Source organism: Prosopis cineraria, unplaced genomic scaffold, assembly GCF_029017545.1.
Source record: "Prosopis cineraria cultivar Desert tree isolate PC_DT_omini unplaced genomic scaffold, ASM2901754v1 PC3, whole genome shotgun sequence".
Lineage (NCBI taxonomy): Eukaryota > Viridiplantae > Streptophyta > Magnoliopsida > Fabales > Fabaceae > Prosopis > Prosopis cineraria.
The window spans coordinates 26,127,199-26,199,287 of NW_026555334.1; the positions used below are offsets into that span (position 1 = coordinate 26,127,199).

At 31.5% G+C, this 72,089-nt stretch overlaps 2 protein-coding genes and 2 pseudogenes across 2 annotated transcripts; all 4 read right to left on the reverse strand.

Moving 5' to 3' along the window:
- Positions 1 to 9,175: 9,175 nt before the first annotated feature.
- Positions 9,176 to 10,927, reverse strand: LOC129306742 (alkane hydroxylase MAH1-like). Its single transcript, XM_054947474.1, has one exon. The coding sequence runs from the start codon at positions 10,702 to 10,704 to the stop codon at positions 9,235 to 9,237; it is 1,470 nt and encodes a 489-aa protein (XP_054803449.1). The 5' UTR covers positions 10,705 to 10,927; the 3' UTR covers positions 9,176 to 9,234.
- Positions 10,928 to 13,256: 2,329 nt separating this feature from the next.
- On the reverse strand, positions 13,257 to 14,373 carry LOC129305483 (alkane hydroxylase MAH1-like). Its single transcript, XM_054945501.1, has one exon. It carries the CDS (start codon positions 14,371 to 14,373, stop codon positions 13,825 to 13,827), a length of 549 nt encoding a protein of 182 aa, XP_054801476.1. The 3' UTR covers positions 13,257 to 13,824.
- Positions 14,374 to 30,702: 16,329 nt separating this feature from the next.
- Positions 30,703 to 32,306, reverse strand: LOC129307292 (alkane hydroxylase MAH1-like; annotated as a pseudogene).
- Positions 32,307 to 47,607: 15,301 nt separating this feature from the next.
- LOC129305484 (alkane hydroxylase MAH1-like) lies at positions 47,608 to 51,876 on the reverse strand (annotated as a pseudogene).
- Positions 51,877 to 72,089: the final 20,213 nt, after the last annotated feature.

Sequence of the window (72,089 nt, forward strand, 5' to 3'; positions counted from 1 at the left end):
AATAACATTAATTATTAATTTGCTAACATTACTTGTTAATTTACTAATATCAGTTTTAAATTACTGATAGTGATGTTGTTGCTTAAGATTGAATAATTAATGTTAAGTCTTCTATAAATATAAATATGTCAATTTATATAATTTGCAACTCATATTACTAAATTAACAAGTGGAGTAAGAAAATTAACAATTAGCAATTCTACATAATAAGTAAAGGGTGTTTTGGTTTTTTCACTGTTGAAGCTTTTTAACTTTTCTCCCTTGAACTGAACTGAAATTTTAAAATTTTTTTGAGCCCACCTGTAAATTAAGTAGCTGTCGTAGTCTTTAACTGAAATTCTCCCATATTTATTTTTCTCATGAGAAATTATCTATTTAATTCCAAGAATTTACAATCTACTTTACCTAATGTGCAATTCCATGTACCTTAGTTTACAACTTGAGTTCCAAATATTATTTAGAAATTTATAAATAAAATTTCTTAAATAAAATTTCTTAAATAAAATTAATACTAAAATTTTGTGTTCATAAATAAAATTTGAATATAAAATTGCAAATATGAGAAAGTAAGTTGCAAATACCTATAACTCACAAAATAACATTATAAATTCAAGGTTCAAATCTTGAATTTTTAAATAAATTTTTGAACTTGAATTGTAAACTAAGTAAATAAAATTATAAACTATAGAGATTAAGTTGTAAAATCTTAAAATTGAGTAAATAATTTCTCATGAGAAAAAAATATTGAAATTGTGTTCATAAATAAAATTAAGATACATAGCTACAGATCATAATAAATGAAATTACAAATCTAAGATAGTAAGTTGCAAATTCGAACAAATACTTTTATAAAATTCAATATTGAAATTATTTTTTATAAAACATTATATTCTTAAATTAAAATGGGAAATTGAATTGTAAATTAAAGTAAAAGGAGGAACATTTCGATAAATAGGCCGTAAATTTATAAGTTTAAAATTTTATCAAAAAATTAATTAAGAACCAAAGGACTTCATTTATATTTTAAAATTTATTGAGATTTTACTAGAATAAAATAATTTTTTTGGCAGTTAAGTCTCATTTACTTGTATACTCCCTCCATTAAAAAATATAAGATATTTTTTGAAAAATTAGATGTTCAAAAATATAAAATATTTTCAGTCTTTTAAAGTATAATTATTGCCCCTGTTTTAAAAAATGACCCTATTGAATAAATCATTTTATGCTATGTTTGGATACATATTGATTTAAATTTGAATTTAGATTTGAGTCAAATTCATTGTTTGGATAATTAAAAATGTATGAATTTGAATTTAACCTAAATTCAAGTTCTTTCTCAATCTCTTTGTAAGCTGAAATTTTTTTTAAACTCTTATTATTTCAAATCGTAACTTAATCTCTTTTGCAATTTGATCCAAATCTACAAAGGTTTTAGTTGCTCGCTAGCAGTAATTAGACCGGACCATCGAAGCTGACGGAACCAAGCTGCCACTATTAACTAGGATTGAACTGTCATTGCCAACTGAGATCTTGGACTAGAGGGTTGATTTCCATTGGGACCAAACCGCCTGCGTTGGTAGGGATTGAAGTGCAAGCAACAATCCAAACCAAACAACTAACTTCTACTAACACCGGACCGCCGGAATCGACCTGAATCAAATGGATGACTTCTATTGGGATTAGATCATTGACGATGACCTGGACAAGCCCCCAACTTCCAACAGGCCAACTTCCAATAGGACCACACCCAGACAATGATAGGGATTGAGTGACCTATTTCCACAGGGATTGGGCAAACAACGAAGATTGAGATAGGACAGATTGGATTGATGACAATGACATGGACTAGATGGCCGACTAATACTCGGACCAAACTAATAGTGACAATCAAGACCGAACAAATGAATTCCATAAAGACCAGACTAATAACGACGACTGAGACCTAATAGCCGACTTCTATTGGGATTGGACCGATGACAATGACTAAGACTAGATGATGAACTTCCACTAAGACCTAGAGGCCTGTGCTGATTGGAGGTGGAGCTTATCATAACTAGGTCATCAATGGTCCAATCCAAGTCACAAGAGGTCATCCGATCCCAGTTAGCACAGGCCGCTCGGCTTTGATGGAAGTTGGTCATCTAGTTCCAATCATCACCCTCAATCCAATTCTAATGAAAGTCAACCGTCAAGTCTCAATCGTCATTGTTAGTCCAGTCCTTATGAAAGTTGTTTGTTTGGTCTTGGCCGTTGTCTCTAGTCTAATCTCAATGGAAGTTGGCTGTTTGGTGTAAGTCATTGCAACCAATCTAATCTTGATGGAAGTTGGCCGTCTAGTCCTAGTCATCATCGATCCTACAGCCCTAATCAACATTAACAATCTAGTCTCAGTGAAAGTTGGCCATTCGGACTATCAATTTTTACTGGGAATAGACTACCGATGTCATCTAAGTTTTTTTAAAATTCAAATATAGAATTTAAAATTTAAAATTTTTTATATCATTCAAATAAAAAATTTAAAAATTATGAATTTTAAATGTGAGAGTTTAAATATGAGATTTTAGATTTAAATTTACTTATCCAAACACAACCTTATATTTAATTTAGGATGAAATATCTTATTAAATAATAATAAATATAAAAATATAAAATTAATTTAAAGATAACTAATTATTTTATTAAATTAAATTTGATGAAAAATATTTCATATTTTTGTACGGAGGTAATATCAAATAATAAAGCTATCATTACGGATACTGCCAAATGTCAATCCTCAGCATGGGACGCGCCACGAAATGACAGCTAGCCCAGCTCATCCTTTTAGAATAGTCTTGATGATTTCCCTACGGGACACGTGTCGATATCTTATGGATCCTCTCCTTTTAGCTCTCTCTCTAGTGAGTCTATACAAGTCGTATTGCCAACGGGGCATTCAAGGTAAAATCAAATAATTGAATATTCTATTTTATATCTTTGTCTTTTGAATTCATGCTTTAATTGAACTCGTATTGTCCCTTATATTATATTTTAAAAAGTTTTATTTATCTTTTTATATAATTTACTTTCTCTTGATTTTTATAATTTTTAATATACAATTTTAAAAATACCTTGTAATAAATTCTAAAAAAAGTGTACAAGAAAATACTTCCTCCACGTCAAATTACTTTTTTTAAATATAAAGACAAAAATTATAAAATAATTTTTTTAAAATAATTTTATTATTTTAATCAACTCACATTAATTCATTAGTAAAGCTAAAAAAATGAGCCAAGCTTGTTGGGCCTACCCATTTAAGCCAGCACAATAAGAGGGTTGAGCTTGCAAATTAGGATCAGAAAATGATAAACATTCTAAAATGGATTGACCTGTTTAGGCTTTAATTTAAACGAGTTGGCCCTAACAGGCTAAAGGCCAGCTCGTTTAAGTCTGCATAGTAATTTTTTTCCCACATCAGCCTGCCTTCCCAACTTCTTGTGTGTGGACCTCACCTGGACTATTGCACAAAACTTCAAAGCTAGAGCCCATATCTATTGAGAGGGAAAGGGGGGAAAAAAACAAATAGCCAACCCTAATAATTCATTAATTCCCTTCACTTCACAATCCACCCACGTTGTCTCATATCACCTCACAACTCTCGCGATTTTAGAGTCTTCATTCACCCTTTAGATTTGAACTCTGCTCAATGCTTGCTCATTAATATTCAATTGCTCACTACTCACAGCTCAACTCAGCGATTGCCTCACCCTTTAGTCTCCAAATCCATTATCAACAGTGACCGATGCTATGTCAATCAGTCCTCATTAATGCTCAATCTGAAATCCAATGCTTGCTCCTCAGTCCTTTCCTTCACTCTACTTCACCAGTGCTATTTGAAGCTATTAAGTATATGAGTTTCCAAGTTTCATTCATTAAGTTAGTGAGTCTTCGAGTTTACGAAACCCTCTCCTTTGACCTTCATTAAAGTCTTCGGCTCTTCTTGTATTCTTCGACCTTCATTCATCATTTTGAGCTCACTTGTACTCTTTAAGATTGAATCTGACTGAGTTTATAAGGTGCTCGTACTCTTTAATCTCCATTTATCTCTTGAATCACAATTGCTTGCATGTTTGAGCTTTTTGCTCTTACCATTTTGCAATTTGTTTTGGTGTTCTATTTGGCCTTGATTTGTGAGCAATTTGTTCTTTCTACTTTGATGCATTGATAGGCAGATGAGATTATAATGTCTACCTTACAATCACACAAGAGTAAGACCAAAGCAACCAATGTCTCTCGCAATGACTTAACTAAGTGTGATGATGGAACACTAGTTAAGAGTGGTGTGCTCCCTACTTCAGCTGCTAGCAATGGCAGTGTCATTGGAAAAGATGAAAGAAAAGTACCTATTGGCGTAGTTCAGGAGGCAAAGGACATGGGTTATGAATTAAACACTAAAAAGTCTAGAGGTAAGTCATGTTCTTTTGTTTAAGAGATTGATGAATCAAAATCTAAAATGGCTAGAACTTTGATCTCTAATGTTTAGAAGTATTTTGCTAGAGTTGATGTTAATGGAAAACCTAAAGCAAGGTGTCATGGTTGTCAAACTTTATTAGCATCAAGTACAGTTAGTTAGAGCTGATAATTTGAGCCAAGCCTGATAAACTACCTGGAACCCACCCGAAAAAAGTTAAGGTCAGGTTTGGCTATATAAGCTTTTTTAAGAAAGTAGGATACTTTAAGCTCAACTATAAAAATTTCTAGCTCTATATGTATATAAAGTTGGCAATTTTAGTCAACCCCAATGGGCTAACCCAAACCTGAAAAAAAAAAAAATTAGGGCTATGCTTGGTTATATGGGCTTTTTAAAGAGGATAATATACTTTATGCCAAATCTAAATAAGCCCACCCGGCCCAAATTATTGGTTCTAAGGCAAATGGTACTTCATATCTAAATAGACATGCTAAGTCTTGCAAAGTTCTAGACAAATTTCATGATATTAGGGTAATGTTATTGGATAAAGAAGGCAATATTAGGTGTTGAAAAATTAATAATATGCAAATTCAAAGGATTATGACTAGGGCCATAATTACATGATTTTCCTTATTCTTTTGTTAAATACAAGTGGATCAAAGAACTATTTTTAACATTGAATCATGATGTTAGGCTCTTTATTAGAAAAATTGTTGCTATTGATGTTATGAAATTCTTTTTGACAAAAAGAAAATTTCAAACAAAAGTTGAAGAGAAATAATAGCAAAATTCATTTGACATTTAATTGTTGGACTTTTGTGACTTTTGAAGGGTTTATGTATTTGAAATCCCATTTTGTGGATGAAAGGTGAAAACTATGTAGTAAAATACTCTCATTTTGTAAAATGAAATCTTCACATTCTAGGATAGAGCTTCCTAGAAAAGTGCATGAATGCTTGATTGATTGGGGAATTGAGAATAGAATATTCTCAATTACTTTAGACAATGCATCTGTAAACGATAATATGCAAGACATATTAAAAGAGAGGTCAAGTTTGCAAGATGACTTCAAATTGGTAAGTAATGGAGATTTTTTTTTTCATATGAGGTTTTGTGATCATATCCTAAACTTGATAGTTCAGGAGGGTTTGAAAGTAACAAGTTTTGCTTTGCATAAAATTAGAGAAAGTATTAAATTTGTGAAAAGCATCAAAGGCAAGGTCAATTCTTTTTAAATAATGTGTTGAGCAAGTTAGTAGTACTGAGACACCTCAATAGGCTTGCGGTTAGATGTGGCCACTAGATAAAACTCCACTTACACAATCGTTGAGACTGGAATTAAATATCATTGTACTTTTGCACACATGGCTATAAATGATACAAATTACAAGTTTAGTCTCACACATGATGAGTGGGCTAGAGCTGATACAATGTGCACCTTCTTGAGGCCATTTGAAAAGATCATAAGGTTAATTTTTGAATTATCATATCCGACTTCAAACTCTTATTTTATGCAAATTTCAAAATTTGAAATGTTGCTTGATGTAAAGCCCCAATCCTATAATTCAAGAGATGGTTAGGAAAATGAAACACAAGTTTGACAAGTATTGGAATGAGTATATGTCATTCTTGTACTTGTAATAGTTTTTTATCCAAGATGGAAGTTTAATATGATACAATATTGCTATACAAAGATTGACCTTATTACTTGCCATAAGAATGTTGCTAATATTAAAAGCAAGTTAATATTCATCTTTAATGAATATTCAAGTATGGGAACATCTACTAATCTTGGAGTTGGGGGGGTTGCAAGTAGGTCAAGTTATAGAGCTTCAACAATTACCACTCACCATTCTTCCTTGGCTTGATGTGTTTCAACATCAACCTCTTTTGATGATACATTTGATATAAGTTTTAAATTCCTTGTCTTTTAAATTCTTTCACTTTTTTCACTAATCTAGTCTTTTTTTGATACTTTTTAATCCTTTATAAATATATGATGCATGATTATCAAGATATTTATGCAATTATGGATCATTCTTCCTTGGACAAGTCTGAACTTGAAAATTATTTGGAGAAACCAATACATAATTAAGCCTGATAGTTGGAAAGGATTATATGTCTTGAACTAGTGGAAGAATAATCAACATTGGTATCCAATTCTTTCAAGGATGACAGCTAATATTCTTAGCATTTCAATCACTATAGTAGCTAGTGAATCAGCTTTTAGCATCGGTTCACGTGTCCTATCAAAGTACCAAAGTTCCATTCTTCCAACAAATGTTTAGGCTATAATTTGCGCTTGTAACTGGTTACATGGTTTTATGTACGATAGTAATTTTTATTTATTTTATTTTTTACCATGCAAATAATCTAATAAATAATAACTATATTGTGTGAGTGTTTTTGTTTATTGTTTGTTGCAGATAATGAAGGTGAAGAAGAAGAAAAAGAAAATTTTGATATTTTTGCCCCTATAGAGCTAGCTTTAAGTGGATCACAACTAAATTTTGTTGAACTTGATAATAGTGAAGAAGAAGAAGATAATGATGATGCTACTAATATATGAGTATTTATGTGCATTGATTTAAGGATTTTCATGAGACTATGATTCTTGGTGGTGGATATTGGATAGATTCAGATGATATTGGCTTAATTGCTTGCTATCTTTTTGATTTGTATTGTGTTTCTAACATCCAGCTCATTTAGAAGTGGTTTAGTTTGTTTGCTTATTGCTGCTTGTAATTTGAGCTTATTGCTACTTATTGTATTTAGTTTGTTTGCTTATTAATTATTATTGTTTAGTCTATGTGATTTGACATTATAGTAAGATTTTATGTTACAGTTGAATGAATGAACTATTTTTAATTTGTAAAACAAAATGGAAAAAAAAAGTAAAAGGACCCAAAAAGCCTGCATAGTTGACCTCAAGCCTATTATGTTTAGGGCCGAGCTTCAGATATGAACCCCTCAAGGAAAACTTAGGTTTAAACGGGCTAGTCCTTTTAGGCCATAGTTTGTTAAGGGATAGCCTTTTAGGGTCGAGCCAGCTGTTTTTCCATCTCTATTCATTAGTGAGTTAAAAATAATTTATTAAAAAATCAAACTAGATATGATGTGTGTTAACTTGCAATCCAAGTGTCATCATCCTATATGTATAATTTGGAAGAACCATGTGGCAAATATTTTTGAAAAGATATACATTGTTTGTTCAATAATATGACATTTTTTGAGGGATTAGATATTAAAAAATAAAGTAAATGTGCATTTTTGTCCTTAAAATATTTTTTAAAGAACACCTAACACTCTAACATTTTTGTTAGAGCAATTTTGCCCTTGATGTTATCAAAACGAAACATTTTTGCCCTTTTCGTCAAATTTCCAACATTGACCTCAAACTTTAACCGTTAAAAAATTTGATAAAAAGAGCAAAAATACTCCATTTTGATAATGTTAAGGGTAAAATTACTCCAACAAAAATGTTAGGATGATGAGTACTCCTTCAAAAATATTTTAAGAATAAAAGTGCACCTTTATTCTAAAAAATATAATGCATTTTGAGTTTTTAAAAATGTAATCATTACATTTTTTTTAAAGTAAATCACTTTATATTTATTTTAAGATAAAATATTTTATTAAATAAAAATAAATATAAAAAATAGGTTTAATTTAAAAATAAATAATTACATTATTAAAAAATAAAATTAAATTAAAAATATTTCAGGAGGGAGTATTTGTCTGATGTCATTATCATGTCTTCTATGCTGTTTTGGCAGGTTTCCTGTGGGAACGCCCACATGGATGTGCCATGCATGCCGTGCATCAAACAGTGCCGCTATGTGTTGTCAACTTTTCGGGTGTACTTGGGTTTGTCTGTTTGTTAGGATATAGAAATCCATCATTATTCTGTTCGTATGAAAACTTCCTTCCTTTAATTTCACCACTTAATATTTTATGTTTATTTTTCCCCCCATAATTATAAAGAAAAATGTAATTATTCATTTCTATAATTTTATCAAATTTTATTTTTAATTTTTATAAATTTTTTTAGTATTTTTAATTTTCATAATTTTAAAAAAATTAGGTGACATTTATTTTTTAAATTTCTATAGTTTCAATTTTTTTAGTGTTTGTAGTGCCTATAAAAGCTGAAAACACTGTAGAAATTATAAAGATTAAAAACAAAACCTAATAAAATTGTAAATATTGAAGGTTATGTGTTTCCTAATTATAACAACGTTGGTTTTCCAGTTGGATAAATTAAAGCTATTGAATGTTGGAGAAAAAAAATTATTAAAATATGTATATTTAATAAAGATAAAGTTAAAAATTTATTAAAATTTAATATAAAATTAATGAATTTTAAATTTTTTTTTAATTTATATTAAAAGTAACTTATAAATAAAATTAGTGAGAGAAATAAAAAGTATTGAATGGTCTATGCTACTTTATCCAGCATGTCAATAGATCATCCCTTATTTATCATATCCTAATTTCTCTTATTTAATTACAAGAATAATTTCAGAATAAAAAAAAAATATCTAGTAACGACACACGATCGATAATCATCACGTCATACAACAATATGAACTTAGGAGAAAACACGTAGGACATAAATAGTTCCACAACTTCTGGATACTTCATTCATTCATAATACATAGAGAGAGAGAGAGAGAGAGAGAGAGAGAGAGAGAGAGAGAGAGAGAGTTCCATACCTTCACACAAAGATTAAAGCAATCAAACTTTTTTCTTCTCCCATATATATAGGATAATATATTAATTAATCATCAATTCCTTTTTGTGATCCAAACTTTGAGACCATACCTCATTAAAAGCACTATTGACAATGACGGAGAAATAGGATGATCTTTCACTATATGAACTTGATAATCCTTCAAAATAGAACTGGCCACTATCTTCATTTGAATAAAAGATAAGTCCTTACCCAAACAAGTTCTTGGTCCTGCGTTGAAGCTAATAAACGTGTATGACGGTATATGAACGATGCTTCCTTTTTTTGAGATCCACCTCTCTGGTTTGAATTCCATGCAATCTTTTCCCCATACTTCTTCACATCTTCCTACTGCGTACAAAGATAATAAAATCATGGTTCCAGGACCAACCTCATGTCCACTGGGAAGTATATCATGTTCGACTGCTTGCTTGCGCTCAAAAGGTATGGGAGGATACAGTCTCAGAGCTTCACATAGAGCACCATGGAGATATACTTGAGATTTTGTTTCCTTTTCTTCTTTGATTTCTTCAAGAATCTTTGCTTCTACTGAAGGATGTTTTGCAACGAGCCAAAAGAACCACGTGAGAGCTGAAGTTATGGTATCTCTGCCTGCAACAAAAAGATTAAAAGCAGTGTCTCTCAGAAACTTGTCATCCACGTGTTCTTTTCCTTCTTTCTCCCTCATCAGACAGGTCAGCAAGTCATCGTTTTCTCTATCCTTTTCGTTGTCTTTGTTGAGTTTTTCTCTCTTTGATGCTATACTTTCATGGAGGAATCGGTCAAAGACTTCACATGCTTCGGCCATCTTCTTCTCTGGTCCAATTCTTAGCCATCTCTGAAGCTTCCAGATGCTTATAGGTACTGTGTGTCTGTAGAATATAAACTCCTCAGCTTCATTAAAAGCTCTCTCGCATGCAACTTCCGGGAAATCAATGGCAAGGCTCTCTGGGTCAGATCCTAAGATTGTGGAGCAGATAATGTCAAAGTTGAGGCGATTGAACACGTCTTGCAGATCCACTTCAATCCCTCTCCTTTCTACATGATCAAGAAGAGGAACGAGACTTTTGTCCATCTTCTTTTGAACAATCTTCTCCAGAAGCTTCTCAAAACTCTTGGTTTTAAACAAGGAATGGAGAAGTGCCCTGTGGTGTTTCCATGAATCTGAATCTGCAGTGAAAATCCCATCCCCGAAAGCTTCGAAAATCTCGCGAAACACAGGCCCTTTTATGTAGTTGGCGAAATTCTTGCTCATCATGTGATGGACGTTCGTGGGGTCACTGGTGGCCAAATAGTTCATCCCAGTAAACCAAGGTCCGAGGAAATTACCAGTACCTCCATTTCTTCGCAGAACTCGAGTTGCGTAGTCATTAATCTGCCCCAAATTTTTGAGAATCGGTGGCAACATTCCAAATAGAGGCCAATCTGGTAAGAGGGGGTCCCTGCAACATCGTCTTCGATGAATATGAAAAAGAAGAAAGAGAAATGCCGCAAAACCCGCAATCACTTGCACACAACCAAGCATTTTTGGTTAGGGAAAGAAACGAAGAGCTTTGCTTGTATAGATCAGATATGATGTGCCATGCAAATTATATAGACAATAATTGGCATGAGAAGGTTCACATATTGTGCTCCTAAGTCAATACAGTTGCAGATATTTTGCTTCTTGCATTTATTACTGCGGTTTATTGGCTTGTCTTGTAGTTACATCTGACAATATATGCAATTGATTTGGCGATAAGAAACAGCTATGCATGCTTAACTATGCACGCACGTCTCAAAGTTTCAGCATCAAATTAAATACACTGACAATATACTACTGTGAGAAGCAAAATGACTTGTGAAAAGCCAATGTTAGTTGCGCGGCAGATTATGTGCATTAAGAACTGGTAATGTGCATATCCCTTGTCTCACCCATTCAATCAGCTATCCTTTTCTTATTTTCATTTTCCTTTTTATTGTTCCGTTTTTTAGAATGAATATCTGGCATTTAAAAATTTAAGTTCAGAAATAAAGTTTAAAAAAAGGGGTTTACTAGGACCGGGGGACAGTCAAAAATAGAGGACAGAGAGTTCGTTGATATCCACTTGTCTGTATTAAAGCTAGTGTTCTGAGAACCGTATTAGACTGGTTGTTCAACTGTTTGAACCGAATCTGGTCTAAGTTTGGTCCGATTGTAATAGAAAACTGCTCTACCTAAGAAATAGTTGAACTAGTCTTGAAATGGTGGACCTGGTGGCTAAACTGGTTGAACCGATCCTATTATTTTTTAATATTTTGTTTTTAAAATTTCAGTTCATATTTTTAAACTGCAATTTATACATATTTATATGTAATAAGTATTGATAAATGAATAAAACTGAACAAATATACAAGAAATATGAATAAAATATGTATATATGTATATATTTTAATTTAAAGTTATAAATTATAAATTATGAAATAAGTGTATATGTACTTTGGATTAAAATGATGAAATGTTGATGGATATTACTTCTTTTTACTTTATATTATTTTGTTTGAAATATAAAAATTTATTTATATTATTATATATAATTATTTCTTTTTATTTTTAGTATATATTATTTAAAATATATGCATTTATTCATAAAAGGTTGAATCCCAATTGAAACCACGTCCGACTATTGAACCTAGACTAATATCTTAATCGATTTAATTTCTAGTCCAGTTTCTTAACATTGATTTAAACTTATTTTTACAGTTACTTATTAAGATAATATAAAATATCAAATTGCATAATAATTTTTTAATTTGAAAATACTTTTATTGCCAAGAAACACAGAAATGAATGATAGCACCAGAGGGAAAATCTTATTCAATGCTGAAAAAGAGTGTATACATTCTCATATAATGATGCTTATGACTAGTGTGACCATTATACGTGTACACAGATGAATCTAACTGATTACCGCTGAATTATTAAACTGATGTAACAACTTAACAGAAACCAAAACTAATCATTACATTAAACTAACATTTATTTGTTCAAATCAAAATAATGATACAAAGTATAAAGTGTTAGATTGTTATATGGTAAACATAATTTTTTTTTTATACAATGTAGGTCACGTGCAATGTTGCACTCAATTTAAAATATAATTTTACTTTTTTATACTTGCAATGGTATACAGAGCTACTTTTGCAGTGATATGTTGCTATCCACTGTGGGGGAGGATTCTCTACTGGGGAGAGTAATGAATTGATGCGCGGAGAGGGCCACATATATATTGTTGAAAATGATGCGGGGAGAGGGGATTTTTCTTTTTTTTTTTTGGGGAGTATGTCTCATTTATAAAAGAACAATGAAAAGTATTTAGGATACAAAAAAATTGGGCCAAGGTTATGGTTCAAAAATAAAATAAAAAAATGCAATATTGTCGGTCCCTAACTTATCCTGATAATCCACATCTGATCACATGGGTCCCAAAATCTCTTTAAATCATAACAATTGTGGTTGTGAATGCGAGCTTCGTTTGACTGCTCTCTGTATTTTGCCAATAGAGTTTCAAATGTATATGCTTGTCTACAAGGTTGACTCGGTCAACTCTGAGTAATGGTCACAAGCGGATAATGATAGAGTTTATAATAGGAATTAATCAAGTTAACTATATTTCTTTAATAATAAAATGTAGTTTTTTAAAACAAAAAATAAAATGAAAATAACTTTACGATATTTTTCATATTTTTAATAAGAACAGTTTTAAAAACAATCAAATCTAAAAAACTTGTCCAAAATTTCTTCTTCTTCTTTTACTTCTAAAATAGAAAATAATTTAAAAAAAAAAGAAATCACCATTATATCTTCCATAGCTGGATTACTGTTATTTACATACTGCGGGTTATTTAGAGGCCAATTTTATGTAAGTTTCCTTTCCACCAAAATATACTTTATTCATCATCCACTAAAACCATGTATAAACAAATAGATTCTACAAACTCAAATACATCATCAATTACTTAATTTCTTCTTTCACCATATTAACTATGAATCTCTTTTTGTGACTTGAACTTTGAGACCATACTTTATTAAAAGCACTATTGAAAGTGTTGGAGAAATATGATGATCTTCCACCATGTGAACTTAATAATTCTTCAAAATAGAAGTCGTCATTATCTTCATTTAAATGAAAGACAAGTCCTTTTTTAAGAAAGTACTTGGTCCTGCATTAAAACTAATGAACTTGTATGATGGTACGTGCACAATGCGTCCTCTCTCTAAGATTCATCTCTCAGGCTTGAATTCCAAGCAATCTTTTCGCCATGTTTCTTCACACCTTCCCAAGGCATACAGGGATATCAATGCACAGTCTTGGGACCAACCTCATGTCCGCTTGGAAGTATGTCGTGTTTGATTGTTTGCTTGCTCTCAAAAGGTATGGGAGGATACAGTCTCAAAGCTTCACACAGAGCACCATGGAGATACACTTGATTTTTCATTTCCCTTTCTTCTTCGATCTCTTCAAGAATCTTGGCTTCCACTGAAGGGCGCGCAGCAACAAGCCAAAAGAACCAAGTGAGCGCTGAAGTTGTGGTAACCTGTCATCCACGTGTTCTTTTCCTTCTTCCTCCCTCATCAGACATGTTAGCAAGTCATCGTTTTCTTTCTTCTTCTGGTTATTTTTGCTTAGCTCTCTATTTTTGATGCGATACTTTGATGGAGGAACCGGTCAAAAACTTCACATGCTTCGGCCATCTTCTTCTTTGGTCCAATCCTTAGCCATCTCTTAAGCTTCCAGAAGCATTTAGATACCGTGTCTCTGTAGAATATAAACTCCTCAGCTTCATTGAAAGCTCTCTCGCATGCAACTTCCGGGAAGTCAATGGCGAGGCATTTAGGGTCAGATCCTATGATTTTGGAGCAAATGGTGTCGAAGTTGAAGCGATTGAACATGTCTTGCAAATCCACTTCAATTCCTTTCCTCTCTACATGATCAATAAGAGGAACGAGACAACTCTGCACGCTATCCCGGATGATCTTCTCTAGAGACTTCTCAAAGCTTCTGGTCTTAAACGAGGAATGGAGAAGTACCCTGTGGCATTTCCACGTGTCTGAATCGATAGTGAAAATTCCATCCCTGAAAGCTTTAAAGGTTTCACGAAACTCAGGCCACTTAACGTAGTTGACGAAGTTCTTGCTCAACATATGATGAACATTCATGGGGTCACACGTCATCGGGTAATTCATTCAAGTGAACCAAGGGCCGCTGAAGCTCCCAGTGCTGTGCATGTCTTTGCGGAACGAGAGTGATGAAATCATAAATCCGCCATAAATTAGTGAGAAGTGGAGGTAACATTCCCAATACTGGCCAATTCGTTAAGAGAGGGTCTTTGCAGCATCGTCTCTGATGGCAATAATAGAACAGGAAGAAGATGAGTGCTACAAAACCTGCAACTACTTGCGCAGAACCAAGCATTAATGTGCTCGTACTATACTGATATCGAAAGAGCCTTGCTTGATATATTATATAGATGCGAATGTAATCAACCTGCTGTGATATGTTTATATATATGTGTGTGCGTGTGTCGCCAATTAATAATTGAAACTAGCTAAGGAAGCTCATGTTGTGATCCTACGAAGTCATAAAATTAAATAAACTATTTCTTTTATACGTCAGCTTCTAAGTCGATAAATTAGGTGTCTGATTTTGCAGATTAGCTAGGTACATTTGATGCTGTAAACAAGAGACGTACGTGCATGTGTGCTGATTCAAGCCAAACCAATAAAGTCGTTGCAGATGATAAATGGGTCGGGACCCTTAAGGCTGGGCTACACCACTCTACTCCTGTGGTCCTTGGAAACGTTAGGGTCTAGTATTCTTGCCTTTTATTTTTCTGGAACGGGTGAATTCGGACCCAGTCCATGTGAGTCAGGTTCTTCACATGGGTTCAAGTTTTAAAGTTGGATAGCTTTAAAATTTGATCAATTCTTCAAGCTGGACTTTTATTGATTAGGTCAAGCCTGAAAGTCCCTTTTCATTTATTTTTAATTTTATTTTTAAAAATTTAATTTTTACATTATAATATTCCTTCTAGTTCAAAATATAAGTAGTTTTTAAACAGTTGCATATTAATAAAATCTTCATTCTCATAAAAATATATATTATTTTTTTATCTTTAGTCTCAATTATCAATATATTTCATGATGATGTTGATTGATGTTGTATTGACATTCAATTTGTCCCTTGTTTTTGCCTATTTACCATGTTTAAATATTAAATTTATTTTTTCCAATAAATTTTGCAATATAATTTTAATGGCAAAATTAGTCACAATTTATGACAACACCATTAATCTCTTGGATACAAAATTTATGATCATGGATTCTTTCTTGGTGAGAATCATCTTGGCCCCTCCAAGCTCACAATGTGGGAGTGGGACCCATTTTTATATAGCAAGTCTTACCCTTACATTGTGAGGACAAAGAGGCCAAGATAGTACATTGTTAAACATGTGATTTGTTTTAGCTTTGTTATTTTTGTCATCTCTGGACCCATTTAGAGTCAGTAATTCAAGATGATCGAGCTTCTAATTGAACTCAATTCAAGCCTAGTTTGTTTAGATCGAGTTTAAAATATTATACCCCTTCTAAAAAAGCTATATAGCAAGTTAGGTCTTAAAATATAAAAAATAAATATTAAAATATATTCTAAATATTATTTTAAGATATTTTATTGACTAAATATAATGAAAATATAAACATATAAATATTTTTAATTTGTTTTAAAAAAATATGGTAATGTGCTCAAGTATATAATATTTTGGTATAAAATGATATAAAACTTTAAAAATTAATTGATATTTATTATATTTTATATATTTTTTAGAAATTATTTTTTTATTAGGGTATTTGGGCCAAGTTCAAACCTGATCAAGCTTGGCTTAAATTTTTTCAGGCATATTCGGGTAGGCATTAAAAAATTAATATTTTTTTAGGTTTGGCTGTAAATTTTTTAAGTAGGTTCAGGCTGACCTGTTGGACTTAGTCGTACTATTAGATGAAAAAAAGAGTATATTTTTACTATTTTTTATCTTTAGTATATTTGATTTTTTATTTTTTACGCCTAAAAAATTGACTCAGTTTCTTTATAAATTGCTTGTAGAATATGGGCTGAAGTGGAGAGAGAGATGCAGTAATGGAAGCGTGGAACATGTGCCGTCCTATAAAGATTTTGGAAATATATAACGAAGAATTATATTTGATCCATTATTTTAAAAAATATTCTGAATTAATGAAATAAAGGGTGAAATAATAATTTATTTTATTAACATAATTGTTATTAATGAAAGCATAATATTGTCTATTTTTTTCAGTTTTGTAAAAACAAAAAATAACAAAACATTTAAAAAATTTCTGGTTTTTTGATTATTTAGAACAACTTTTAACTTTATTTTTTGTATTTCAGAACAGATAATATAAAAACACATTTCGAAAAGTGTTTTTTTGGCTTTTTAGAACAGAAAACTTTTCTAAAAATAGGTAATCAAATTTACCCTCTCTAGCCTTTACTTGTTTAGAACAAAAATAGAACAGAGTTAAGTACAACCAAGTCCCATAAATAAGGCAAATTATTATGAAGTCCCATGGTCCTAAGGGATATATAATTTTGAAATTAAAATGACCCATTTGCCCTTAACTGATTAAAAGGGAAAAATGAAGGAAAGAGAAAAGAGGACCCATTTTCGCCTGTGATAGAGGCAAGAGCAGTTGAGGTGCATCTCATGATCGTCTTTCGAATGAGGTATAGAAGGATCATCTTATAGCCAGAAGGTGAACCCACTCTTGTGATCATCTTCAGTTTAAGGTGTGTAGGAGTTTATAAGGGAAGCATTGATGTTTGAACCTTCTTACACCTAGCTTCAAGCTTCAAAGAATCTGATAGTGTGACCTCATGGAACTAGGTAAATGATAAGATTGATTTGCATATACTCCCTGTTAATCATTTAATCTAATGTTTTATTATTTGATAGTAGAATAGGGTTGTCTCTTTCTCTCCTTATAGGTATATAAGTCATGGGTGGTCTCTCTCTCTCTATCTCTCAATTGATCGATCAATATATCTGCCATAGGTGGTCATTGGCCTTGCATTAATAATAGTGTAATCTAGTGCTATTTGGTTGAGCTAATGAGTCTATCATGAGATAGTAAAATATATTTTTAATAGTTGAAGTATAAGTTATCAATATAGTAGGGATAATTGTCCATATGTTGTGTGTTGCAGGTTGAGAATATCTGTGTGTATTGTTAATAGATGAAGCTTAAGTTGTTAATATGCTATGGGTAGTTATCAATATGTTATGTGCAGTACAAGTTGACAATATGTTGTGTGTATTGTTAATTACTGAAATTTAAATTATCAATATACTGTGGGTAATTGTCAATATGTTGTGTATAATGCAAGTTAACATAAAAGATGGCTAGTAGTTCTGAAAAATATCTATTATGTTTTTTACATATAGGAAAATTACATATGATGGCTAAGGTAGTGTGCAATATGTGGGTGAGAGTATAAGAATAAAAAGTTAAAGGAAGGGACAAGTTATGAAGAGTTGAAAAGAATGTTATTATCAATTATTGAGTGTAAAAACATTAGAAGTGAAATGAAGTTGACACTTAGTATTGACAGAAGCACATTTTTAGATCTTCTTGATGATGATAGAGTAGAACATTTAATTAAGTACAATAAAGAAAGTGAACATAAATATAATTGCTAATGGAAATGACACTATACAAGTATCAATAGATGACCTAACTGAGCACCAATTTGTGTAAGTTGTGTTAATTGCTTTTGTTAATATAGATAATATTAAAATATAGTATTACTAATGTGTTTAGATTGTAATTTTCTACAGGATAGATAATTTATTAAGAGGTTTAGGGAGAGGCTCTTTATCTCCACCTAGTTTGTGTCCTAAGATTAAAGACTTACCATTAGAATGTGTTGTATAAATGGTGCATACAGCAATACTTGAAATGAATTTAGTGAAATAAAAGGACTTGTGTGTAGGTAAGGGCTAAATGTTTACTGATGCAGTGGCGTTTAGACAAACTTTATACAAGCATAGTATTGGGCGTAAATTTTCATACAAGTTTAAGAAGAACAATATGAAAAAGGTTATCGCAAAGTGCAAGGTTGATAGCTGTCTATAAAATATTACAGTATATTCAATAGGAAAGCATAGTAAGTTTCTGAGGGTAACAAGATTCAATAGAGAGCACATCCATAATACACAGGATATGCTTATTGTTTCACCTCGGGTAAGGTCAGATTTAACATCATCGATCATTGCTAATGCTTTGAGGTCTATTATAGACAAAAGTATGAATGAAATTAGAAGAGAATTGTAAAGAAAGTATGATGTGCAATTGACCTACAAGTATATAGGGACACAGGAAAAGTATTGCGAGATACACATGGTCTTCCATAAAATTCTTATATGATAATCCTTAGGATTTGTGATGGATTAAGGAAAACTAATCTAACAATAGTTGCAAAATGGGATGCCTCCAATAACAATAGATTTTAGAGGTTATTCATTGCATATGGATGTTGTATTTCAGGTTTTATAAAAGGCTGTCACATATACTTTATATAGATGGATGCTTTCTAAGCGGTTTATACAAGGGAATATTGTTAGTAGCTTTTGCTTATGACACAGACAATGACCTATTTTCACTAGCATATTCTATTGTGAGTAGGGCAACATTTGAAAATTGGTTTTGATTTCTTGAAAAAGTCAAAGATACCACAAGATTAGTTGAAATAACATTAGTTTTTGATAGACATAATGCCATTATTGGGGCTGTGCAAGCTATTTTTGGTGGCAAGAGACATGTGTATTACTAGTGTCATGTGAAGGAAAATTGTAGTGTCAGAATATGTGAAAATCAATAAAGGTCAGAGGAAGACGTCAGGAAATAGCAAAGAGGCTGCACTCAAATTGCTTGATGCTATTGCTTATGCTAGGCATGAGGAAGAACTTGATATTGCCATGGGGAACCTTAGATTGTTCAGTCTATAAGTGTGCAATAGGTTGAAGTTCAAGGGGATGTAGATCGATAGGTACAATGTAAGTTTCCTTATAAACAATGGGATAATATTACAATAAATATCAATGATCATTTAACGCTTGGATTGTGAAGGAGAAAAAGCACAATGTTGATGTTTTAATACATGAGCATCAAGAGAAATTGGCAAACAAGATGCTGGTATCTAAAATGGCTATAATTCATTGAAAAGATGGGGTAAGACCTAATATAGAGGTAGAATTAATGGAGCAAGTTGTGAGGGCTAAAAGTTTGCATGCACAATTTCATGTAGAAAATTAGATCTCAGTACAAACCTTTTCTCCTAATAAAATAATTCATTTGAATCTAAATATTGCAAAACATGAATGCACTTGTTTGGCATGACAAATAAGTGGAATACCTTGTGTACATGCATGTACAGTAATAAAGATGGTTCATGGAAATGTGTCCACATTTATGGATGATGCTATAAGTTGATATTACAACAAAAAATTTATGCTCTCAAACATGAGGCTTGTGTCCACACATAATATTCCACATCCAGGTGCATTAACAGTGATAAATATATTAACCCAAATATTCCTAGAGCCATTGAAGACTAAAAGGCTTTCAAGAATGCCTAAGACAAAAAGATATGAATCTTAATTTCAAAAGAAGAAGCTTTATCATTACGGAAGATGTCATGAGGTCGGGTCATACTTCTAGGGCTTGCAAGAACCCTAATCCACATTGATTAATGCTAGGGAGATGTTTTTTTTTTGTTTATGTAGTTAATATTTTTTTGTAACTATATGTGGTATTTTTTTTGTAAATGCATATAGTATTTTTTTATAAATGCATCTAAAGGTGTAGTATCCATGCAGCTCGTGTTGTTATTTTTGGAATGGGTTGTCAATATTATATAAATGCATGGATGATACTTCTACATCTGCTTTATATATTGAAGTTGTAAATACTGATGTAAGCATTTGTTAACAATCAAGGAATAGAAAAGTCATTTCCCCTTAATGACTTGTCATTCCCCCTTTCCCAGTTCTCATTTCCCTTACCCCAATTGTTCATGATTTTCATATAGTAATTGTGCATTTGCTTAGATGCTTGTCGCACGCAAAACATGGTAGGTTGTGAATTTTTCTTACCCAGTTGTCATTTCCCCACCTAATTTGTCAATCCCTCTTTCCCAATTATCATTCCCCCTTGCTCAATTGTTAACAATTTTCATACAATAATTGTGCCTTTGCTCAGATTCTTGTCATACCTAAATCTGGTAAGTTGTGAATATCCTTCACCTAATTGTCATTCCCCCTAACTAACTTGTTAATTCCCTTGTCCTAGTTGTCATTCTCTCTTGCCTACTTGTTAACGATTGCCATGCAATAATTGTGCCTTTGCTCAGATTCTTGTCACACCTAAAACTCGATAAGTTGTGAATGTCCCTCATGCAAATGTCATTCCCCCTATCCCAGTTGTCATTCTCCTTTGTCCACTTGTTAATAATTGCCATGTAATAATTGTGTGTTTGTTTTGATTCTTGTCACATTTAAAACCTGATAAGTTGTGAATATCTCTCACCCAATTATCATTCCCCCTACCTAACTTGTCAATCCCCCATCCCAGTTATGAATGGCCCAATTAAAAATTTAAACTTGTGAATACCATGATATAAGCATTAAAACTAATAATCACCATTGATATTTAACATCTATAAAGTGTAATATTCTGAGATCATTGAGTCTAAAAAGGTGATGACACTGTGTAATAAAGTAAGTACAGCTTCGGTACATTTACAAACTAAGAACATTTACAAAGTAATCTTAAAATAATATGCATAGCTTAGATAGCTCTTCTATCTTCTCTTTTTGTCTTTATGGGATCTTGATAACATAAACATCACAATGGGTTCCTTCTCATTATTGTGATAATTGACAAGCCACTATAATAGTTCAACCTTCTTCTGTTAGAGGTCATCCTGCAGGAATAAAGCTGTCATATCAGAAACATCACCAATCTATAGTTTGCATGTTATACTCAAGTGGTTGACAAAACATTCATACATTTAAGTATTCTGGCATGATATAATCATCCTCATCTAAGTAAGTGTTATCCCATGACTGTAACCATGTGGTGATGTGAACACCATAAGAATGACTACAATCAAAATTAATGACATAAGTATTAAATCAATCAACTCAATTACAACCATGAGAAAATCAAATATAAGTACTGAATCAACAATACTCACGTATCCTTTTGCATTTAAACTTTAGGCTACATTACATCTAGCTTCGTGTCTCATTAAATAAATTTAGTTTAACAATAAGAAGCATTTGGTGGAAGCAGTTCTTTGCAGAAAAGTTAACAATGTCCATTAACAACTATGCATAAGAAAATGATAAGTAAATATGAAGTAAATAGCAAGTGTAGATATAAACAAGCATGTGCCAACTTTTCCTTTACATCCACTTGTCTTGTTTTTTTCCTCTCTTTCTCAACTAGCTTCTTGCCCTTTTTAACACTCTCATCCTCTTTCTTTCTTCTTTCATACTCAAAAATACTAATTAATGAATCCAAGACATAGAATTTTTTCATCTTGGTCTCGAACACATAGCACAACTAATGACCAACAAATAGGGTAGGACAAATATAAAGTCACAATCTCCAATATTATATCCCAAATGCTTAAGTAGTATTTCTCTATTGTTGTCTTCAACGGTCTATGCCCAAGGGTTGTTTATCGTTTTGACCATGAACTCTGAACCACAAAATGTGCCTATTAACTCTCCCTTCATTCTCTTTTTGTCTTCGACCATTATTCTAGCAATTATTGTCATAAACTATAATTGGCGAAATAGTGTCATAAGAGCATTAATGTAATAACCCAAGAATTTTAAGTAAAAAAATTTAAAATATATAATAATGTGTTTTAATTGTATTTAAATTAATTCTTAAAAATATTTTATTAAGAAGGATTCTTGCTCTAGTAGGAGTTGTACTGATAAGTTATATGCATCAGATCATGTATTTGATTCTTGCTAGGGCAAAAAGAGAGAGATTTTTATTTTTGTGTTTAGTTTTTTAAAATTATCATTTTTACTGTAAATACCATCAGAAATATTTATCTTCTCTGCTTCTAGTGAATTCGGGGGAGCACCATTAGCTGACAAAGGGAGAGATGTCTCAAATCTAGAACTTTCATTCTGTCTCCTCCTTATTTCTTCTCTGCCATTGATTCATCGCCGGTGGGGAAGTGCTAGAATTCCATACGACATTGCCATGGAGATCGCGTCGCACTTCTCTTCCTCATTTCTGCACTGATTTCCTTTCCCTTTTCATCTGCAATGTCACCTTCCTCCTTCATTCAGCTAGCAGCCATTAGTAACTATGTTCTCCCATCATTCTTGTCGAAGTCATGCTCGCGTGACCTTCCTCTTCTCCTCTGTTCAAGTATCGACTTGGATGTCTCAAAAATCTCCTTCCTTGTTCTTCACCATGAACTTCTCCTCCTCTTCTCCCTCTGTGTGAGCTGCTGTGACTTAGAGCATCAGGTCCTTTTTCCTTCCTTCCATTTTTGACATCATCAGGTTCTTCTTCATGTGCTTTGTTGTGGCTGATTTGCTATCAAAAATTCTAAATTTTTCCTCTTCCTTGTCTGATTTGTGCGTTTTTTTATGATAGAGATTGTGATTTTTCCTTGTTGTGTTGCTGCTGCTATCCGTAATTGTATGTGTGTATATATGGAAAGAGAAGCTTGATTTAAGTTGAAATTTGAGTTTAAGAGCATGATTTTCATTAGATAATTTCACTTTTATATTGCTGTTGTAGAGGATGAATTTATTTATATGTTCTTTATGGCCAATTGATTTCCATTGAAGGAATAAGAAGATTAGGTAACATGAAAATTAAAGTTAAAAAAAACTGATGATGAAAAAAAATTGAAGAAAGTGAACCTTGGTACTACAATAGGATATTAATATCTACAAGGTGTTTGATAAAATTTCTATTAGAAGAGTTTTGATTGATTTTTCTATATGTATGTGTGTAATCTTGTTAATTTCACAAGAAGCATGCTTGGGCTTGAGCAATATTAATTGGTTATTCTAAATTGAGTTTTGTGAAGGAATCTATCTTAGGAGTTAATAAGATCTTATTTGAGTTTGGATTGTGGGAAGTTATATGGCTTATAATTCATAAGATATATTATCAGTTTAGAAGTTATATTTGGATATTTGAAATTTGTTATGATAAGAGAATTAAAGGTTATAATTTTTATGAATGATTTGGAATGTTGTATGGTAGGCGTTTAACAAAAAGCTTAAGGAGAGAGTATATTTTAACTGACTAACAAACTATGGTTGAATGTTATGGATAAACATTTATGTGTAAATTGTGTGACTAAAATTTCAAAATTACTCTTGTTAATTTTGGTTGAGTGGATTTTCTTGGAAAGGGATCTTGTTGATTCAAAAATAAAGTTCATTAAGATACTATTATATTTTATAGGATATTTGGAAGAACGGAAATTTGCTTGAGGTGGTATAAGGTGAATTTTGAATCTTGCAAATGCTTTAGGTAACTGGATAATGTCCCAACTAATATTTCATTAAAATCTCTTTTCTTTAAATATTATATTTTTATGCAAATTCTTTTTATGACAACAATGTGATTATGAGATATTTTGTTGATTAAATTATATTATTTCATGAAATTATTTTACCAGAATTGATCATTTTAGTTAATCAGTAAATACAAGCTTGAATTCTAATTGTGGGATTTAATTTGGAAGTTATTGAATTGTTATGGAAAAAATGATTCATGCGAGTTCAATATTGAAAAGGAAAATTTGATTGAATGGTGATCAATTTCTCGCATGTTTGAAAATGTTTTAAAAAAGGGACTTTCTATAGAATACTGGTTACTTACGGCAATTCCATTAACCCTTAGTGTGCCACGGTACACCTAGCTAGCAGGGTGTATATAGGAGGTGCTAGCCCCGTGCGATGGCCAATGCACGTGAAATGGAGGAATGGTTATTCGTGAGCATTATACTTATATTTGTTTCGTGGCCTCGGTTGAGTTTGGTTACATACCCTTGTGGACTATGTGTCCACATTTGTTTTCATGGCGAGGGCCATGTTTGGTTATTTACCTTTGTGGACTATGTGTCCACATTTGTTAATTGTTTTGATAAGTCCCTATTATATGAATTTGATTATTTGATAATTTTACATCGCATTGGTTTTAAATAGTAAATTATTTATAATTATTGATTTTTTTATTTGCTTCTTTGCAATCAAGTGATAATAATATTTATTATGAGATTTCAATGGTTTGAGATTTTATTTAAAATTTTATAGAATCGTTTTATTTCAAAGTTTACTAAATTTTTATAAAGATCATTGTCTCTTTAACTAACATAATTATTTAAATCTTTTGTTATGTTCAATTATTTATTGTTGGGATGTTATTCATTGAAAAATTATTTTTGGTCTCAAATACCCTAGTTGACACCGATTCTCTGGTTGATCCATGAGAACTCATAGATGTACTGGGTAAAGAATTAACTGAAATTTCCCTTTTTATGTAACTATCAATGCTTATGTATGTTATTTTGGAGAGGTCTGGTTAGGTGCTCCACATATGCTATGTTTAGGGCTTCTATTTTGATATATATGCTGTCTATTCATTGGAAGAGCTAAGCTCCTGACAGACATGATATTCTGTAAATATTTTTGTATTGTAGAGTTTTAAAAGATCCTATTTACAGATGAGCTTTTGTCAAAATTTTTACAATTTTTTTAAACTTTATTATAATGACCAATACTAAAAATGTTAAAATATTGATATAAATTTTATTCCATTTTAGAAATGAAATGAATTTAAGATTAGAGGCTTACGGAGATGTGTTATATGATTCACATCCCGTGCCGGTTACCCTCCATTTTTTTTGGGTGTGACAATTAAGTTAATATCCATACATGGAAAAAAATAATTACCTATAATTTTCATACCCTATCTCTGATCCATCTAGTTTCACTACGACATTGAAGTTCAGCATGAGTTAAGAAGTATCCATACATCTGCACAAAGGTGCTGTTGAAGAAAGCAAATAGCCTTTCATTAGAAACATAGTTCAGTTGGTGTTTTTTTCATCAAATGTGAGGACTTACCTCCCTCTCTCGTCTTCATCACACGATGCTATGCACATCTAAAATAAGGGCTCCTTCCTAGCTAATTTCCCCTTCTGACTAAGTATTACCCACAAGATTTCACGATAGGTTTTTATACCTTTATGATCTCCTAGGTTCCTATACCTTGATAATTTGTAGTTCTCTCTTCCTTTTTGCTGCTTCTTTTTCTTTCGCTTCATCTTCATGTATATTCACCTCTCCTACTTCCCCTTCCACTTCTTTCTCTTCTTTATCCATATTCTCATGTATAGAATTTATCTTCTCTCCTCTCCCTTATGCTTCTTTCTCTTCTTCATCCCCATCCCCTTCAAAATTTTCCTCATCTACTTGTTCATCTTCTTCTTCACCTGCTTTTGAACTTTTCATATCAGTTTTTTCACCTTTTTCTTATTCCTTATCACCTTCTTCATTTTTTCTTCACTTCTTCCTTATCACTTCTTCCTCTTCTTCATCATCCTCTTCAGAATCCTTATGTGGTTCTTCTTCTATTTCATCACCCTCTCATTTTTTCTTATCAACATTTTCTGAATCCCCTAGAAGCTTCAATTTTAGGTTCATCAACTCCTCACTAAGTGTAGACACTACTCTTGCATACATCTTCCTTATTTCCTACAAAAAAAATTATGTCACAGTATGTGAAAATTAATACATGAATATAGGACCACTTTCTATACATATAAGGTGACTAAAAGCACATGTTAGATAAAACTTGGTACTTGGTAGATGAACTACCATCTACACTCATAGGATCATGCAATATGCCTTAGAGACTCTTCTTTTGTACCTTTACCCTTTCAACAACCTTCTCCTCATCCTAGTATGCGAAGACATCATCGGGCTTAAGTACTTCTTCTTGGCCAAGAGGAAAATATTGGAAGTAATAAATTTGCATAATATTTGACACATTACTTTCATGATATAGCGATTCACATTCCATCAATTTATTAATTACAACCACACACTTACCATAAGGAAATAGATGCGTCCTCTAACATTTTTCTTTCTAGTTGTCATCCCTTTATTAAGTTGTTGCTTCCACATATCTACTTCATTGCATAGTTCATTAAACACATATGTTGCTTAGTCATATTTATGAATTTCTTTACGTGTTTCATGTACAACCTTTAAAACACGATTATTGACCCCAATACTTGTTGGACCTAATAAAGTTCCTAAAGTATACATTAGAAACAATAACTCAAATTAAATATCCTCTTTTCCAGATGTTATCATTTTCAAAATCTTCTTGCAGGCATTCTAAAGTAAGTTTCCTTAATTTTTTGATTGATTTGTCATTACACATCTATTTCTCTAGTTACCTCCTTACCAACATTCTTTATGTCCATCAAATTTTGCACATCCTTTGCATTTATTTTTCTTACTTTCCCTCTAATGCATATTTCTTAGGTTGGGGGGTCAAGTGCCCGCATCAATTCTCTACAAATATCTTTGTGAATTTTTTGCATTCTATACTGAGTAGTTTGTCAAATCCAATCTTCTCACACCTTTTTCTTAGTTTGTCCTTTTCCTTAACATACTTTGTAACTTCTAAAAACTGATTGGGAGAGCAATGAGTATGGAAGGGAATAGTATATTTTGTAGATGTCTCTCCTCTCTCCTCCTTTGCTTTCTTTGAACATTCCTCATTCTTTGTTACTGATAACTTCTCCCATGCTTTTGTCAAATATCCCTTTTCTTCCCCAATTGATTTATACTTGCCCTTATTCTCCTTATAAAACTCTTCAACAAATTTTGCATAACCAAAATATTTTCCTTCCTTTCTCCCTTCATCTTCAATTGATTAAAAATCCACAAAGTTTAATATTAAAGAAAATTAGAATCACAACACGTATGATACACATTACCACCTTAATGTACAACTATATATGCATGTTTGTCAATTTCCTAAGTGAACTGTTAATGTCCTAACCCTATTTGTCATCAGTAAATAACCATTTACTTGTTAATGCCTTGTACACAATTTGTCAATTTTCTAATTCAAGTTGTTATTATCCTCACCCTACTTGTCACTAGCAAATAATCATTTAGTACTTAATATCCTATACAATACTTGTTAATTTTTAAGTGAACATGTTATTCACCTACAACATATTTGTTACTAGTCACTAGTAAATACGAATGTACTTAATTAGATATATATATATATATATATATATAGTTAGTATAAACACACACACATGAGTTAAGTTTTCTCACCATTAAATACTTTCTCAAGATTCTTAGTCTACTAGTTAAACTTAGATTTCAATAGATAGAAATAAAACCTAAGACTTGAAATGAGAAAGGCCTTCAAGATAACTATACAAATTAAATCACAATAATCAATCACCACATCACTAAGAGCTAACTTAGTGTTGTATTGGAGTAATCCTCATAAAGGAAAAGGACACATGATGGTAGTAAGATACTATCTCTTTCAAAAGTGCATGAGCATATTTATCCATGCATGTTATTGGGAGGATGTAGCACTAAAATCTCACATCCAGGGGCCAACAACTATGGCTATCTCATCAAAACTATAAGACATACTACATGCCATAAACATAAACTCTCCCTGCCCTCATTTTCATGTGAAGATGCTAAAAATCTCTCCTTAAGGGAAAAAATGAGTAAATGTGTTCTTTCATAGTAGCCACACTTTGTTTACTTATTTCAAATCATATATGCTAGAAATTTCCAAAATAGGTGAGAGGAGATTTTAAATCAATTATAATATACCTTCTTCCTCTTCTTTATTAATAGTAATTGCCTAACAATGGCCATAGCAACCCAAGCGAGTTTGCACATGGCATCATTTTTTAGTTTAAGCAGCGATTTGGCACCATCGAACTCTCCCTCATAATAAATGGCTTCGTTTCTAGTATCCTTAACGTCATCTTCTACAAATTTAGGTTTCCCTTCTCGCAGTGCACATACAAGCAAGGACTAGGGGGAAATGGATCTCGGTTTAGGCAATAAATAACATAGCAATAGAGGAATAAAGCCAGATTTTAGAGGAAGATCGAATGTGAAAGGTTTCTGTCTGACTTTCTCTCTCACTCTTAATCTCCAAGTGCGATCGAAGAGGAAATGGAGGAGAACAGGATGCTTCCTGATCTTTAAGGGGAAAATCAGAAAGGCAACAGTGTAGGGATAAGAGGGAGTTCAATAACTGACAGAGTGAGAAGTTTCAAAATGGGTGCTACTATGCATGAAAATGGGTACTCTTTCCTCTTTCCTTTATTTTTCCCCTTTAAATCAGCCAAGGGCAAATAGGTCATTTTAGTTTCAGAATTATTTACCCCTAAGGACTATGAGACTTAATAATAATTTTCCTTATTCGTGGGACTTGACAGTATTTAACTCTGTTCTGTAGGACCTCATTGTAATTTTCTCCTTTTTAGAACAAAAAATTTTTTTTGAAAATAGGTTATGAAACTTGCCCTCTCTAGTCTCTACTTGTTTAATGTGAAAGGAATACTTTTTGTAAGCAAAAAAAAAAAAGGAATTGGAGAATTAAAGTTAGTATTTATTTTTACCAAATAGTCCATCTTTATTTTTTACTGCATACATATATTCTTTTATTAGATGTAATCTTGTTTGAAGTCTGTTCAAATACTACATAAATATATAGACACCTCTTTTAATAAAAATTCAAACGCTGTTTCATTACATTATTATGAAGAACAATTTCTTTCCACAATACTCAATTCTCATTAATAAATTTAAAATCCTTATTCTTTGTAGGCATATTGCCTCGTCACTATCTACAAGCCAAGGGCTTTCAACTATAGGGGCTGGCTAATTTTAAATTTTATTCCTCCATGACAAGCATAATAGTAATCAATATAAGAACAAATCTTGTGAAATTGATATCCATATATTTTCAAGAAAATTTTCCTTTTTTCTATTTTTCTAAATTTATTATTTTTTATAAAATATAAAATCTTTTCATTTTTTGGTTCATAAATTCATTCACATCAATAATCCATTAGCGTGCATCAATATATTTTGCTGTCGTGTTTAATTTGGTTAAGAAAATTTCCATATTTGCTAGATTCAAGCTAAGCCAGTAGAGTTGTAGACGGAGGAAGGGCATGTGAACATGGGATGGGACCTCATGTTTGTAAAGCTGTCAATTAGGGTTGAGCTCATCGGGTCGACCCTTTTAAGCTCAAATTTTAAGCTCAAAAATAATTAGGGTTGAGCCTTTACTTTGAAAGGAAAAATGATAATTCGGGCTTCAAAGGACCAACCCTTTTAAGCTTGAAAATAAAAAGGCCGGCCCTTTTAAACCCTTTTATTTTTTTAAAAAAATGATAATATAAGAAAATAGAAGATTAAATATATAACCAAAAAAAATAAATATATTAGACTCATTCATCCCTCATTCATTCATTCATTAAGATTTAGTTAATAATATTAGCCATATTTAATCTTTATTGGTATTAATTTTGATGTTGCTATTTGATATTAGACCTGAATATTTAATTTTTTTTATTTATTGTGGTGTAAATTAATTTAATTTATTTTCTTAAACTTAATTTTATGTGTAATAACTTTTTTGGGATTATAAATATATTTTTTAAAATTTTAAATTAAAAAAAGTAAAAAAAAAAAGGGCCGAAGCCTTGAGGGTTGGCCCTTTAGCCTTGAGGACTAGGGCCAAGCCTTGTAAAAAAAAACCTTAAAGCATGATCGAATTTATTAGAACTAGCCCGTTTAGGCTCTAGCCTTTCAAGGGTCGGCCCTTTAGGGTCGGGCTGATCCTAATTGACAGTTCTACATGTCTGATATTCATGATCACATGTACATGATCAAGTATCACTAATATACTATCCTTAAAACTAGCACTTATAACTATTAAATATACATGTGTGATTGCTTACTTAATGGCTATAGCTAATAAAAAAAATAATAAAAAGGTTTTATGGGCTAAGCCCTGAATCATTTGAATAAGGATTGAGTTTCATCGATTTTAAAATAACTAAACCTATGAGCTTGAACCTATATGAGATAGATAGATAGATATATATATATATATATATATAACTTCATACAAATAATAATGTTCACTCTAGAGTCTAGGTATGTAAGAAAATTAATTAATTATGAACATCCATAATGAGCAGTCTCCATCTCCTGATAGAGATATACATTGTATGGCTGCCATCAATATCCTAATCCTTTGACCATCGTTATTAATTACTCTAAGGAATGCAATATTATAATATTAAAAATACATAGTTGAACATCCAAATCAGATATAGTAATTTACACATATAATTCAATGCGGTTTCAGCACACCACTTGAAAGGAATGAGTCAACAGATGTTATCCATGCTTCATCATTTGAATGATTTCACCACTAACCAATCTCGTAACATAGTCAAAGTTCACTATTTTAGCGGTGCTTAATTAGTTATTCCACAATTATACATAAAATAAAAAGATTAAACCCGATAAAATAATCAGCACCTTGATGTGATCCGAATTTTGAGACCATACTTCATTAGAAGCACTATTGAAAGTGCCATAAATAGGATGATCTTCCACCACATGAACTTGATAATTTTTCAAAATAGAAGTCACCATTATTTTCATTTGAATGAAAGACAAGTCCTTACCCAAACAAGTTCTTGGTCCGGCATTGAAACTAATGAACTTGTATGGTGGTATGTGAGCGACGCGTCCTCTTCTTGAGATCCATCTCTCGGGTTTGAATTCCAAGCAATCTTTTCTCCATATTTTCTCACACCTCCCCATTGCGTACAAAGATAACAATATCATGACACTGGGATCAACCTCATGTCCACTGCGAAGTGAGTCATGTTTGGTTGCTTGCTTCCGCTCAAAAGGTATTGGAGGGAATAGTCTCAAAGATTCACACAGAGCACCATGGAGATACACTTGACTTTTCATTTCCTTTTCTTCTTTGATTTCTTCAAGTATCTTGGCTTCCACTGAAGGGTATGTAGCGACAAGCCAAAAGAACCAAGTGAGAGCTGAAGTTATGGTGTCTCTACCTGCGACAAAAAGATTAAAAGCAGTGTCTCTTAGAAACTTGTCATTCACATGTTCTTTACCTTGTTCCTCCCTCATCAAAGTTGTCAGCAAGTCCTCCTCTGTTTTCTTTATTTTGTTGTTTTTGCCAAGTTCTTTTCTCTTTGATGCTATACTTTCATGGAGAAATTGGTCAAACACCTGACATGCTTCAGCCATCTTCTTCTCTGCTCCAACTCGAAGCCATCTCTGAAGTTTCCAGATGCATCTAGGTACTGTGTGTCCGTAGAATATAAACTCCTCAGCCTCATTAAAAGCTATCTCACATGTGACTTTTGGGAAATCAACGGCAGGTCTTTTGGGGTCGGATCCTAAGACCATGGAACAAATAATATCGAAGTTGAAGCGATTGAACACGTCTTGTAGATCCACTTCAATTCCCTGCCTTTCTAGATGATCAAAGAGAGGAAAAAGACAGAACTCCACCTTCTCTCGAACGATCTTTTCCAGAAACTTCTCAAACCTTGGGGTTTTAAACAAGGAATGGAGAAGTGACCAGTGATACTTCCATGTGTCTGAATCCGCAGTGAAAATCCCATACCCGAAAGCTTCAAAAATCTCACGAAACGCTGGACCTTTTATGTAGTCGGCGAAATTCTTACTCATCATGTGATGTACGTTAACGGGGTCGCAAGTCACCAAATAGTTCATTCCAGTAAACCAAGGTCCAACGAAGCTTCCTGTACCCTCTTTTCTTTGAAGAGCCTGAGTTATATAGTCATGAATCTGCCATAAATTGCTGAGAAGTGGCGGTAGCATTCCCAATATAGGCCAGCCTTTAAGGAGGGGGTCTTTGTAGCATCGTCTCTGATAGTAATTAAAAAGGAAGATAACTGCTGCAAAACCTGCAATTACTACTTGTGCATAACTGAGCATGATGATTGTAGACTATTATTGGAGAATTTTGCTTCTTTAGATATCAATGCATTTTTGTTTTCTCCACTCCTAAGTCAATATAGTAAGTTTGATCTACATTAAGCTCTTAAATGATTACAAGTTGCTAATGTTTAGTGGTCACTGTCTTCGGGGCTACCTTTTGGCAACATTCCAACTATTCGAGACCTTTCGGCCACATTTAGGTATCCTGTGTTTGTCTTATTAATGCTCGTTCAATTACCAGTGTTAATTATAAGGCTAAACTGGATGGACCAGATTTCGGTCTAACCCCAAGTCCAGGCTCTTCCATAAAAAAAAATTGAATTAGGCAATCTGTAATCTAGTCTGGTCCAGTGATAACCAAAGATTAACAAGATCAGACTTAATTCATAGGATTGGGAGATTGGTTTTGTTAGTCTAATACTCACTTAGCTTTTTTCCCCCTCTATGAGAGGCAATAATCCATTTCAACCTAATAAACTCAATTAAGATAATCAAAACACTTATAATCATAATAAATCCATAAAAATTTTCAACAAAAAGAAAAAATTATTTCAATTACAATTCAAGTGGTCCAGATTATTAAATTATTAGTCTGAGTGTATGACTGTGCTAGAAATTGGATTTATTAAATTATTAATAGTCTTAACTTATTATTATAAATAATTAGTAAATTAATTATAATCATATTAAATAAATTTGATAGGACCAGACTAAACCAAGTGGTCCAGATACCTAATCTCCTGTCCAGTGCAACTCAAAGAAACAATATAATTTTTTTTTAATTTTTTCAGTTCTAAAGGATCAATTTTTAACAAGATAAGATTGGATTTTTTGAGTCTGAGTCGAATAGAATTGAAAAAGTTTTGCACGGGCCTAGTTAATTTGGTAAACGCCAGTCCGAGAGGGGGATATGGATCTCAATGAGCCAGTGGAAGATTATATAGTGGCCAAGAAGTAACTTTGTTTCTTCACATGTTGTTACTTTTTCTTCCCAAAAAAAAAAAAGATGAAAGAAAGTTAGATTAGGTTTAAAACACAGGATAAAAAAACAGAATGGCATTAAAATTTTTTACGGAGGTGAAATATTCCTATTTTTTATAACTATCCGATATTTAGTATTTTTGGGTCAAATTTAAATTATAGATTTTATGAAGAGTGCAGGGTAGATTTTACTAAGTTGCAACAACAGTACCATGCCATTTAACTCCATGTTCAGCTCTTTACAGCAACATCAGGTGCAAGCCAAGGGTCAATCGCTTGATTATATATCCATTCAACGAATGCATAATAACACAAAGTAATATAAATTGCCCAGGGGTGGAACCAGCCTTGATATCTAGGGGTCGCCAATTTTTGGAAAGCAGAAAATAGATCATTAATTTAAATTTTTTAACATTTATCCTACTGATTTTTTAAATAATTAATTTTATAATTTAAAAATCGATAACAAATTATGTACAATTATATGTAATTTTTAGAAAAATTAAAAACATTTAAAATAAAATCATATAACATTCTTATGCTCTCTCTAGTCCATTATATTATAGGGAGAATTTTAAGTAAAGACTATGGAAAGATTTAATTACTGATGGGCCAAAAATATTCTGAAATTTTAGTTCAGTCAAAATAATTTTGAAGGTGAAAAACCAAGATACTTTTCACTTATTATATAAAATTGGTAGTTATTGATTTTTTTATTTCACTTATTAATTTACTAATATTACTTGTAAATTATATTTGTTTGTTAGATAATTAGTAACATTAGTTGTTAGTTTAGTAACTTTATTTATTAATTTACTAACATTAGGAGTAAATTACAAGACCTGTCAGTAATTTACTATTGATATTAATAAATTAATAAGTAAAGTTAACAATTTAATAATTGATGTTGTTGTTTATGATTAAATAACTGATATCAAATTTTATAAAATCATTGACAAATGTTAGTAAAGTAACAAGTGAAATAGAAAAATTAATAACTAGTGATTTTACATAACAAGTAAAGGGTATTTTGATCTTTTCATTATTGAAATTTTTATGATTTTTCTCTCCTAAACTGAATTGAAATTTTAGAATGTTTTCAGACCACTAGTAATTAAGTCTCTTCCTTAGTCCTTAACTAAAATTATCCCCATATTATAAGGTACCTACCAAAAAAAAAGCCAATCTAAATTATAAGATGTCTAGTTATGATAATAAATGATGCTCCATTTTTTGTAAAATATTTTTTTAAAATAGAACAATCCAATAAATTTTCTTATCTACATGAAAAAATGTTAAAAAGTATATATAAAAGGTGAAGGGACTGTATCTTTGAACCATAATATAAAACATCTTTTAGAATCTTTATCTAGTGTAAAATATGGTGTTGGGTAATTTTTTAAATTGTTTTTTTCAATTATGTGGAGAGTGTGTGCGAGCTGTGTCTAGGAACTAGGAATGGTGTGGGGTAGGTTTCTCTAATTTGCTTTTTTTTTTCTACAAACCTGAACCATTCAAATTAAATATATATTTTTAAAAATTATTAAATTTAATCTTTAAATTTAATTTAATAGTTCAAATTGCAGTGATCTCTCCTCTACTCTCCTTTGCAGAGGAAAAAATCCAACTCCGAATGGGGTGAGAGGGAATAGGGTATATGGGTATATAAGGGAAATGCACAGGGTTGGGGGTTCTGCCCGCGTCTTTTGTGATCCAAACCTTGAAATCACATTTCATTTGAAGCACTATTGAATGTGTAGGAGAAACAGGATGATCTTTTACTTCAGAGTTGTTTGGGCTAAAATTAAAATGTCGCTTACCAAAGTCCATAACCTAAAGTGGACTGAGTAACAGAAAAGATAGGCCCAATCAGTGATCTAAACAAAAGGGTTAGCCCAGATCCTAAGAGAAAAACTCAATCAAATGAACACGTTGGAATCCCTACAGTTTTGAAGCCACTACTTAGACTGTTGGTACATGAAACCACAATCTCAACGGCCTCGAATCTCGTGAAGGCATGACCATTAGTCCTGAGTATCTTGGAGACATAGGCTGACCATTAAACAATGAAATGCACTATGAATTAGACTGTGCATAGTAAATCTATAATATTTTACGAGTATGTTTAGATTCTATGGAAGCAACCATTGTCACCATGTCATTATGAATAAAGGATCAAACCACAAAAAGAGAAGACTTATCCAAATACTGACATTTTATGTCTGTGATAGCCAAATTTATTAGACAGCTTTTATTTTCATTTTTAGTCTTATAATCCTTCACACTTTGTAATCATTTAGCATTAATTAAAAACTTGTTTCAATAACTCTTATTCATGTTTTACATCTAAGTAAACCATGATAAGGGAGTTGAGAGACCTTTTGTTATCAATTGAAACTTAGCATTTTTGACATGCCTGGTAATTTATTGTTCTCAATGAACAAGAGTCACACAAGATAGCAGAAGTTATAATCTTCATTAAATACGTACTCTTTATAATCTTATTCATAAGGATCATTAAATACCCTTTATAACTTTACTTTTTTTAGAAAAAATATAAATTGTGAAAAATGCCCTTTATTTAAATATTCCATTTACAAAATAATATTAAAAAAAGAGGATATATATAAAGAGTAATATTAAAATATTATTTTTCTCAAGATATCTTATATTTTGATATGACAAATTTTTCTAAGAAATGTTTTATAATTTAAGATGGATGAAAAACTTTTTCTCCCAATTTTACTCTTTCAAAGTTTCTTATAAGTAGAGGAAGAGGCTACATGTGATGATCCTAAACCATATGGACTACACACAAGGCCTAAATGCGAGACATGCAAAGGCCACTTGCCTGGAGAGCTATGTCGTAGCAAGGGGGAGAGAGAGAGGAAGAAAATGTGGAAATTTCATAAATTGGAGGATGAGGCATGATTATAATATGGGAACGTGTTTCCCCACTCATCCCAAGGATGAACACATCCTTGGGATAAGATATGAACCATCTAAATTTTAATTTAAATTATTTATATTTAAGGTAATTTTTATTCTCTATAATATGGCAATGTTACGTTCATCAAAAGAAAAGCATCGTTTAGTCATCAGTGTGGAGCGGGTAAAACCAATTTTACCACTATTATGACCAACTCCAAAAACTCCTCCCATCAAGAGAATAACATAGGTTGAGATGCAAATACGAAGGGAAAAGGCTTGTGTTACACCTGTGATGAAAAGTATCCTAAGTGCTCGAACAAACAAATAATGATGCTGATTTATGAAGATGAAGAGAAGGATGAGATCATTGAGATAATAGGAAACATGGTGGAAGAGGTGTTAATGCCGGAGGCCACCCTATACCATTTGTGTCATATCCTAAAAATAGAGGGTGACTGACATAGGATTTGAATCATCACACATCTTTCAAGCCTTAAATTGGGTAGTCTTTCCATGGCTAAGATATAATTATGCTTTAGTTTTAATTAGAACATGCATAAATACTTTTGGTATTAATAAAATATTTCAATATTTTTATAGAAATTTAATAGAACCTCCTTATAAAAAGGAATTCCCAAAAATTTTACAATACAATATTTCAATAAAAAATTGCAAGTCAATAAGGAGCATAGTTTCTTCTAACAAGCAAACAAAATATATAACAATATAAACAACCTAGCCATAGGCTATGTGGAGCACTTAACACTAAGTTTACAAAATAAAATTTCATAATAAAACTTTACATCAAGAGAAAATTTAATCATTAGCTCCTCCACCTCTAGTCAATCATAAACTCCTTAATGTTCAGTGGATGACTCAGTGTCAGCTACACTATTTGTGACCAAAATTATTTTCAGTGAACAACATCCCAAAAATAAATAATTAAACATGAATAAAAGGAAAGTTAAAAGCAATTATGTGAATTAAAAACACAACAGTCTCCATGAAGATTTAAATAGATTCAAAATAAGATTCTATATAACTTTAAATGAAATCTTGAGCTATTAAATTATCATATTAAATATTGTTATCACTTGATTTCAAGGAAGCAAATAAATGAAATAAGTAATTATAAATAGATTACTAATTAAAAACTAATGGGATGTGAAATCATTAAATAATCAAATTTATTTTTATAGGGACTTGTCAGAATAATTAACAAATGTGGATACATAATCCACGAGAACAAGTAACTAGACACGGCCGAAATCACGAAACAGACATAGACATACAATCCATGAGGGTAAGTAACCAGACGTGGTCGAAGCCATGAAATAGACGCAGGTACGAGACTCACGAATAACAAACGTGAGAACAAAGCTACAAAAATCAAATTAACTAGTAATTGACCATGGCGCGCCAATGGCTAATGAAACTGTCATTAACAACCAGTGTTTATATATAATCCCATTTTAAATTTACTTTCAGACATGTGAAAAAATTATCATTTTAAAGATATAATTTCTCTTTTCAATATCAAACTCGTATGAAACATATACAACATTAATTTTTTTTCAAATATGAAAATTTATAACTAGTATCTTATAAACTGTTTATCAAATTTCATATTTGGCTTTATCCAATAAAGGACAAATAGAATTTGTAAAAGCACTTTTTGCCAATCTAAAAAGTGTAAGTCATGATTTTAAGAAATAAATAATTTAATTAACAAAAATAACTAAAGTAAAGAAATATATAAATATCTGTAGATTGTTAAAAACTATATTCTAACAAAGAAAATTTTCTAATATATAAATTGATTGGGACGATATCCACTTACCTAATATTCTCAAAATTCAAAGTTTTCCTCTTACCATTTCAATCGAGTTTTTCTTTCTCCAAACACCCTATAGAATTATATTAAAAATTTAATAAACTTTTAGTAAATTTAATAATTTGCTTCTCAGTAACAAAATTTAACTATAACAATTTGAAATTTTTAAAATCAAGAATTTACTCATGAAAATCCCTCAAAAGCTATAGCTCAAAACTCCACTAAAATACAATCTTTTACTAAAATTTTTGTTTAAACACCAAATGTATATTATTCTCAAATCTCACAATAAATTGCTCAACAATTTCTTAATAATTATATACCTCCAAAGAATTTAACCAGCTACATGTTACTTTCATTTAATAAAATATTTGTACACAATAGCAAGCACAAATCAAACAATAGCATCAAAACCAATTATGTCTTTTAAGAGATTTAATGAGATTTTTAAGAATTCTCAATCAAGCACTCCTTCTAACAAGCATTTTAACAAACATTCTATAGGCATCAAACTTGAAGTATCTAAGCTATTTTCCTTCAATTTCATCCGAACCAAATATTCAATAACAACCAATTTAAACAAAAGTTGTTTAACACAGAAATTCTAATCCTTATGTATTAAGCTTCAATACAATTTTTTTTTTAAACTTAATTTAGATCTTCTCCTATACAGTCACGTCAACAACAGAACAAAAGAGGGAAAATTTGAAACTTCAACAAAATTACACACAAACTCACACGCACAGCAGAACCAACAATGGGAGGAAATTTACCATAAAAAGAACATGAACAAAGAGAAGAAAAGAAGAGGTCGAATGTGCTACACCCAGCGGATGACGAAGACGCCCCGACGCACTCCTCACGGCAACAAGAACAGAGGAGGGGAAAGCATCACTAATCAAGATCAGAACCAGAAAAACCAACAGCGACACAAGGAAAAATGGATCCACAATCTGTACCTCACAAGACGTACACAGTGAACTTGAAACAGAGAAGAACGGAGGGATTTCTGTCAACGTTCAGCAGCTACAAACGAATCCCCAGCACCTGTCAACGGCGGACGGAAGAAACGGTGACAGTACTCTCATTGGTGATGGCCGAAAATGGAAGAGAAGGAGGCAAAAACCAGAAGAAAAACGAAGGAAACGAAGGAAAACAGAGCACCTCTTTCTCTCCACGTCTGGAATGATCGAGGAATAAGGGAAGAGATATTTCAGATTTGAAGGGAGGGCAAATTGGTAAATTTAAAAAGCAAAAAGGTTGAAAAATAAAAGATTCGAACTCCAGACAAAATGGGAAAAGCTATCTATACACTGCCACTAAACTAATAATCCTCATTGTCATAATTGCTTCAAACACTTTTAACAAATTATCATATATTTATTTATTATTATTATTTATTATTATTTTTTTTATCAACGTTATTACAATCTGTCCTTACATGCGTCACCTTGGACCTGGGGGCATCTACAATTAGGTTTCAAGGCACTGTTTATAGGACTAAAATCCAAATTCTTCTGGATGGTAGCAACTCTGATAACTCTATACATCCCATAATTGTGTAGCATTAGGGAATCCTACTCGAACACATGACTGACATTCATCTATTAAGCGAAACCGGAGAAGTTACAAACAAGTACAGGTGTGGTTAGGGATATTCTAGTAAAAGTCTACTATTATGTTTTACCAGGGGTAGACATGGTTAATAGGTGCTGATTGGGTGGAAACTTCATAATAAAGCTTTATTAATAAAGATTGGCCTGAATTTGACGAAGAGGCATGAGGACTTCTGGGAAAAGATCGTTTGCGACAAATATAATTGTGAGGATGACTTAATTCTAATAATTGATTGTAAAAGACCAGGCTCGAATATTTGTAGGCTGTCCTTAAACAAACCTGGAAAAGGTTCAAGACGGTTTGGAAAACGTTCATGCAAAGGATACTGTTGGAAGTGGGAGAAAAACGGAATATTTTCTGTGAGGTCTGCCTACTCTCATCTACAAAGGGACGACACCATCGTTTATCCTACTTGGTCGTAGCTCTGGCAACTCAAAATACCCCAGCGTTGTTCGCTCTTTCGTATGGCTCACTTTAAGTTGTGGCTTGCTCACAAGCATTGCTAGAAGAAAACGGCATTTGTGTGATGATGATGTTTTTTCTTGATGCAAATCTAAAAGGGAGGATATCATTCATGCCCTAAGGGACTATGATCTTACTCGTTAATTATGAAAGACAGTTATCCCACAGGACGCATGGAGTGTCTTTTTTCACTTGAAACTACAGGATTGGGTGAGTTGGAACATCTCTTCCAAGAGAAAGAAACTAAAGGAGGATTGTGGTCTCTTTTTTCCGTCCTTTATTGGTGGATATGGAAATGAAGGAACCTATTCATTTTTAGAACATTTAGACGAGCAATGAAATCATCATTGCAAGTGCGAAGGAGATGATCTTTAGTTTGCAGAATGCACAAGTGAAACTCGCCGGAGGGTCGAGAGGATGGTTACCCCAGCTTCTGGAAAATAGATGGTTTCTGCTTGAACCTGAGCGGATTAAGTGCAATGTTGATGGCACTTTCTCCCATATAAACCAACATGCAGCTTGCAGGGGCCTACTTTGTGACTCCTATGCTCACTTCCTGTTAGGGTTCACTGGTAGAATGGAAGGAGGGGACGCCCACACAGCTGAATTATAGGCATGTATTCATGGCTTGTGACTTGCTTGGGATGCGGACTATCATAAAGTTGCACTTGAAACTAACTCGGCTGAGGCTTGACATGATGATTACTGGCTATAGTAGCGAACATTTTAATCATGCGGTGGTCATGGTTCTGAGATCGCTGCTATAGAAGGAATGGGAAGTTAGATTCATTCATATTAGTCAACACATTAATATTGGTATGGACTTCCTCGCGAAGCCAGGACTCAGTATGATGCACGGGATTAAGTGTATGATGAAAGCTCCTGCTGAGCTCCTATTCATAATGGCTAGTGACTGTGATCCGGGTAGTCAGGGGGAAGGTTAGTTTTGCCTATGTTTGCATCTTTTTGTATTAAAAAAAAAATACGTGGTCATATTAGGAATAATATAGGAGTACACGCAACTAAGAAATTTGGTTGCATTTGGATGGGTAGATTTAAGTTAAGAATTTGAATTTAAAATCTCATATTTGAAATCTCACATTTAAAATTCATAGATTCTAATTTTTTTTGTTTGGATGATATAAAAAGTTTCAAATTATAATGTTAAAATCCTTTGTTTGGATCTAAAGTAAAATTTTAAAATTTAAATTCTATATTTGAATTTAAAAGAAACTTGGACAACTGGTCAAAGTTAACATTCTATTGGCTAACTTCCATCAGGATTAGATAGTCAAAGCTAACTAGGATGAGACATTCGACTACCATCAGGATCGAACCGACGTGACAATAGAGACCTAACAGCCGACTTCCACTAGGATAGGATTGACGGCAATGATTGAGACCCAATGGTTAACTTCCATTAAGATCGAATCAATAACGACCATAGGGATCGAACAATAAACTTCTCACGAGACCGAATTGGAGACTTCAGTTAGGATTGGTCCGATGGCTACCACCGAGATTGAAAAATTGATGGCAACCATTGTGATCGGATGCTGACTTTCATCAGGACATGATCGATAGCAATGATCGAGATTGGAAGGCCAACTTCCATTAGAGCTGGATTGACGGTGACCACCGAGACCGAACAGCTGACTTCCATAGGGACCGAATTGGCAGTGGCAATCGAAACAAGACGATCAACTTTCATTAGGACTAGACGATCACCTTTCATTAGGATCGGACTGGTAGAAGTTGGCCGTTCGCTACCATTCATAGTCATTCGTTCGTTCCCAATTGTGGTCATTCGTTCGATCTTAATGGAAGACAGCCATCTACTTCCTGTCAGTTTGGTGCCTATAGAAGTTATTTGTCTGCTCCCTCTAGTCATTGTCGACCTGGTCCTAATGAAAGTTTGGCTATTTGGTCTAGTCAATAGTATCAGCTTGTTTTCATTAAGTTTGGCAGTCTGATCCAATTATTGTTGGCAGGCTGGCCAAGCTTTCATGAATTTGGGTCAAATTACAAAAGAGATTGAGTTAAGATTTGAAATAATATGGGTTTAGAAATAATTTTAAATTATAAAGAGATTGAAGTAGAATTTGGATTTGGATGCCCAAATCCAAATCTATATATTTTTAATTATCCAAATAATGGATTCGGCTCAAATTTAAATTCAAAGGAATAGCATTGTCTAGTCATCAGTGTGGAGGGGGTAAGACCAATTTTGCCACCATTATGACCAACTCCAAAAGCTCCTCCCATCAAGAGAATGATGTAGGCCGAAATGCAAATACGAAGGGAGAAAGGCTTGTGTTGCACTTGTGATGAATAGTACCATAGGTGCCCAAACAAGCAGATGATGATGCTGATTTGTGAAGATGACGAGGAGGACGAGATCACTAAGATAATAGGAAACACGGTGGAAGAGGTGTTAACACCCAGAGGCAACCCTACACCACCTGTCCTTACATGCGTCATGTTAGACCCAGAGGCAGCTATAATTTGGTTTCGAGGCACTGTTTATGGGACTGAAATCTAAATTCTGCTGGATGGTAGCAGCTCCGATAACTTTATACATCCCAAGATTGTGCAGCATTGGGGAATCCCAGTCGAACACATGACTGACATTCGTGCATTAAGGGGAACCGGAAAAGTTACAAACAAGTGAAGGCGTGGTTAGGGATATTCCAGTAAAAGCCTACTATTATGTTTTACCACTGACTCTATGTGTACTACCTGTAGTAGCGGTAGACATGGTCATAGGCGCTGATTGGCTGGAAACTTCATAATAAAGCTTTATTAATGAAGATTGGCTGGAATTTGATGAAGAGGCATGAGGACTTCTAGGGAAAGATCGTTCACAACAAATATAATTGTGAGGACGACTTAATTCAAATAATTGATTGTAAAAGACCAGGCTTGAATATTTATGGGCTGTTCAAGATTGTTTGGAAAACGTTCAAGGAAGGGATACTGTTCGTTGAAAGTGGGAGAAGAACGAAATATTTTCTGAGGTCTGCCTACTCTCATCTACAAAGGGGCTACACTGTCATTCATCCTACTTGGTCGCAGCTCTGGCAACTGAAAATACCCCAGCGTTGTCGTTCTTTCTTATGGCTCACTTAAGTTGTAGCTGAGGTTATCGACATGATGATTAATGGCTATAGTAGCGAACATTTTGATCACAAGGTGGTCATGGTTCTGAGATCGCTGCAACAGAGGGAATGGGAAGCTAGAATCATTCATGTTAGTTGACACATTAATACTGGTGTAGACTTCCTCGCGAAGTTGGGACTTGGTATGATGCCTAGGATTATGTGTATGACGAAAGCTCCTGCTGAGCTCCTTTCCATAATGGCTAGTGACTGTGATCCGGGTAGATCAGGGTGAAGGTTAGTTTTGCCTAGGTTTGCATCATTTTGTATTAAATTAAATACGTGATCATATTAGAAATAATACAAGACTACACCCAACTAAGAAATTGTGGAATTTTATTTATCAAAAAATGAGAAGAAAGAAGTATAGATTATGGGATGTCAAGAATTGGCGTGATTGCAGACTAACGTATGAAGATGAAGAGGCTTGGAGGAGGAGAAGGAGGAGGAAGAGCAGAAGACTGGAAAAGAATATGGAAGAGAGAAGAATAAATTTTTCTTTACTATTCTATTGATTTTTAAATATAAATAAATTTTAACCAATTTACATAGTTAAAAAATTTGTTAATCCTAATAATTATGTATCAAATTAAAAATTAGAGCTAAAATGTTTTTGTTATTAACAAAATAATTGTTCACATAAAAATAAACTTTCATTTTATGAGATATAATTTAAAAATTGTAATAATTATGTCTTGAATTTTACCATTTCTCTTGTAGTGCTTTAAAAACCGGACTGATTAAGGAATCGGTTTATAGTTTGTTGGTTGAACCGTGGTTGAATCATAGTCAAATAAGTTATAATTAAATTAATATATTTTAATAAAATATTATTAGTTTAATAAATAATAATAATATAAGAATAAAATTTTCAAATAGTAATACAATAAATTAAAAAGATCAACTTAAATTTTTAATATGTAACTTTTATTTTGACAAGAAAATTTCTAATTTTTAAGTTAAATATTATTTTAGAAAAATAATAATTATTTATAAGTAAAAAATGATTATTTTTTAGTCCTAAACCTTAAAGATTGGCTTGAGATTTGATTTGGGTGGTTTCACCCAATAAAAAGATAGATTTTATTTTTAAGTAAATCTTAACAAAATTTTATTAAAGAAATCATAACTGATGTTATCCCACTTCCCACATGATTTTTGCACTGATGATGCTCACTACCCAAGGCAACTTTTCCCTACTTCTTCGCATTTTACCGATGGCTCTCTGATGGAATGCTATTCGCAACTTTTACTCATTTTTCAAATGGCGAGCTGGAGCTGAAGCAAGGTGGAGCTGGAGGCAACTCGACTGAAGGCTGAGGTAGAGGCGCGAGCTCGCGATCTTGACGGTGACGCGAAACTTTGGACTCTAGACCTGCATTGATGTCGTCACGAGCTTCCCTTCGTGCTGGTGACGCAAAATGTTGGAGTTGGGTTGAGGGCAGAGGCACGTCGGCACCAAAATCAGAGATTGAGCGAACCAGGAGATGAGAATGGCGAGAGGAGGGGGCAAATCCATGACTGAGATGATGAGCTGAGTTTGAGATGTAAGATGAGATTTGATCTGAGATTGATATGAGATCATGAGAGCTGAGTGAGACTTGCGAGACAGAGCCCTCGTTTTTTTTTTTTCTTTTTAAGTTTGACTTGGATTAAATCGCATTGACTCACTCTGGATTTTGAATTAAATCTGAGTCTCTCAAAATCGTCTAGGTCAGTCTGATCCAAAGGTTAAATTAGTTCAGATGGTTGGATCAAGTCATTTTATTCAGTGGGTAATAGTTGGATTGGGTGAACCATCCAATTTGGTCCAATTTTCACAACACTGTATCTCTTATAATTAAAAATAAAACTTACTCCTTTCAGTTTAAATTATAAAATATTTTTAGATAAAATTTTATATACTAATAAACTTCATTAAGTGTACTTAGCAACTTTATCTTTTCAAAATAAAAATATAAACTTTTAAAAATAACTATTATTTAATATATTGAAAAGAGAAGGGATAAAAATTAATTATAAAGAGAAAAAAATATAATATTTAAATTAATACATTTAATGAAATTTTAGTCTATTCAAAGTATTTTTTATATTTTGAAATAAAAAAATTTTTTTAAAAATTTCTTATAATTAAAAAAAAAGGGTATATGCTTAAGAGAGAAATAAGAAGAATCACATAAAATGGGGGAGAATAACACATGTGGGACCCATATCGCTCTTCCAATTCCAAAGCAATAAATTCTGCGTCGAATTTTTCGAGCACAGGGATATGTATTTACTGAAAAACGGTGCATCACATTATTTATATTTCATACAGTAAAAATATATCATATTATATCCATTTAAACAAATAAAATTTTATATATAATCATTTTTAATAATTTTATTTTTGAAATATAGTATCTTTTTAATTTTTAATTTTTTCTTTCTCTATTATCATCAATAATAAAATCAATTTATATTTACAACTACTTGACATTACATGTTTTTATTAGATAAATTATAAATGATGCAATGCATTGAACCTATACAAGAGTTTTTCCGTATTTGTAATGCATTCTATTATTATAATTTCAAGAGATTCTTGTATGGAACTGTTGTACCACATCATTCTTACTATGTTCAATAAAAATATATCATATCAATTGACCGTAAATATCAATTGATTGTCATTGATGATAACAGAGAGAGAGAGAAAAAAAAAGGTAAGAAATTAAAGAGGTGCTATATTCCAAAAATAAAATTTAAAATAATTTGAACATAATTTTTTTATTGAAACGGGTGCAATTTTATTAGATATAGCATGAATGACATAATGCATCATATTCATGCAAGCTATACTAAATTTAGGTTTGTGTAGGAGTTTTTAATTATTCATTTAATATCAATTAGTCAACATGAGTAAATTGTCTTCGGTAACCATACCTGGGGTACAATATAATTGGGCATGAATTTGGAACACATTGTTAAATGTGTGTGTGTAATTATTGTAAATTTTATTTATATTTTCTTATATTTAATTTGTTTAATTTATATTTTTGACCCCTCAACAAACGAGAGTCTCTCCAATTTAGTTAGAGTACAGGTGAAAGGGAAAGAGAGAGATGGTAGAACATGTGAGCTCCCCTAAAATCTCTTGTTAGGTCCTGAACTTTAAATATATGGGCCAGTTTGATGTTCATTATTGCAGTGAGATCCAGATTATTCAAATCTAATTTAGATGATATTGATTTAAAGTCTTTAACTTACAAATTTTTAATAATAAATTTATTTTTTATAAGTATAAGGAGTGGAGTAACCGATTAGGCTTTGATTATAGTAAAGACTAAAGAATACATCTCTCGAGGTCTCTTAAAACTAAATTGGAACATACATTTACAAGAGTTGGGATTCAAGCCTCTAACTAGTTACTTATCATTCATGTCAATTTTAGTTGATTGATAATTAATTTATTTTTAACAGGATAGCAATTATAAGAGATTTTCCTTAATTTTTTACTATATATATAATATTAAAAAATAAAAAAATTATAGAAATATAAAAGTAATTAATATTGAATCTAGATAATGCAAATCAAATATAGATTGTCCAGATTGGTGTGAAAAAGGATCTACAAAGAATATTCTTGTTTCTGAGAAAAGATAAAGTAGAAAACTAAAGTTTGTGAGCCTATTTGATTTTTGTTCCCATTTAAAAAAAATTATAATACAGTTTTTAAAATTATTTTTTAAAATAAAACAAAATAAAAATATATTTGGTTATGTTATTTAAAAAAAATTAGAATTAAAAAATGAGTTAATAGTAATGGTTGCAATCTGTTAATGATGGAAGTTTATTATAAAAATTGATCAAATTAACTATATTTTTTAATTATAAAATGTAGAGTTTTTTTTTTAAAAAATAAGAATAATAAAATGAAAACAATTTTAAGATGTTTTCTTTATTTTTTTTTAGAAAAGAAAAAAGAGAATAGTTTTAAAAACAATTAAATCTAAAATGATTATCCAAATAATTTTTTTTACTTTTTACTTTTAAAAACATAAAACAATTTTTAAAAACAAAAATCAAATGGGCGCACTGTTGTATCTTCCATAGCTGGATTCCTATTATTTACAAGGTACGAGTTATTTAGAGGCTAATTTTATGCGAGCTTCCTTTCCACCAAATTATACTTTACTCATCATCCGCCGAACACATTCATAACAGATTCCACAAACTCAAATACATCATAAATTACTTAATTTCTTCTTCCACTTCATATTAACTATCAATCTCTTTTTGTGACCTGAACTTTGAGACCATGTTTCATTAACAGCACTATTGAAAGTGTGGGAGAAACAGGATAATTCTCCACCACTTGGATGCAGTAATTCTTTAAAACGGCTTATCTTCATTTGAATGAAAGACAAATCTTTACTTAAGCAAGTTCTTGGTCCTGCATTAAAACTAATGAACTTGTATGATGGTACGTGCACGATGCGTCCTCTCTCTGAGATCCATCTCTCAGGCTTGAATTCCATGCAATCTTTTCCCCATGTTTCTTCACACCTTCCCATAGCATACAGGGATATCAATATCACAGTCTTGGGACCAACCTCATGTCCGCTTGGAAGTATGTCGTGTTTGATTGTTTGCTTGCTCTCAAGAGGTATGGGAGGATACAGTCTCAAAGCTTCGCACAGAGCACCATGGAGATACACTTGATTTTTCATTTCCTTTTCTTCTTTGATCTCTTCAAGAATCTTGGCTTCCACTGAAGGGTGTGTAGCGACAAGCCAAAAGAACCAAGTGAGAGCTGAAGTTATGGTATCTCTGCCTGCAACAAAAAGACTAAAAGCAGTGTCTCTCAGAAACCTGTCATCCACGTGTTCTTTTCCTCCCTCCCTCATCAGATATGTTAGCAAGTCATCGTTTTCTTTCTTCTTCTGGTTGTTTTTGCTTAGCTCTTCTCTTTTTGATGCAATACTTTGATGGAGGAACTGGTCAAAAACTTCACATACTTCGGCCATCTTCTTCTCTGGTCCAATTCTTAGCCATCTCTAAAGCTTCCAGAAGCATTTAGGCAGTGTGTCTATAGAATATAAACTCCTCAGCTTTATTGAAAGCTCTCTCGCATGAAAGTTCCGGGAAGTCAACCGCGAGGCATTTAGGGTCAGATCCTAAGATTGTGGAGCAAATGATGTCGAAGTTGAAGCGATTAAACACGCCTTGCAGATCCACTTCAATTCCTTTCCTCGCTACATGATCAAGAAGAGGGAGGAGACAACTCTCCACCTTGTTCCGAACGATCTTCTCTAGAAACTTCTCGAAGCTTCTAGTCTTAAACAACGAATGGAGAAGTGCCCCTGTGGTATTTCCACATGTCTGAATCCAAAGTGAAAATCCCATCTCCGAAAGCTTCAAAGATTTCACGAAACTCAGGCCCCTTAACGTAGTTGACGAAGTTCTTGCTCAACGTATGATGAACATTCATGTGGTCACACGTCAGCAGGTAATTCATTCGAGTGAACCAAGGGCCGGTGAAGTTCCCAGTGTGCGCATGTCTTTGCAGAACGAGAGTGATGAAATCATGAATCCGCCATAAATTAGTGAGAAGTGTAGGTAAGATTCCCAATACTGGCCAATTCGTTAAGAGAGGGTCTCTGCATCATCGTCTCTGATGGCAATAATAGAACAGGAAGAAGATGAGTGCCACAAAACCTGCAACTACCTGCGCAGAACCAAGCGTCCTGCTCGTACTATACTGATATGGAAAGAGCCTTGCTTGATGTATAATATAGATGCGAATGTAATATAATCAATCTGTTGTGATACGTTTACTTTATATTGATAGCCAATTAATAGTTGAAACTAGCTAAGGAAGTTCACGTTGTGGTCGTGGTCCTAAGAAGTCAGTTAATTAAATAATTATTTCAATTATTCGTCAGCTTCGAAGTCGATAAATTAGGCGTCTGTTACTGCAGATTAGCTAGGTACATGTGATGCTGCATACAGGAAACCTGCGTGCATGTGTGTTGATTCATGCCAAGCCAATAAAGTCATTGTGCATCGTAAATGGGTTGGGACCCTTAAAGGCTGGGCTTCACAACTCTCCTCCAGTGGTCCTTGGAAAGGATAGGGTTTAGCTTTATTACCCTTTGTTTTAATCGCTTCTAGAACGGGTAAACTGAGACCTAGTCTGGGTCTGGTTTTTTACATGGGTTCAAGTTCAAAAGTTGGATTGCTTTAAAATTTATTCAAATTCTTCAAGCCTGACTCTTTGACCAAGTCAAGTTTGAAAGTCCTTTTTCATTTATTTTTGTTTTTATTATTTATTTTTAAAATTTAAATTTTATATTATAATATTCTCTTTGGTCCAAAGTATTAGCAATTTTTAAAAAAATTCATATATTTATAAAGTTTTCATTCATATATTTATATTTTTTTATTCTTTTTTATAGTTAACTAGTCTCAATTATCAATATTTATTTCATGATAAGTGAGAGATAAATTTATATAAAGGTTTAGTTAGATAAAATACAAAGGATAAAATAGAATTCTTTTTTTTTTGGGCATATAGTGGGTTGCATATATTCTGAATCAAGATTAGTTGGAGAAAAATACTTATATATATATATATATATATATTAATGGTATGACTTCCTATAAGTTTTATAACGTGTTGATTAATGTTGTATTGACATTAAATTTGTCTCTTTTTTGCTTATTTACCATGTTTAAATATTAAATTTATTTCTTCCAATAAATTTTTTGCTGGAATTTCAATAGCAAAAGTAATCACAATTTGGGAGGACGACATTCATTTCTTGGGTACAAAATTTAAGAGAGGGGTTTCTTCCCTTTTTTTTCCTCCATTTCTCCCATCCCCACCATTTATTAATTTTATCATTTAAAAAAATTATTTAATAAAATAATTTGAATGGTGGAGATAGAAAAAATGTAAGAAAATGAAGGGGGCCAAAAAAAAAAAAATTCAGAGATCACTCTCCCGTATGATCATGGATTATCTCTTGGGGAGAATCATCTTGGCTCCTGCCCTTATAATGTGGGGGTGGGACCCAAAACATACTCGGGCTTACAAGCATGTGATTTGTCTTAGCTCTCTCCCTCCCACCCCCCTCTCTCTCGGCCTACTAGTTGAAAAAAAAAAAAAGAAAAGAGTATATTTTTACTATTTTTTATCTACAATATATTTGATTTGTATTTTTTATGCCTGAAAAATTGACTCGGTTTCTTTCCAAATTAATTGGAGAATATACGTGGAAGGGAGGGAGAGTGATGCAGTGGAAGTGGAACATGTGAGGCCCTATAAAAAGTGTTTGGACTTGTTTGGTTATATTTTCTATTTTTTATGTTCTTAAAACAATTCTATAAAAGTTTACCAGAACAAGTTTTAAAAAATTAAAAATAAATCTATTTAAACCATTATTTTAAAAAACATATCTAAATTGATAAAATAAAGGGTGAAATAATAATTTATTTTATCAAAATAATTGTCATTAATGAGATCATGATATTTTCTACCTTTTCTTTAATTTTGTAAAACAAAAGGTAATAAAACATTTAAAAAATGTTATAGTTTTTTTAGTTATTTAAAACAACTTTTTTTGTTTTTTAAAATAGATAGGTAATCAAATAGGCCCTTTATCTATCACTCTCTAGTCTCTACTTGTTTAATGTGAAAAGAATATTTTTCTTTAAAAACAAAAAATCAATTAGAGAATTAAAGTTTGTATTATTTTTTAACAAATAAAGTTTGCATTTTTTTGTTGCACATATGTATTCTTTTATTAGATATAATCTTGTTTAAAGTACATTCAAATACTAAATAAATGTTGACACATCTTTTAACAAAAATTAGAACATTAATTCATTACGTTATTATGAAGAATAATTTCTTTCTGCCAGACTCAATTCTCATTAATAAATTTGATAGCCACATCACTATCTACAAGCTAAAGAATTTCAACTACAAGGGCTAGCTAATTTTAATATTTATTCCTCCATGACAAGCATGATAGTAATCAACATAAAAATAAGGGAGAATTTCACTTAAGGAACATGAAAGAGAGATATTCATCAGTGAGTCCCAAAAAAAATCTAAAAATTCTTTGTACGATTTTATTCCACCCATTTTATTTCTGTTGAATAAAAAAATCTTGCAAAGGATTTTCAAATTTTGTGTGCGCGAGTGTGCCATATGCGTGTGTGTAGGTGCCCGCATGTGCACTCGTGCGTGCGTGCATCTGTTAGATACATGTGATGTGATGTGGTGTGGTGTGCGTGTGTGATTTGATAACGAGAAAGAAATTAGGGAGAATTTCAAAAAATGATTAGGGATGTGACCTATTTTCAAATCACACCTAATAAAATCTAAAACTTTATTGCCAGAGTTGAAAGACTAAATTAAAATTATTTTTAAAATGAAATAATCAAAATACCCTTTATTTATTTAAAAAGAGAAAAAAAAACCACCAATCACCAACGTTGAAACACCACCACTGGTGACTGGAGCCTCGCTGGCGACGGTAGCCATTAGACCTTCGTGGCTAGAGTTCTAGCTGCTAGCTGGACCATTGTTGGCAATGGCAGGAGAATTAAATGAAATTCTCCAAAGGTAGCCAAGGGTGGGTTTATAATTCATGACCCTTTGACTCACCAAAATAGTATGAACCACCAAGTCATTGAATCCATTTAATTATATAATGTATAAAATTATATATATATATATATATAATAAACTTTGTTTTCAAACCACGTGATTATTACATTATTTGTTAATCACATAAGTTTTTATTTATTAATACCTTAATATGACTTGTTAATTACTTAATTTTCCTTGTTAAGTTTATAACTCCTACAACAAAATTACATACTTGTTAATCACGTAAATGTATTTGTTAATACACTAATAGAACTTGTTAATTATTTAACTTTTCTTGTTAAGTTCATACCTCTCATAAGAGAACTACATTACTAGTTAGTCATATAATTTTAGTTGTTAATTCCTTAAAGGGTCTTGTTAATTACCTAATTTTACTTGTTGAGTTCGTGACTCCTACAATAAAACTATATTACTCTTTTAATTGCATAACTTTACTTATTAATTCTACAACAATACTTGTTAATTGCATAGTTTACTATAACAAGACTTGTTTAACTATTGTTCCAAAAAAGTAATTAAATTACTTGATAATTCCTCAACAATTCTTTTAATTGCCTATTGCCATTTGTTAAATGAACATGTAATTTCAAGTCTACTTCTTGTCATACTCAAGTCTACTTCTTAATACCTTAACAAGTCTACTTCTTGTTAAAAGCCTAAAATAGCTTGTCATTTCTTTAATTTTACTTGTTAATATTATATCTATTTTTTTGGATATTTCTCTCTCTCTCTCTCTCTCTCTATATAATATAATAATCAAGTGATTTAAAAACAAGATTTATTATATATATAATTTTATGTATTATATAATTGAATAGATTCAATGGCTTGATGGTTAATATTTTTTTGGTGAGCCAAGGGGTTATGGGTTCTAAACCCACCCTTAGCCACCTTTAGAGAATTTAATTTAATTCTCCATAATTCTCTAGTCACTGTTGGTCATGGTCCAGCTAGTAATCGAAGCTCCAGTGATGGTCTAATGGCTGTCGTCATCAGCAAGGCTTTGACCGTCAATGGTGGTACTCCTAAATAAAGGGCACTTTAGTCATTTCATTTTAAAAATAATTTTAATTTATTTTTTAGGTCCTGTAGTCACATCCTTAGTCCTTTTTTGAAATTCTCCCAAGAGATTATTGCGAATAAGTTTGATTCATAAATGACAAATAACTTAGAAATAGTACGTATAACCACCTCCCCCAATTGAAGCTTTTTAAAGACTGATAAAAGCATGAGGTTTATAGAGGAACTTAGATTATGTAATGCACAGCCTTTAAATCTTTCACCAATTAGACATGGTTTAGAGAAAGAACCAGGATCTTTACACTTGAGTTGAATATTTGGCTTTAGAAGACTAGCAGCTTCCTTAGTCAAAGCCATTGTAACAAATTCAGTAAATCTCCTTTTCTTTCTCAACATATCCTTGAGGAACTTAGCATACTTAAGCATTTTCTCTAATAGCTTAAAAAAAGGAATATTGACATACTTAGAGTATTGTTGATCCTTCGCATTCTTTTGAAATACTTGAGGAAAATAAAGGGGTAGCATTGCTTTAGAATGCTTAATTGTCTTATCCTTCCCTTTGCTAAACTTTACTTTCTTCATTCTTGGAAAAAAACATTCTTAGAATTCACCACTTCATATTGCACCTCATTTTGAGGTTGGTCAGTAACTTGATTAGATGAAGAGCCTAATGGATGAGACACCTCTTGTAGTTTCCTTCTACTTCTTAAGGTAATTACCTTACACTCTTCTTTCCCCTCTCCACGAGGGTTAGGTAGGCACATTATTGCTTAACAATCCACCTTGAGACAATGTATTCAAAGTAATAGCCATCTGACCCATTTGCACTTCAAGGTTCTTGAGAGATGAATCTACTCTAGCATTTATGGCAGCTTGTTCCTAAGTGTTCTTTATTTAAGAATCCACCAACTTTGCCTTCACTTCTTCCAAGTTAACTTTTGGCTTTTGAATTGGCATAACTTGCTTTTCAACTTGTGAGAAACCAAGAGGATTTGTTGGCCTTGCACTAAAAGATGAATTTTGATTTAGAGTTTCACTATTTCTCCAAGAGAAATTAAGATTTTGACATGATCTAGTATTGTAATTGTTTGAAAATGGATTAATTTAATTATTAGTATGGTAATTTCCAATATAGTTTATCATTTCAATTTGTTGAGAGAAATGACATTTTTTGATAGCATGTGCATCTCCATAATAATCAAACTGAGAATATATGGTATGAGCTCCTAATGGCCCACTATTATTTTGATCAACTCTTACTTCTAAATGGTCAAATCTCTTATTAAGAGTCTGAAGAAAAAGCTTCTACTTGGGAAGATGATGAGTCATCAGCAACTCTTTCTAGTGGTCTCCTAGATCTCTTCTTATTGTTATTCTAGATGTAATCAGCAGCAAGGTCATCTGAACAATTCTAGATATAGTTCATTAGTTGCTTCGTAATCCGCCCATTAGTGATTGAATTCATTTCAGACTTGGATTTAGATGTCAATTGGCTACTAAAGACTTGAATCAAAACTCATTTATCTAGATTATGCCCAGGACTCTGCTTTACCAGTTGCTTAAATCTTTCCTAAGTTTCATATAAGTGTTCACCAAACTGTTGATTAAAAGTTAAAAATGTTGGCTCAAGCATTAACCATCTTGTTATGTGGGAAGAATCTAGACTTAAACTTGCTTTTCATTTCATCCCATGATCCTTCATCCAAATTGTTGAGATAATCCTTAACTTTCCCTTGTAGAGAGTAAGGAAAGAGTTGAAGATAGATGACATCTTGAGGAACTTCATTCTACTTGAATGAGTCACATATATCAAGGAAGTTGACCAAATTTCTATTAAGGTCCTCATCTTGATTTCTCACAAATTTTCCATTCTTCTCAATCACTTTAAGTATGGTTTGCTTAATCTCAAAGTTATTCGTTTGGAACTTAAGTACTTTAATTCTAGACTGGTATCCTCTAGCTTGTCTACCCAAGAAATTAGTGACACAAAGCCTATCATTCTCATCCTTTGCCATATCTTTTTTTATAACCTTTTCATTGGTCGGATGTTGAGTTTGAGGTAAAATAGGTTCTAAGATTTTTTTGAGACTCCCTATTCTCACAGATGTCTTTTTCGTCTTAGCATTATGTGGCATGCAAAATAGCCTTATAAGAACAAGAAAAGATCAAGGATCCAACTGAACAAAATAAAAGAAAAAAATAACAAAATAAATGCTTAAGCAAAAACCACTAAAGGTCCTTTAATGCTGATCACCAATTGCCTTATGTTCCCTATCAATGTACCAAAAACTTGATGCACATAAAAATTAAAGGGACACCACAAATGTACGGGTCGCAATTGTAGCTAATGGCAAATTAAGATCGATCCCACATAATTAAGTACATTAGAAAATAGGCATTAAATTCTCAATTTCATTCAAGTTAAGCAAGTAACTTAAAGTGATAAATGATTTAAATTAAAAATAAAAAATGTAAAGCAGACAACTAAGATTTTGATGTAATGGAAGTGGAACTTGTGAGTTCCTATAGAAAGTGTTTGGACTTGTTTGGTTATATTTTCTGTTTTTTATTTTCTTAAAACAATTCTATAGAAAAGTTTATCAGCACAAGTTTTAAAAATAAAAATAAAAAATAAAAAATCTATATAAACCATTATTTTAAAAAACAGTTAAATTGATGAAATAAAGGGTGAAATAATAATTTATTTTATCAAAATAATTGTCATTAATGAGATCATGATATTTTCTACTTTTTCTTTAGTTTTGTAAAGAAAAAGGTTATAACACATTTAAAAATGTTATAGTCTTTAGTTATTTAAAACAACTTTTTTTTGTTTTTCAAAATGGATAGGTAATCAAATAGGCCCTTTACTGTCTCTCTCTAGTCTCTACTTGTTTAATGTGAAAAGAATATTTTTTTCTAAACAAAAAACAAAAAATGAATTATAAAATTAAAGTCTGTATTATTTTTTACCAAATAAAATCTGTATTTTTTTGTTGTTGCACACATGTATTCTTTTATTAGATATAATCTTATTTGAGGTACTTTTAGATACTAAATAAATGTTCACACATCTTCTAACAAAAATTAGAACATTAATTCATTATATTATTATGAAGAACAATTTCTTTCTCTGCCAGACCCAATTCTCATTAATAAATTTGATAGCCTCTTCACAATCTACAAGCTAAGGGCTAGCTAATTTTAATTTTTATTCCTTCTTGACAAGCATGATAGTAATCAATATAAAAATAAGGGAGAATTTCACTCACAAACCATGAAAGAGAGATATTTATTAGTGAATCCAAAAAAAATCTAAAAATTTTCTATAGGATTTTATTTTGCCCATTTTATTTCAGTTGAGTCCAGAAATCTTGTAGAAAATTTTCAAATTTTTTTGAAACCTACTAATAAATATTTCTCTTCCATTATTCTTAATTGAAATTCTGCTTAAGATTTTCTACTTTTATGAATATATAATTTTTTTTATAAAATATAAAATCTTCTCCATCTTTAAAAAATATTATGAAATTCATAGACATTCTCAATTTTAGAACATCCATTCCTAAGCAATAATGATGTGATCCGCTGTGTGTGTGTGTGCGTTAGATGCATGTGATGTGATGTGATGTGCATGTGACCTAGTAACAAGGAAGAGATTAGGGAGAATTTCAAAAAAGATCAGGGATGTGATTTATTTTCAAATCTTACTCAATAAAATCTGAAACTTCACTATAAGATCCAAAGACTAAATTAAAATTATTTTTTAAAAAAATGACCAAAATGCCCTTCATTTATTAAAAAGATAAAAAAAAGGAAAACCACTAACCATAGTTGCTAAAGCACCATTGTCGATGGCCGGAGTCTCGCCGACGACTGTAGCCACTAGACCTTTATTACTGGAGCTCTAGCCACTAGCTGGACCATCACTGGCAGTGGTTGGAGAATTATGAAGAATTAAATTAAATTTTTCACAGGTGGTTAAGGGTGGATTTAGAACCCATGACTAGTACATAAAATTATATATATATATATATATATATATCATAAACCTTGTTTTCAAACCATTTGATTATTACATTATTTGTTAATAGCATAATTTTACTTATTAATATATTAACAAGACTTGTTAATTACTTAACTTTCCTTTTTAAGTCTATGACTTATACAACAGAACTATATTACTTGTTAATTGCATAAATGTATTTGTTAATAACTTAACAAGACTTGTTAATTGTTTAACTTTTTTCGTTAAGTCCATACCTCCCATAATAGAACTACATTACTTGTTAATCATATAACTTTAGTTATTAATTCCTTAAAGGGACTTGTTAATTATCTAATTTTACTTGTTAAGTTTGTGACTCCACAACAGAGTTACATTACTTTTTTAATTGCATAACTTTACTTGTTAATTCTAAAATAATACTTGTTAATCTCATATATAACTTGACTTGGTAATACTATAACAAGACTTGTTTAACCATTGTTTCAAAAAAACAACTAAATTACTTGATAATTTCTCAACAATACTTTTTAATTGCCTATTGCCATTTGTTAAATGAACATGTAATTTACAAGTCTACTTCTTGTCATATTCAAGTCTACTTCCTAATACCTTAACAAGTCTACTTCTTGTTAAAAGCCTAATATAGCTTGTCATTTCTTTAATTTTACTTGTCAATATTATATTTGTTTTTTGGGTATTTCTCTCTCTCTCTCTCTCTCTCTCTCTATATATATATATATATATATATATAATTAAGTATCCAATTTGATGAATATTGATAAAGGAGACCTGACTGTCGTCATTTTCATTATTTGAAAAACTCATTTTTTTATGTAAATTATATGTTCATTTAACAAGTGACAATATAAAATCAATGAGTATTGTTGGGGAATTAACAAGTAAAGTTGTGCAATTAACAAGTAATTTAGCTACTTTTTTAGAATAGTGGTTAAACAAGTCTTGCTATGATATTAACAAGTCAAGCTGCAATTAACAAGTACTATTATGGAACTAACAAATAAAGTTATGCAATTAATAAGTAATGTATTTTTGTTGTGGGAGTCACAAACTTAATAAATAAAGTTAGGTAATTAACAAGTCCTTTTAAGAAATTAACAAGTAAAGTTATATGATTAACAAGTAATGTAGTTCTGTTATGGGAGTCATGGAGTTAACAAAGAAAGTTAAATAATTAACAAGTCCTGTTAAAGTATTAACAAGTATATTTACACAATTAACAAATAATGTATTTTTGTTGCAAGGGTTATAGACTTAATAAGAAAAGTTAAGTAATTAACAAGTCCTGCTAAAATATTAACGAGTAAAGTTACACAGTTAACAAATAATATAATAATCAAATGGTTTAAAAACAAGGTTTATTATATATATATATATATATATATAATTTTATGCATAATATAATTGAATAGGTTCAATGGTTTGATGGCTCAAGTATTTTTGGTAAGTTAAGGGGTCATGGGTTCTAAACCTACCCTTAGTCACATTTGGAGAATTTAATTTAATTCTTCATAATTCTTCAATGACTGCTAGCGATGGTCTAGCTAGCGGTCAAAGATCCAGCAATGGAGGTCTAGTGGCTGTTGTAGCTAGCGAGGCTCCCATCACCAATGGTGGTGCTCCAGCAACAATAGTTGGTGGTTTTCCTTTTTTCTTTTTAACTAAATGAAGAGCATTTCAGTCATTTCCTTTTAAAAATAATTTTAATTTAGCCTTCAAGTCTTGCAGTGATATTTCAAATTTCATTGGGTGTGATTTGAAGATAAGTTACATCCTAGTCCTTTTTTAAAATTCTCCCAAGAGATTATTGCGAATAAGTTTGATTCATAAGAGACAAATAAATTAGAAATAGTACGTATAGGCGGTTCATAAATTCTTTCACATTAATAATCCATTAAACCTAACCTGCATTAATATTTTTTGCTGCCGTGTTTAATTTGGTTCTGAAAATTGCCATATTTACTAAATTCAAGCCAACCCACTAGAGTTGGAGACAAAAGGAGGGCATGGGAACATGGGATGGAACCCTATAATTCATGCTCTCCCGTGCATGATCAAATAAGCACCACTAATGTAATATCCTTAAAATGTTAACATTTCACTAATTCATAGTGTTTATTATAAATCTAATTCTTTTTGTGATTATTTAAATATTATTTTTATATTTTTAAATTAAAAAATTAAACCATCATAATTTTTGTTGGACTCCTCCCCAAACTATTAATATTAATTTCCAAATCTCTTACAACGTCTATTCTTGAATTATGTATGATTTGAAAATATGAAGAAAAAAATAAAGTTCTACTTTCATTTCTCCACTCAATTAAAAAGATAAAAATGTAAATTTTACGTATCCATAAAATTTGAATATTTTACTACATATCTTTCCTATAACTACAATATAATCTATTGTAATAATTAAAATAATGAGTTTTTTTTCCTAGTATTGCAATTAGAGCCAGCAAAGTTGTTAAATTCATGAGTTTAAATAAACTTGTGATAGAGATGTAAATTCAAAATGTAAACTTGAATCATAAATTCATAAAAGTTTACCTTTATTAATAAATAGTCTTTAAAAGTTTATGATTAAATGATTAACATATAAAACATGACCATATTTTAATTTAAATATATTTTAAATATAAATCGTTGAAATTAAATTTATTCATATTCATAGATTATTATACTCAACATAAAAATTTTAAAATAGATCAATAAAAAATTTTATTTAATATCTTAATTCATTTGAAATAGGATTGAAAATTATAATAACATTTTTCATATAAATAAAAGATTTCCAAACATTTTGTAGAGATTTCGGCAAAATATTCCTTTGTAAATAGAACCTTTCGAATTGCTACAATGACCACTTATAGACAAATTAATAACACAATATTTTATTTCTCGACAACAGACAGTCAATATAAATTTACAAACTAGAATCACATCTATAGTTAATGTAGAGCACTTAAATTTAATCTCAAAAGATAGCACCTAACTGAATATATACATCAAAAGAAAATGCGATCTCATAAAAAATATTCATCCAGCTCAGTGACAAGCCTTTCAATAATCGACAGGAAGTTTAACATCAGCTAATGAATCTGAGGCCAAAAATATTTTTCAGTGAATAGTATCCCAAAAAAAAATTTAAAAGAGTGAAAATAATAACTCAAATGATTATATAAAATAATTGAAAAGATGATAATTCAATATATTAAACTCCATAAGCCTATAAATTTTAATCATAATCATAAAATCAAAGTAAACTAAAATTTCTTTATTCAATCATGCTTGAAGAAAACAAATTATTCAAGTAGAAACCAAAGTAGCATACTTACTAATTGAAATCATTGAAATTTCAAATACACCAGTTAAATAAAAAAAACTTTAAAATTTTGAGAACTTCACATAACAGATAACAAACGTGGACACACAGTTTAAGAGGGCAACTAACCAGACGTGGCCAAAGCCACAAAAACAAATATCAACACACAGTTCACAAGAATAAATAACTAGACATAATCGAAGCCATAAAACAGATGTGCACACCAAGGTACGTAAAACCGGATCGGTCATTGAACCGGTTATGGCACTGGGTCACGGGTTAGTGGTTCAATTAGGGTTGAACCGGGGGTTGAACCGGTGACAAACCGGTCATGATTAAAATAATACAATTTAAATAAAAAGACATTAATTATAAAAATATTCAACTAAATTCAACCACTCAAAAGTCTAACAGTAATAAAATACAATATTTTAAATATCTATCATGATTCATTACACTTACAACTCTTCAATCTCAAAAGTCTAGAGAAGAGATGGAAATAGAGTTAGAGAAGAGACGGAGATTGAGCTAGAAAAAAGACAAAGAGTCAGAGACTAAGCTGGAGAAGAGATGAAGATAGCAAAGATAGAGATAGAGCTGGAGAAGAGATGGAGATAGAGCTGGAGCCTGAAGAAGAGACGGAGACTAAGTTAGAGAAGAGATACTGATTAGGTTAGGGTGAGAGAGGAGAGACACAGATGAAAGGCCGAAATAAATGCTGTCTGAAAATCTGAATTGGACTTAGCATGCTCTATCTCTAATTTTTTATTTTTTAACTTTAGTTTTACTTTTTTTTTTGTTATCTTATTTCTAAATTCAGCACTCTGAAAAATAAAAAATGAAAAAAAAATTTCAAAAAAAATAACCCGGTTAACCCAGTCAACCCACTGGGTTAACCGGGTTATACCGGGTTGAATCCGAGTTGACCGGGTTACACCGGTTTATTTCGTTACCAGTTTAGGAGTAAACCCAGACCGGACAAGGGACCGGGTCACCGGTTTCCGGGTTGACCCGGCCGGTCCGGTCCGGGTTTCAATACCATGGTGCACACACAGTCCACAAGGGTAATGCCAACCAAACGCGGCTCGAAGCCATCGCACGGGACTAACACTTCCTATAAGCACCCTGCTAGTTAGATGAACCATGATGTGCCTAGGGCTAATAGAACTGCCGTTAGCAACCAGTGTTCTGTATAAAGTTTCTTTCAAATTCATTTTTAAATATGCGAGAAAATCATCACTTTCAAAATAAAATTTTCATTTTCAATGTCAAACTCGCATGAATCATTTTTTCCATAGCAATTCAATAATGAAGTCGATAATCAAAGTCCAAACTTGTATATATTGATTAACTAACATTTCAAAACTGATTAAGATAATTTCACAAAATAAAAAAGTTTAATAAATAAACTATTCAATAACCACATCATCGTTACTAAAACAATTTTGCAAACAAATGTACTATTGTAGTAAAGGAAATCTTTATTGAAAAATTAGTTGAGACGCTATCCATTTACCTGTAGAGTTCCCAAGTGCGTATCTTACTTCCAAACTAGTTTTCTAATGACAATGCCTTGTCCTTAAATTTTTTAATATTCAAAGTATATCATTGTCACTTCTTCAAACATACTTTACTATTTAAAAATATTTATTAATCCAAAACAGCTAAGAAAATAAGATAAAGAAAACTTTTACTTTTATCCTTCTAAAATTATATGAAACATAAAAATATAATTAATTATATATATAAATAGCAACTTGGTCCTTAAATTACCAACTCAAATATCTCCCAAAAATGTCAAATTTCTATTTTAACTTTAATTACAAAATACATATGCCTCTTAAGATTATCGAATCAATAATGACATACTTATCATATATATTTTGCCCCGTAAAATCCAAAATTTTATCTTTTAAACATTTATCAAATATCCTTTACTTTGCATGATATTTAGACCATAAAACCAAGTTCTTATCCTCTTAAATTTCCTTTCCAAAGGTGGTCCTATATAAATATATGAACTAATCATCTTTTAACTTCTATTGAAGAGATTTGTCTTCTAATTCCTATTTAGTTAACAATAATATAATTACCACATATATCTTGTTATCATATAGCAAATTCTCCTAATTAGGTATTTCACCAACCATCTTATATGCATTAATCTATAAATTAAAATTTTAAGTTATTTCTCTCCAAATCTCATTCCAACGGTTTCCAAAATCAATATTTGAGGACTTTCCAAATTTTTTATTCATTCAACACCAACCATTTAATTCATTCAAGGAAAATTAAATTTAAATTATTTCTCTGCAACAGCCAACGCAAAACCAATTTATCAACCCAAAAATCATGCTTTTAATCTCCTTATCACACACAACGGCAACAAGAAGGAATTCACAGCTCAGCCCAAATAATACACGTACAGAATAAGCAAAGGAAAATAGGATCTAAAGCACCTACCTCAAACCATCAAAGTTAGAAGCAAAAAGAGGAATTTAGCTTGGCAAAAATGGAGGATGAAACCAACGCACTCACTGCCACGCACGGTGGAACACAGCACGGACACTAAACCTCGAAGAAACAGGGGAAGCCATCAGACGAACCAAGAAGAGCATGGGAACAAGAATGAACAGATGCTAATGTACCCATTGTCACGAACATAAGGCGACAGCAACGTTGAGCCAGAAAGAAGAGGCTAGTCACACAACTTAGAGGAAGAACAGGGGAGGAAGGATGAAAGGAAGAGGGGATTCGAGCATCCATGGTTACCGACGACAGTGGTGAAAGGGAACGGTGGAAGGACGAAATGAAGAATGGGGAAAGAAGCTTCTGGATCTCAATCTCTCTCTTGCTCTCTCACTTGCTGTCCAATGTGAAACTGAATCGGAGGAGGAAGCAAAAAAAGAAAAAATCTGCTAATGGTGCCAGGGCATAGTGGTAATTTTATAAAGGATGAAAAGCAAAAATAATCCTACTCTTGCATCTGAAAGATTCAAACCCTAGACCTCAAATTTAACAACAACGATATTTGCCACTCAACCATCAATTTTCTTTCAAAAGTTTACTTAAAGAATTGTGTGTATATATATACATATTATATATATATATATATATATTTTGTGAGTTATTATAGTCATTTAACTAAAAAATATTACTAAACAATATAGTATATTGTAGAATTATGGCTAATCAATTTTTTATATTTTTTGAATAGTTGATGCATTAATAGGCAAAAACTTATTATTATCATTATATAAAATTTTAAATATTTACATTTATATTAGCTTTATCAAATTTTTTGTTATCAATGGCCTAGTTTTATTGTTTTAAAGGATAAATTAATGTTACCTAGTAAGTATTTAAATATTCATCCTTTAATACAAGAAAACAATGCATCATTGATACCTAAAAAAATGGATAAAAATAATACAAAAGTGAATATTTCAAATTTTATATAGTGATAACAATATTTTTTTTCCTATCAATGCCTCAACTATTCAAAAAAGTATAAGAAATTGATTATAAATAATTCTACAATATAATATTTTTTAGTTAAATGACATTTTAACTCTTATGAAAAAATAATAGAATTAACTAGGGGATTTTTGAAAAACAAAATTAAAGGTTAAGGGGGTTAATTTTAAATGTTTAAAGATGAGAAAGGTTATATGCAATTACATCAAAGTTCATACAAGTTTTATGTATTTTAGCTTTATAAGAATTCGTTATAATAAGAATGGCATCGAGTACAACAAAGAAGCCTTATTCTACTACATAGTCATTTATATATGTCACATAACATCATCTTATTTGAATATTGTTAATCAAAAGTAGGGCTACACAAAAGACTGAATAATACTGGACTTTGGCCTACCTTAAAATCTAGTCTCTTTCATAGAAAAAACTAGGTTAAGCAACTCACAATCCAATTTAGTCCAATTGTAACTCAAAAATTAATAGGATCAGATTTGGTCTATGGAATTGGAAGACGGATCATAGTAGTCTAGTAATCACTTAGCTTTTTTTTTTCTTTTTTTATCCATGAGAAGGAGCAATTCATTCCATCCTAATAAACTCAATTAAGATAATAAAAATATTTATAATTATAAGAAATCCATAAAAATTTCCAATAGCAACAATAACAAAAATATTTTAGTTACTATCCAAATGATTCAAATTCATAACTTCAACAACAACAACAACAACAACAACAACAACATTCAACAAATTACACTTTAGCAATATGTCTAATCTACATTACAAAAAAAAATTAATAGCAAACTAAAGTAAAATTACATTAAATAAAAGGGTGAAATGTGAATAAAGGAAACATTACATTCAAACTTCAAACTATTCAAATTTAATTAAAATAATTAAAATAATTTTATAGGACCGAACTAAGTGGTCTAAGAAATTGGTCTCCTATTTAGTTAATCTAGTCTTTTTAGTCTCTTTAGTCCTTCAAACCAATTTTCTTACTAGCATGGACTGAACTATATTTGTTCGGGTTGGATAGGACAATCGGACTTTTGCATAGTCTTAATCAAAAGGCCTCTCATTCAATAACTTTATTTATGAGTGTCATCTTTAATCCTATTTTCTTTCCCTCTTTACAAAGCTTAAGATTATCTGCCCTTCCTTCCTCACCGTATCTTCTCACAACTTTCTTTGTACATATCCAAAAAATGTTAAATGAGTTTCTACCATATATTCTCCTCAATAATAGATGTCAAGCTCACTCTTTTTTTTCACTCTTTTTTTTTGGGTATATGCTCATTATAAACATATCTTATCTTTTTTTGCATGCATCTCAACATTCTTAATAAAAAAAATACACTATTAAAAAAGGCTTAGGACGTAAATATATAAAAAAGGAGAATTATAGAGAAATCCCAAATAGAAAAGTGAATTATAATACTCCATTTTATCTTATTTATAAGTTACTTCTAGCATGTTTCATCAAAACTAAGGAAAAACTTAAACTTAATTAACTTTGTCTTAAAATGTAATAAGTTTCGACCTTTATCCTAATACATATTCTCAAATTTCATTACTAGTATTTTTATTTAAATGATCTAATATGGCAAAAAATATAAAAAGGTGTATTGAAAATTGATAAATGCTTTATAAATAGGACTAAATTTTTTTCTCTTAGCCTTTAAATAGGACCAGAGGACTAAGTCCCGATAACACGTCAACATGTGACACTTTGTATAAGAAAGAACCTATTAATAATTAAATCCATTATAAAGCACTTTTCAATTATTCTCTCATAAAACATTCAAGAGCATGCGAGACAATGCAGTACATATTGCCTCTAGCTTATTTAGTATTTCTTATAGGGACATCTTATAAGGTGACACAGTTACTGAAGGCATACACTATAAAAAAAAAAGACTTTTTGTCATGGTCAAAAATTCAAAATTCACTAGTAAAGGTTTTTAGCGGTGACTTTATGTCACTAAAAGGTCACTATCAAAAGTCTAGTCACTAATAGTTGTGACAAATATAGTTGCTGCCAAACAGTATACCTTTAGCTTTTTCGTAGGCAAAAGTTTACTTTTGGTGGCAACAATTTGTCATTGCTAGAGGTATACTTTTAGTAGTGACTATGTTTGTTGCTGCCAAAAACTATTAGTGATCATATTTTGTATGGCAACCTTTGGTGGCTAAAAATTACTACTAAAAACCTTTAGCAGTGACCTTTGGACTTTCGATGGTGACAAAAAGTTGCCGCCAAAAGTTATTTTTTAAAAAATAAGAGTCATCTCATGCCACATCATCTGACACCTTGTGTTATGTCACCCTACCACATGTGTACCTGCTTATGCCACGACATGTGCTACATGTCACTAGCATGTGTGCACCACATCATCTGACAACTTATACCACGGGTCAAATCACATATTTATTGTGAAATATGCTCAAATTAAGATTTAAGTCCTTGATCTCTACCTCCTAAGCTTTAAGTCTTTATTTTCTGCTAGTTAAATTGAAATGATCCATAGTTATTATATGTGAAATTAAATATATATTATTTAACTACATACTCATATATCAAATAATATATTATTGAAAATATATACATATATGTATATATATATATATATATATATTTTTCATTTATTAATATGATAAAAAAATTTATATGAGTATGTGTGTGTGTGTGTGTGTATTATTTTTTAATAAAATATTATTTTTGTTAGGAAAATGAACTTAAAATAAAATAATTTTTCAATATTAAAAAATTTTCTTATAAACATTTCAACCAATTTTTAAATTTTATTTTTATTTTTTAAATGAAATAATTAATTATATAATTTATTTATAAGTATTTATAAGTATGTATTATATTAGTTTACATTAATATCTTTTACTTTTTTTTCCATATTTTTCTCAATAATTAATAAATAAATTATTAAAATTTTATCTTCTTTCAAGTTAAATTCTTCCCCTTCTTTTATTAAAAATAAATTTTATCTAAATTTTTTTTAATTATCTTAAAAATATTTTAATAAAAATTATTTTAACTATATAAATTTTGTTAATAGTCATTTTGAACAATTATTCTTTATTATATTTGAGATAGGAAATGGGTGGACATTAGATAAACTAAAAATAGATGATAAATAAAAAAAATTCCAAATTTAAAATCTAAGTGTATATTTCATAATTAAAAAGAATATTTTCTTAATTTGATCTAAATTAGTTTGAATTTTCATTAAATTTTCTTTAATAGAGTCAATCATAAGATGATAGGGAATACTTCTTAATAACTTTACAATTTAGGGTTAAGGTGGATTTTAGCCCTTAAAGTATTTTTGAGAGCACCTAGCATTCTAATGTTTTTGTTGGAATAATTTTACCCTTAAAGTTATCAAAAGAGAGTATTTTTGTCCTTTCTATCAAAATTTCAACATTGAACTCAAACGTTGACTATTAAAAAATTTGACAGAAAGGGCAAAAATGCTTTATTTTGATAACTTTAAGGGTAAAATTGCTCCAACAAAAATGTTAGAATGCTAGGTACTCCTTGAAAAATACTTTAAGGGCAAAAATGCATCTTAACCTTACAATTTAAAGTAAACAAACTTCATAATAAATTTATACATAATTTCATCCATAATTCAAATATTAACATAAATTAAACAATCAAGTTTACAATTTTCATCCAAAATAATTCCAACAGATTTAACATTAACAAATTAAACAATTTGAGTAATTTGAAGAATAATAATCGGATGAGGAAACACTACCATGGAATATCCCAATACTTGACACTTATTTTTAATAATACTTGACAGTTTTTAATAGTCAAGTAATGGTGTGACATATATTACAGCCACCCTTGATGGTTAAAAACTGTCAAGTATTCTCTTCCTATTTTACTCGTTGCTTATTTTAAAGAATGATAACCTTTAGTCGTGTAGGTTCAAATTAACAAAGTTAACTCTAATGTATTTAGGGTCAACTAATATTGAATCTTTCAAGGAGTTGCTATTCCAAAATTCTAATGATTAAAAACACTAATAAAACAACAAGTAATAGTTTGTTCAAACTATCTAAAATAAAACCAATAAAAGCTATTACTATTTTTTTCTTTTGTTTATTTTAATGAATTAAATTGGAATGAATGGAGTGGAAAGCGTGTAAAAAAGTGAGTAAAATCAATGATATGGACTTTCCTTAGATGACTTAGCCACATAATCCTTGCTCTTAATTTTAATCTTAATTATTCCTCTCCAATTAATTAGGTTAATGGTACTTACAATTTCTTAAGTTGAACACCAAGTTACTTATCTTCATTGGTGGCCAATCAGTAATAATAAACAACTCAATGCTATAAAAATTACTCAATTACTTGATAGATTAATTTGGACTACCCCTAACCTTTGCCCTAGCCATAACACAATTTGTGTTTAATTTAGATTTTGAGTACTAACCAACAAATATAACAAGCACAGTTGTGTCTCACTTATATAAATTGACAAGAAGTAATTAAATTCAACAAAGGAATGTAACAATTAAATCTATCCAGCAAACAAACTAATCCAAAATTAATCTTAAGCACCTCAAGTATGTCAAATTAGCCATACATTCATGAATTTAAAGACATATCATTAATATCTCAACAAGTTCAATCCCAATTCATGAATTAAAGAGGTAAAAGAGAAGAAAAATCTCACAGTAGTAAAGCTCATAGATGCATCCATCTCCAAAGGAAGAAGAACGTCTAGCCATGCATGGGAAGCATCACTAAATCTTCATTAGAGCACATTGAGTGAATAGTCATGATAGCACTCAAGGAGAATTTTTGAACAGCAAAAACTTAAACAAACTGGAGCAAGATTGACAAGGTTTTGATGCGGATTGAGTAAGGAAGACAGTGGTGAAATTGGATTGTGATTTAAATGGCTGGATGTTAAGAAATAGAGGAGAGAAAAATGATAAAACCGAAGAGAGAAAAATGTGAGTTTTGAAAAATCCAAAATTCAAAGAGAAGAAGATTAATGGTAGAAGAATGTAGAGGGGTGGGTTTCATAGCATTGGAAGAGGTGTGCCGTGGCACTAGAAAGTGTGTTAAGCTTAAGGAAAATAGTAGGCCTAGTGCCATGACACTGATGTGAACATGCCATGGCACTAAAGAGCAAGGATACATAAAAAATAGGAAAATGAACTAATGGCAAGGCACAAGGTGAGCAGTGCCATAGCCATAAAGAGCATGAATGCATGAGACAAAATTATCAAAATCCTTAAAATAAAGAAAATACCAAGACCTAAATGCAATGCATGAAAATGCAAACTAATAAAATCTAATGTTCCCCTACACTTAAACTCTTATGCAACAACAAAAGCCAATAAATATCATCAATGCAAATTAATAAAGAAGAGTTTAAGGTGGAAAGAGACAACCTAATTATGGCAGGTCAAAAAGCTTGAGGATTACACTTCTCTTGGTTGAAGAGGCTCAAAGAAAGGCTTGCAAAGGTGGCCATAAACCTTAAAAGCTCCACCCTTCAAATGTTAAAGTTAAAGATAGTCGTTAGGAGAAAAATGCTCAATTTAGGAAGGACCATCCCAAGTAGTTCTCAACTTACTCGGTATGAGCTTCAACCTTGAATTATATAATAACATCATATCTCCTTCTTTGAATTGCTTCCTCAAAATACATTTGTCATGTAATAACTTGGTTCTTTGTACAATAATGAATTCTCATAGGATCCTATTCTCATCTCCTTTATTTCTTGCAATTGAAGTTCCTTGTTGAAGAGACACCATCCATTATCATATTACAATACTTTATAGCCTAAAAAGCCTTATGTTCAATCTTTATTAGCAAATGACATTGCTTCCTACAGATGAGTTGAAATGGAGATATCGTAATGGGAGTTTTATAGGTAGTTTGATAAGCCTAAAGAGCATCTTCTAACTTGGTGCTCTAATCTTTTCTTGAAGTGTTCACTATCTTTTGTAAGATTCTCTTTATCTCCCAATTTGAGACCTCGACAAATCCATTACTTTAGAGATGATATGGAGTTGAAAGTTATATGCAAAAGCCCATACTTGGCAAGTAGAGAACGAATAATAGAATTGTAAAAGTAGGAGCCCTTATCACTTAATATAGCCCTTGGGATTTTGAACCTATAAAAAATGTTAGAATTTAGAAACCTAAAAACAACCTTAGAATCATTTAAATGAGTAGGAATAGCTTCAATCTGCTTGCTAACATAGTCTACAGCAAGCAAGATGTATAAGAACCCAAATGGAGAAGGAAAAGGGCCTATGAAATTAATGCCCTAAACATTAAATACTACACAAACAATAATGGGTACTTGAGGCATCTCATGTCTCTTTCCTAAACTTCCAAACCTTTAACATTTTTCACAACTTTTGCAAAACAAATAGGAATTCTTAGACAAAGTAAGCCAATAAAGACCACAATTTAAAATTTTCCTAGTAGTTCTTCAGCCACTAAAATAGCCTCCATAAGCATGAGAATTTCCAAAAGCCAACATAGAAGTTATTTCACCATTAGGAACACATCATCTCACAATATTATCACTACACATGTGCCATAAATAGGGTGGAACCCAAACATAATACCTAGCCTTTCTTTTCAATTTATCAATATGAAATCTAAACAAGTAAGAAGGCACTACATGTGAAGCAAGGAAATTCATAATATCAAAAAACCAAGGAGCACATGTCAAGGCAAACAAATAATCATCTTGGAATGAATCAAAAGGTAAAGAAGAAGAAGTAGATACCTTATCATGTTTGAGGGACTCTGTACTAGTCCTTACTCCACCCTCCAGGGGGTCTTTTAGACTAGGCCCACCCACATCACTGTAGTGGGGGCCAGCTTTTCTTAAAGTAGTACTTGGGTTATTCCTCACCCCACTAAAGAGGTTTTTTACAACCTTCACAGACTCGAACCTCTAACCTCTACTACCTTAAGGAAGTTAAGGCTAAGTTTAGTACCATTAGGTCAAGTTGACTCAATGATACCAAACTTAGCCTCAAATTCATAACTTCAACAACAACATTTAACAAACTTTAGCAACATGATGTATAGTATAACAATTTAGCAACAAACTAAATTAAAATTATATTAAATAGAAAGGTGAAATGTGAATGAAGGAAATGCTGCATTCAAACTTCTAACTATTCAAATATATTAAAATGAATTAAAATAATTTTATAGGATCAGATTAGACTAAGTGGTATGAGAGCTTGGTTTCCTATTCAATCCAATCCAAGGAGTTAATCTGGTTTTTTTTAGCATCTTTATTCTTTGGACCAATTTTTTTACTAAACCAGACATGATTGAGTTTGTCTGAGTTGGATAGAATAATTATATTAGACTTTTACACAACCCTAATTGAAACCTCTAATCCCTCACAATATGGCACACCAAGGTTAAAATCCCTACTAAGAGAGGTGTCCATATTTGGTACCCAACTATTCCTTAAAAAGTATCGCCTTTAATAAGAAAATACATGTAAGCAATCAACAAAAATGTCAGCACAAGTAGTGAACACTCTCGTTGTAACATTTTAAGTTCCCTCATTAGTAATTATTAGTATTTTTAAGGGTAATTTGGTCAATTTAGATAAATTGTTATTTAACAAGGTTTAAGGAACTAATATGGTTTTTGAATCTTTAGACAACCTTAAAAGAGGGCTAGGTCGAGGTTCAAGCAGGCCATGGCACAGAAAGAAGTTTAAAATTTTATAGGGCTTTCTGTGCCACGCACCATGACGCACGTGTAAAATCTGCACTTATCAAACGTGAAAAACAAATTAAAAACAAAAGAGAAAAGAGAGATACTGAGAGAAAGTGATGGAAAAAGCTTTTGGTTTGCTAGGACATGATCCTTAGGCTACTTTGAGGGTATCTAGAGCTTGAATCACCATTAGGTAAGTTGTACATTCCCTCTTCTCCCTCTTTTATGCAAAAATTTGAATATTTAGGGTAATAGGGGCTTTGATTTCGGTTCCCTTAGGTTTAGACTAAACCCATTAGTTTATTTAAGATCTTGGAGAGTTAAATCAAGCTCTTAACCTTAAGTTTATGATTTTTTATGGTAATTGAGAATTTTTGTTAAGGGTTTAGATGAACCCTAAGTATAATTTGAGGATTTTAAGACAATGTGGGATATTGATTAGCAAATTTGGTTTGTTGGAATGTGTAATAGGATGGTTA

Excerpts from the sequence above, each read along its gene's own strand:
- LOC129305483 (XM_054945501.1), bottom strand. The coding sequence starts at position 14,373 with ATGACGTGTGACCCCATGAATGTTCATCATATGTTGAGCAAGAACTTC.
- LOC129306742 (XM_054947474.1), bottom strand. The coding sequence starts at position 10,704 with ATGCTTGGTTGTGTGCAAGTGATTGCGGGTTTTGCGGCATTTCTCTTT.